Here is a 70,858-nt window from a genome sequence, read left to right as displayed (position 1 = left end):
GAATGAATTAGAAAAAGAAGAACAAAAAGCCCCAAAAAGCAGCAGAAGGAAGGAAATAATATAGATCAGAGGGGAATTAAATACAATAGAGATTAACAAGGCCATAGAAAAAATCAACCAAACCAAAAGCTGGTTTTTTGAAAAAGTAAATAAAATCAACAAACCTCTGGCCAAACTCACAAAGAAGAAAAAAGAGAGAGCACAAATTAGCAAAATAAGAAAGGAAAATGAAGAAATTACAACAAACAAAATAGAAATACAGAATATCATACGAGAATATTATGAAAAATTATATGGAACCAAACTAGATAACCTAGAGGAGATGGACAAGTTTCTGGAAACATACTGTCCACCAAAACTGAATCAAGAAGAATCTGAACACTTGAACAATCCGATCACTAGAAAGGAAATAGAAATAGCAATTAAAAACCTCCCTACAAATAAAAGTCCAGGACCGGACGGCTTCACCGGGGAATTCTACCAAACATACAAAGAAGAACTCATACCAGTCCTTCTCAAACTCTTCCAGACGATTGAAAAGGAGGGAAAACTCCCAAACTCATTCTATGAAGCCACCATCACACTGATACCAAAACCAGGCAAAACACTACAAAAAAAAGAGAATTATAGGCCAATATCACTGATGATGATGAACATAGACGCCAAAATCCTCACCAAAATTCTAGCAAATAGAATCCAACAACACATAAAAAAGATTATACATCATGACCAAGTGGGGTTCATCCCAGGGACACAAGGCTGGTTCAACATATGCAAATCAATCAGTGTAATACATCACATCAACAAGAGAAAGGACAAAAACCACATGATCATCTCAATCGATGCAGAAAAAGCATTTGATAAAATTCAACACCCATTTATGATAAAAACTCTCGCCAAAGTGGGTATAGAGGGAACATATCTCAACATAATAAAAGCTATATATGACAAACCTACAGCCAGCATAGTACTCAACGGTGAAAAACTCAAAAGCTTCCCACTAAAATCTGGGACAAGGATGCCCACTATCACCACTCCTATACAACATAGTCCTGGAAGTCGTAGCCACAGCAGTCAGGCAAGAGAAAGAAATAAAAGGGATCCAAATTGGAAAAGAAGAGGTAAAAGTGTCATTATATGCTGATGACATGTTACTATATATAGAAAACCCTAAAAGGTCCACACAAAAGCTACTAGAGCTGATTGAAGAATTCAGCAAGGTAGCAGCTTACAAAATTAACGTTCAAAAATCAGTTGCATTTCTTTGCACTAACAATAAATCAACAGAAGAAGAAAGTAAAGAAACAATCCCCTTTAAAATATCACCAAAAGTAATAAAATATCTGGGAATAAATCTATCCAAGGAGGTGAAAGCATTATACACAGAAAACTATAAAGCATTGATGAAGGAAATTAAAGAAGACTTTAAAAAATGGAAAGATATTTCATGCTCTTGGATTGGAAGTATCAATATTGTTAAAATGGTCAAACTGCCCAAGGTAATCTACAGATTTAATGCAATCCCTATCCAATAACCCAGGACATATTTCACAGAAGTAGAACAAATCATAATAAAATTTATATGGAACCATCAAAGACCTAGAATTGCCAAAGCATTACTGAAGAGAAAGAAAGAGGCTGGAGGAATAACTCTCCCAGACTTCAGACAGTACTATAGAGCTACAGTCAAGACAGCATGGTATTGGTACCAAAAAAGACATATAGCCCAGAAATGAACCCACAAACTTTTGGTCAACTCATCTTTGAGAAAGGAGGCAAGAATATACAATGGAATAAAGACAGTCTCTTCAGCAAATGGTGTTGGGAAAACTGGACAGCAGCATGTAAAACAATGAAGCTAGAATACTCCCTTACACCATACACAAAAATAAACTCAAAATGGATTAAAGACTTAAACATAAGACAAGATACAATAAACCTCCTAGAGGAAAACATAGGCAAAACATTATCTGACATGCATTTCAAAAATTTTCTCCTAGAAAAAATAAAAGCAAGAATAAACAAATGGGACCTAATGAAACTTACAAGCTTCTGCACAGCAAAGGAAACCAGAAGTAAAACAAGAAGAAAACCTACGGAATGGGAGAAAATTTTTGCAAGTGAAACCGACAAAGGCTTGATCTCCAGAATATATAAGCAGCTCATACGACTCAATAAGAAAAAAATAAACAACCCAATCCAAAAATGGGCAGAAGACCTAAACAAGCAATTCTCCAAGGAAGACATACAAATGATCAAAAAGCACATGAAAAAATGCTCAATATCACTAATTATCAGAGAAATGCAAATCAAAACTACAATGAGGTATCACCTCACACCAGTCAGAATGGCCGTCATTCAAAAATCCACAAATGACAAATGCTGGAGAGGCTGTGGAGAAAGGGGAACCCTCCTACACTGCTGGTGGGTATGCAGTTTGGTGCAGCCACTATGGAAAACAGTGTGGAGATTCATCAAAAGACTAGGAATAGACTTACCATATGACACAGGAATCCCACTCCTGGGCTTGTATCCAGAAGGAAATCTACTTCAGGATGACACCTGCACCCCAATGTTCATAGCAGCACTATTTACAATAGCCAAAACATGGAAACAGCCTAAATGTCCATCAAGAGGTGACTGGATAAAGAAGAGGTGGTATATTTATACAATGGAATACTACTCAGCCATAAAAACTGACAACATAATGCCATTTGCAGCAACATGGATGCTCCTGGAGAATGTCATTCTAAGTGAAGTAAGCCAGAAAGGGAAAGAAAAATACAATATGAGATCACTCATATGTGGAATCTAAAAAACAAAAACAAAAACAAACAAACAAAAACAAAGCGTAAATAAAGGACAGAAATAGACTCAGAGACAGAGAATACAGACTTGTGGTTAACGGGGTGTGGAGGGTGGGAAGGGATAGCCTGGGATTTCAAAATTGTAGAATAGATAAACAAGATTACACTGTATAGCACAGGGAAATATACACAAATTGTTATGATAACTCACAGAGAAAAAAATGTGACAATGAGTGTGTATATGTCGATGAATGACCGAAAAATTGTGCTGAACACTGGAATTTGACACATTGTAAAATGATTATAAATCAATAAAAAAAGCTAAAAAAAAAAAAAGGAAAAGATAAATGCCATGAGTGTTGACAGGGGTTACATTGGATCTGTAGATTCCTTTGGGTAGATGGCCATTTTGATAATGTTGTTGCTTCCAACCCAAGAGCATAAGATATATTTCCATTTCTTTGTATCATCCTCAATTTCCTTCATCAGTGTTTTACAGTTTTCAGAATACACGTAACCTCCTTGGTTAAGTTTATTTCTAGGTATTTTGTTGGTTTTGATGCAATGGAAATGTTTATGCCAGTTCTAAAATTCTGGGTTTTGAAGTTAAAAATGAATGAAGGCCAAAAAAGGAAAAATACACTTCTCTCTTATGGGTGAATTGTATTCCATTACCTACATATGGTGAATCTCCTTTATCCATTCATCTGTTGATATGTACTTGGGATGCTTTCATGTCTTGGCAATTGTAAATAGTGTTGCTGTTAATAGTGGGATGCGTGTATCTTTTCGAATTTTTATTGTGTTTGGTTTTATTCCTTTAATAACTACATAAGTTTAAAAAGCTAAAGCTCTAAACAGTCTTAGAGACAATGAACAGTACATACATGTAAGTTTAAAAAATATGTGCAGTAAAGACAGCTGAAAGACTCATGAGGGATTTCCTTTTCTGTGACACTTTCCTTTTTCCTTGCTGCCTTTAGAATTCTATCATTGTCTTTAAATTTTGCTTTTTGAATGATGGTATGTCTTGATGTGAGTCTGTCTCAGCTGATCCTGTTTGAGACTCTCTGATTCCTATGCCTTGATACTCGTTTCTTTCTTCAGATTAGGGAAGTTTTCAGCCTTAATTTTATCCAATGTTTTCTCAGCCTTTTTCTCTCTCCCTGCAGGGACTCCTGTAATGTGAGTGTTACTATGCTTGCTGCTGTCTCGGAAGTGCTTTAAACTCATGTAGCAGGCCTTTTCTTCTTGCTTTTTTGATTGGGTGTTTTTCATTCTGTCTTCCGGATTGCTAATGGATCATCTGCATTGCCTAATCTTCTGTACAACTTGCAGTTCTTCTCTGATTGGTCTTTTTTATATTTTCTAGTTCTTTTGACAGTTCTCCCGGTGCTCATCTCTTCTTTTTCCCAGTTCAGTTATCATTCTTGTTGCTATTGCCTTGACCTCTTTGTCAGGTAAAGTATTTGTTTCTTTTCATTATGGTTATTTTGTTATTCTTTCATTTAAAATGTGTTCTTGTGTCTTCTCATTTTAACTTTCTGTATTTCTGTGAAATTAGGTGAAACAGTTGCCTGCCCAAGAATGAAAGGTGTCCTTGTGTGAGAGCATTCCTGTGCAGTCTTCTGTGCCCAGTGGGTTTGTTGGGAACAGCTGGACCTGAAGTGATCCTGGGCTTCCCTCTTCCCCCGGGACGTGCTGGCAGCCGCTGCAATGGGGGCGGCAGGGCTGGAGTCAGAGTGGCTGGAGCCAGTTCCAGGTTGAAGCAGAGGCTTCTCCTCTGCTCAGTGACTGTTCCAGCCCTATCAGGGTTGGCACGGGGTCCTGTGGGGCTGGAGCAGGATCTCTGTGGGAGTGGGGTTCTCCTGGGTGTGGTGGCAGTCTCTGGTTTGGGATGTGGCTGAGGCCTGAGGGCTTGCAGCAGCACTTCTGTACTGGTTTTACTTTTTCCCCAGTGTGCACACCTTGGCTAGAGGGTGGATTGGGGCCAGAGAAATTGGGGCTGCACCACTGAGCTGGCCCCACCCCGTCAGGCGTGCACAGGAAAGTGAGTTCTGGTGATGGCAGGCCCTGCCCTGGTGCTGGTGCTGTTCCCTGCAGAATGTGTGCGGGGATACTAGCTGGCCGTGACTGCCGGCCGTCTTTTCAGAGACAGGGCCACACCCACTCCAGCGCCACTTTCTCCCACGGTGTGCACTCTCACTGGCATTGGAGGCCTCCACCTGAGTGGGGAGCAGCACCAGAAAACAGAGGGAGGGAGCAGGAGCCTGGGGGAGTCCGGGGGTCCCCCTGAGCCACCCCTGCCAGCCGGCTGGAGCCCCAGGCAGTGTTCAGCCTGCTGTGTCCCTGCGTGACGGGGAGTCAGCGGGCCTCTGCACAGGCTGTTCAAGAGCAGTGGCTCCGCATCTTACAGCGCCCCAGCAAGCTCGCTGGTTTTCACTCCAACTGAGGGGACTGCTCGTCCTGGTTCTGAACCCAGTGCCTGGGTGCCTGACACGTGCTTCAGACCAGGACATAAGGCGTGGGTTGTTGTCAGGGCTGGAGCACCTCTGTGACATCATGCAGTCTGAGCATGGATGCCCACAGCTCCTACTGTCTGTGGCTGGTGGGGAGCCCTGCGGGAGTGGCTGTACATCTGTCTGGCACAGACAGATGGGGCTCGTTATGATCATTCTTTGTAAAGATAGTATAAGGACAGGATATGCCATCTGGTTTTCCAAGGGATTGAATATTATAATGTGTGATGTGCCCCAGCTGCCTCGTGTGAGCAGCATGACTGCAGGTGCTCTGGGTCCAGGAATGCAAACTCCAGTTAAGCCCTTGGGAACCAAAGGAGCAGGTCCTAAAGGAGTCTGCTTACTCTAAATGCTCTTACTCATGCCAGTCATAGGGAAACACCAGATTAAGAAATGGATGCTGCCTGAGTTTAGTGTTGAATTATTATAAAATGTAAGGAACCTACAAGATTCTGGGTAAAAATTAATGCAGTGACAAGTGAAAATGATCCAAGGAGTACATACAGTAAGAAACAGAGTCCTGAATTTAATCATCTTGTCTGATTTTCTCAGTGGGTAGTAAATAATTAGGGTTTTGACTAATTTTGTTTTGATTAAACTATAGAATGTGGTCAGTTGTGAAGTGTGAAAGTCTAAGGATGTTTGTAGTAAGGGTACTTGTGATGACACAGTTTTGGGGGTTAATGATTGCTGGGATGGATGAAATCGGCTGGCTGTGTATGCTGGTGGAAGAAGAGACATTGTTGATGCAAGTGGAGGCAGTAACAGAAAGGAGGCTAGTGAAAAGTGGAGGCTGTGTCAGTTGATTCAGGAGCAATAAGCTGATAAGGCTGGTTACTAGGCCATAAGGTTTAGTGTTAATTCAGAGGATATAATTTTGGTAATCGTGTTAATTGTATTACTATAATGTTTGGAATAATGAGTTTTAGCCTTGAAGAAGGTTAAGATTTTGGACACAATCAGTACCGCAGTCGCTGGATCCCACAGCTGTTAGTGACGGTCCCGGTGCGGCCACACAGGCGGGGAGCACTGATGGCAGGAGTTATGCCAGCTCACGTAGAATGGGTGCTGAGCGTGGTGACAGCGGCTGTAATGAAAAATGATGATATTGTGCCATCTAAGCATAGTAATTGGGGATGTTAAGTGTGATTTATATATTAGTATCCATATAGGGTACTGTAAATGCAAAAAGGATAGTAAAATAGACTAATGCCATTTGATAATTATGAAGTTAATTAGTTTTATTAGTCAAAATGTTTTTGTTTAAAGTAATTATCATACATTCATTCTAATCCTTTTAAATTCATTCATAGGCTAACTTTATGGCTACTAGTAATGTGATTACAGTTTGTGCCATGAAGAGTTTAGTTTTTAGGTTACTCTTCTGAAATGCTCAGGGTAGGGGTAGGAGGAGGGCAACTTCTAGGTCAAATATAGGAAAGTAGTGATGACTGAGAGTAAATAAATGGAGAAGGTGGGGGTGCTGGCCCTATAGAGTCACATCCACACGTGTGTGGGCTTGATTTTTCTGGACACTGACTAGAGGAGGTCAGAGTGCAGTCAGGACAAGCTGTGAGTCTGGTAGTGTAGTGGTGAGTGATGTCGGTATAAGCTTTATTGTTTCTCCAGTTACAGGAAAAGCTGTAGACTGGAAGTCATTTGTTCTATTTAATACTAAAAGAATAAAATGCTCATCAATAGATAGCGATCTGTAGGAACAATCAAACTATCTACAAAATGCACTATCAGGCCACTGACTGAAATCCAAAATAACGAGATGTATAGGGAAATTTTAGTTGGGACAGGAAGCACAGAACTAGAAAAGTAGAGCCAATAATTTTGTGTAGTCAGTGGAAACTTTTAACCATGAAAACTACTGAGCCAAAAACTCCATCTGAAATTGAATTTTATATTCTTCTGACACTTGCAATAATATAAGTTCTTAGAGGAACTGTAATGAAACAAACTTGAAGAATTGTTTATGACTTCTTTCTGTTAGATGATGGTGAGCGCAAGTGAGGGGAACTTCAGAGGCTCATAGAACTGAAGTATTAAGAAGTTATTATGGGAAATGTGTGTGTGGTCAGTGTGTTGTTAGGTGATGTGAGCACATATCTTTATCTTTTTTCTGATCAGAAGGTAGATGGTCATTTTAGGATCTATGTACATTTGCATGTGTGTGTGTGTTTGTGTGTGTGTGTGTGTGTGTGTGTGGTGAGAGTTTGGTCGTGGGGAGAAGCACTGTGAACTTACCCACCCTGTACTGAGAGCTGTAGGACATCCTTCCCTGCTAAAAATGACCCTGCTCTTGTCACCACATCCCCACCCATGACAGCACTTCTTTGTAATGAATGTACGTAATGTCCTGTTTGTCATGGACCAATGCAATGCATCCATTTATAGTTCATAAAGTTATTTATAATTTAAATTAAAAGTACTTATATGTATGATGGATTTTATGTTGTTACTCTTATTTACCTTGGTGCCCGAATTAATGGTAATAGAAGACCCATTTCCTGAGACAAAGTTGACTTGCCGTTAAGAGTCAGGATCCATAATGAACACATCCTCAACGTTTGTCCTGACTGATGCATGACTTAATGTCATTGCAAGAGGAATTTCCCAAGGAAAATCTAACGGTCTTCCTCAGAACCTCAGGGAGTAGGTCACAGGATGGGCTCCAGGTGGAATCACTTTCCAAGGTAGATCTTAGTTCAGGGTAAAGTTACAGCACTCACCGCCCCGAGACACTTAGGTGATTCACACCCCCTCTGTCTTCTCATCCATAAAATGGGTTATTGAGAATGTTATGTAGTTGGAACACTGCACTTTGAATTTGGTCAGTTGGCACAGTTTATTGCTTAGTGTGAGACCTCAATACCTTTGACCTGATGCTAATTGGTGATTTACAGGGTGTCCCGATTCCTGAGGGTTGGAAGGAATTCTGATTGACAGTAGGAGGAGACCCAGGATCCCTGAAGCCTGCTCACCCTGGATGGGACTCAGTCCCTCCAGGCCAGGGGATCCTGGAGCCAGCACAGCGCCTGAAGCCCGGCTGTGGGAGCAGGAAGGCCCAGCAGTGTGGTTGGAAACGCAGCCCCACTGGGCCTGTGAGCAGTCGGGGTCAACTCCCCACAGGGCAGGAGGGTCTCTCTGACTCCTGAGACTGGCAGGCCCCATGTGCTCAGTATTTCTTGATTGAGTGAACACAACCACCCCCCATATCTAGACACCAAGTCTTCCCACCACCCCAAAAGGTTTTCTCAGGCCCCCTCACAGCCAGTACTGCCCCAAAGCACAACTTTGCTTCTGTCCCACCCAGGTAGTTCCTGCCTCCTTGAACCTGTGTGTAAGTGAATCACCCAAGGGCAGTGTAGTGGGTGTGACAATATATAATAATTTTTTATAATTTTATATATTTTTGGCAAAAACCATAGGGCTTATTTTTATGCATGTGACATTCATACTTAAAATTAATGTGTCACCTACAAGTGTACTACAGATAAGGACAGCCACATGGGTGTGGCGATGTGATTAAGATGGTGTGCTGTTAAGATCTCCGTCTTGTGGACGTTCTCTCTGCATTTTGTGTGCAGTGCTGATCGAAGGGGAGAGAGGACCTCCCACCTTGCCTGTATATTTGATTCCTCCTGGTTCTGTCATTGTCTACCTAATATGTTTTTCAGCCACTGCCCAAGGGAAATCCTGGGAATTTGGAAAAGGAGGAGGGAGCACCCAAGAAGTAGGGGGCAGGGGACATCAGTTGGGCAGGACCAGAAAGCATAAGGTCAGAAAAGTTTGCAGAGAGGACCCAGGGTTAGATGGCAGTTGGTGGTGGGGGATCAGTTAGGCGGGGCACATTGTAAAAGTGACGTCACCCAGAATGTCCACTGTGAGGTCACAGGGGCAAAGGCAGGTGATTGGTCGAGAGAGGACATAAAGCATGGGGCGTTGCTAAGGCAGCGTTCAGACAGGAATAGGCTTGGAGGGAGGCGTCTGGTCCCCTCCAGCTGCTCCTGAGAGTCCGCTTGCCTGCTGTTTGTTTTCCTGACCTGCTGACCTCCTGACCTGACTGAACCCTCCTTCCTCCCCTCAAGAGCTTGATTGGCCCTCATACTTTCTGTGACCCCCTTCTCCTCCCAAGTGCCCAACCCCTCTTCCTGTCACACTCCCTCCCCACCCCATCCCCCACCCCTCCCCTCCCCTCCCCTCCCCAACCCTCCCCTCCCCTCCCCTGTCCCCTCCCCACCTGAGAGGACCAGGACATGTAGGTGATGGGGATGTTCTGGTCCCACGTGCTGGGGTGTACTGGATATGAATATATAACTGTGAGTAAACATCGGGCATCAGGTGTCCTCCTTTTTCCTGGGCTCTTTCACACTGTGGTTAAATAGATACTTTCTCATAGGGTCCTTGATGGGAATGCATCGTTGGTGAAGCCCGAGGCTCTCAGGACAGGATTTTTGACCAGCCTAGAGTGGCTCTGGCCACCAGCGTCCTCAAGATCTGAGTCCTATCAGGACCTCTTGGACCAAACAGCAGGTTGACAGGATGAAACCTGAATTAGTTACTTTATTGCATCAAAGAAGGAAGTGTGAACATCCTAAAAGCCATTGAGTTGTATGCCTAAAATGGGGGAGTGGGTGAATTATATCTCAGTAAAGCAGTTTTTTAAAAAGTGAGAAACTCCTATTTACTAGAAGTCATAGTGAGACTGGCTCCCGGAAAGCTTGTCAAGATCCTGCTTCAAGTTGTGCGTGTTCCGGTTCTGTCCCTGTGTGGTGTGCTCTCCTGTGTGTGCACCCTTCCTGGTGGTGACGTCTGGCAGTCCTGGGAGCAGTGGGGTCTCAGCACTGGGTTGGTGCTGGTCTGTTAAACAGGGAAATGTCATCTCTGCTCTGTGCTTTCTGGTTTGTTAACTTACAGCAACTTTGTTTTTTCTTTGAAGTGTATTCTTTTCAGAAATTTTAATGTAACAAAAATATTCAATAGCCCTATAAATTTTAAAATATTTTTATTGAAGTATAGTCAGTTTACCATGTTGTCCATTTCTCATGTACAACAGAATGCTTCAGTCATATAGGAAAATACATATATTCATTTTCATATTGTTTTTTTAACATAAATTACTACAAGATATTAAATAGAGTTCCCTGTGCTGTACAGTGTAAACTAGTTGTTGTCTACTTTATAGAGATTAGTATTCATGAATCTCAAACTTCCAATTTTTCCCTTCCCAATCCCTTTCCCTCTGGTAACCATAAGTTTGTTTTCTATGCTGTAAGTCTGTTTCTGTTTTGTAAATAAGTTTGTCTTTTTTTTTTTGATTCCAAATATAAGTGATATCATATGGTATTTTTCTTTTCCTTTATGACTACTTCACTTAGAATGACATTCTCCAGGTCCATCCATTCCCTGTTGCTGCAAATGGCATCATTTTATCATTTTTATGGCTGAGTAGTAGTCTATTGTGTAAAATATACCACAGCTTTTTTTTTTTATATTTTTATTGAGTTATAGTCATTTTACAATAGTGTGTCAAATTCTAGTGTAGAGCACAGTTTTTCAGTTATATATGAACATACATATTTTCATTGTCAGAATTTTTTTCTCTGTGAACTAGCATAAGATCTTGTATATATTTCCCTGTGATATACAGTATAATCTTGATTATCTATTCTGCATATGCCTGTCAGTATCTACAAATTTCAAACTCCCAATCTGTCCCTTCCCACCCCTCAGCCCCTTGGCAACAGCAAGTTTGTATTCTATGTCTGTGAGTCTGTTTCTGTTTTGTATTTATGCTCTTTTTTATTTATTTTTTTTGGATTCCACATGTGAGCAAACTCATATGGTATTTTTCTTTCTCTTTTTGGCTTACTTCACTTAGAATGACATTCTCTAGGGACATCCATGTTGCTGCAAATGGCATATTGGTTTTTTATGGCCAAATAGTATTTCATTGTATAAATATACCACCTCTTCTTTATCCAGTCATCTGTTGATGGACATTTAGGCTGTTTCCATGTCTTGGCTATTGTAAATAGTGCTGCTATGAACATTGGGGTGCAGTTGTATTTTTGAAGTAGGGTTCCTTCTGGACATATGCCCAGGAGTGGGATTATTAGGTCATATGGTAAGTCTATTCTTAGTCTTTTGAGGAATCTACAAACTTTTGCACAGTGGCTGCACCAACCTGCATTCCGACCAGCGGTGTAGGAGAGTTCCCTTTCCTCCACAGCCTCTCCAACATTTGTCATTTGTGGACTTTTGAATGATGGCCATTCTGACTTGTGTGAGGTGATACCTCATTGTAGTTTTGATTTGCAATTCTCTGATAATCAGTGATAATGTGCACTTTTTCATGTGCCTGTTAGCCATTTGTATGTCTTCACTGGACAATTGCTTGTTTAGGTCTTCTGCCCATTTTTGGATTGAGTTTATTTTTTTTTCTTATTTAGTTGTATGATTTGTTTCTATATTCTGGCAATTAAGCCCTTGTCAGTTTCATGTTTTGCAAAAATTTTCTCCCATTCTGTAGGTTGTCTTTTTGTTTTGCTTATGGTTTCCATTGCTATGCAAAAGCTTCCAAGTTTAATTAGGTCCCATTTGTTTATTTTTGCTTTTATTTTTATTGGACTTCTAGCAAATTCTTAGTTATCCCTTTCCTTTTTATCTTGGAGGCTGCCCCCAAGGACTCTGTGTCCAGCTAGGTTGATGGGGGAGCCCTGAGAGCCGAGCTGATGTGAAAATCATTGGCTGCAACCTCCTGTGATGTTTACAATGAGGAAATGCTCAGGAGGGATGTGACCAGGAGGTGGACGAGTTGTCTTTTTTTTTAGTGACGTGTCCTTGTGAAGAATGTTGATTTCCCCAAAGCAGAAAGTGTCCTTCATGTCTTTAGAATTGTCTAAATATAAAGAAAATTCAGATACATGCTGTGAAATTTTTACTGTGTCAGGATAAATCACCTCCACACCCTAAAAAAAAAGACTGAGAACACCTCATGGATTTAAGTGGTTTGTTCTGATACGCTTCCACCAGATTCTTATGGACCTGGAAAAACTGAGTGTCAGGAACAATCTTTGCACTGAAGCAGAATCAATGCCACATGAACACTCCACCCAAAGAAGAGTCTGTTCTGTTTCTTTTGAGCCTACTAAGGAGGGCGTTTCTAGGTCATCTTTGTTGGGATTATTTCCCTCAAAGGGAATGAGGCTGAGTTCTCACAGGTTAGTCAGCCCTCTTTCCCTACCACATCTTTGAGCATTTGGATAAACTAACTTGTCCTTCTCCACCATTGCTCATGGCCGCTGACAGAACCTGAGTCCATCGGCCCTGATGGATAGACTTTAGGTAGGAGGCAGCTGCTGACGTCAGCACTCAGACAGTGCCGTGTGTAACAAGCATGCCCATGGTGGAGGGGGTTTTACCAGTTAGCGACTAGATGGTGTTTGTTTTTGTGCCTTTTATCTGCATGTCTCTCCTTTGTGCTGAGATCCACTGCTCTCTCAGATGACAGCTATGCAAAGACAGTGCATGTTTTCCACCAGCACACATTTTACTGACCCCAACTGTGAGAGCTGACAATGACAGTGTTACTGATTTCAGAGGCTGCTTTCTAGAGGGGTTTTATTTGCACAAGACTGAAACTTGGTGTCTAGATAAAGTACAAATTACATTGTGCATTTATTCCCTCCTATAATACTTATAAATCTAGTTTTTACAAAACTATGTGTTTGGCTTTTGTTTTGGTGACTGAACATTCCAGAAATACAAATTAATTTTCTTGGTGGCTGTTAATGGACGTAGGTGCAGTACTGTGAAATATGCATGTAAATTATTTTTACTGATTATTTTGAGTTCTCTTTTTATGTAACTTCATTCTTTGTGTAATCTTGTATAATATGATTAAAACTCTATTATACAAATCCCTATTTATTTCAGAAGTCTGACATTACATGCTCTGGTTCAGAACCAAAGTGAATATTGAAGAAAACCTCCATGGTTTTTAGATAGTTGGGCTAAAATATATCATTAATTTTTGCTGGAATAGTAATTTTGACATTATCCTAAGAGCTGGTCTGCTTTCTCACTCATGTCCAGTCTATAAATGTAGAAATACATCTCTGTACATCTCTCTGTATTTTAACACATACCTTCATTGCTCTTTCCCCATGCATGTTGGGTGTATTTATGGAGACATTTCATAGGGGTTTGTCCAGGTACTTCATGAACATACAATAGAAGATGGAGGCGTCCCATGCCCTGTAGGTTTGTGTTTGCTTATTTTCAATTTCAAGTTGGCTTCTACATTCATAAGTTAAGTTCTGTTACCTATTTTAAAAATATTTGCAATGTGCCTGTCAGCAAAGTCAAATCTCTAACATTTTGTGTATCAGGTAATTGACGTATGTGTGCAGCAGTGAAACTATTACCAAATCAAGGCAGTAAACATGCCCACACTCCCAAGAGCTCCTTTGAACTCAAGTGTCCCTTCTCGCCTCTCTGTGGAGCTATCTGAGGATGTGGTTGAGGGTTTCTAAAGATGATTCTCTGTGACATATACACTGGGAATGTCTTTGAGGTTCCTCATTATATCTAATATCTTTTCAGATCCTCGACACTCTGATTCTCCTTTTCCATCCTGCGTCTGATGTTTATGAACTTCTGTGGAAGCTTATTCTTCTTGCTGCCTCCTGGGGAGTTTCTATTTTTCTCTTGTTCGTCTGGAGGACCGTCCTTGCTGTAAGTATTACTAAAGTACCTGACAGTGTCCTTTTAATCACACCTAATAGGAATTTATATAGTCACTGGACATTTTATTTGCCTGCCTGGGCCAGAATCCAGGAGTCTTTTCTTTGTTTCCTTTTAGATTATTAACTTGAACACAAATTAATTTTGAAATGGAAATTTGTTGCAAAATCTTTATAGTAAGAACTCATTGAGCAAGACAACAGTATATTCTCAATGAGACAATGGCTATTTATAAACTCTTCTCTTCAATAACAAAACAGGAAGGTTAAGTATTTGGCGAGCCCATCTATCTCTCCACCTGCCCCTGCCTGTGTGTTGGGTGACAGGGGACAGGGAAGCTCAGTGTTCCTGAGCAAGTGTGAAGTTAAGGGAACATCTGTGGTTTTCTGTTTGCCCTCCATGGATGCATTCTTCTATTGCCACATTATTGCCACTGGATCTTCGACACTGTGATGATTCTCCAATATCTTGGCAAGGTTAGGGGCTGGCCTCAGTCTCTGATCATCACTTAAAGTTTTGAATGAAGAAATATGTGTTAAGGGTCAGGGAAATGTGTCTTTACATGGTATTACAGTGGAGTCCTGCCTGGGTTTTTCTGGACTATTACTCTTCATACGATGACTTGTATCTGAGTCAAGAAGGACGTTCGCTTCTTGAAAATGGTCGCTGTCCGTCCTGCTGCTGTGTGTGGTTTCACTACAGCCATTACTCACTTTCATTCTCGTCTGATGTCTCATCTGATGTCCGTTTGTTTTTAGTGGTCTTCACAAATCTTACGACCTCATATGTTACAATTGCTTATCAATTCAACAGTCAACTCTGTATAAGATTTCAGAAAACCTTTCATTGAATGAAAGGGGTGCATCTTAATCTTAGTATAAAGATTTTGCCTTTATTTTTCTTTTAGTTTTCTCCTCTCTGTCTCTCTCTCTCTTTTGAAGGTTACACAATTATCCAGGTTCTGGACTTAAGTGTGGATGTTTGGTTTGACAAAAAAAATTAGATAAATGATGCATTAAAACAACATATCATGAAAATAATATAGTTCAGTGTTGTTAAATGTGAATATGCGTTATGAAAATTGAATAGAGTGATGTTTATTTAATAAAATGTAAGCAGATCTTTTGTTCTAAAATAAGTTATTTACCATTGTGCTATCAGAAATGGTGAGTGAAAGATCATGCCTTAAGTAGGAAATTCTGATTTTTCCTGATTTTTAATCATATTAATTGTTATGCTGTACCAAAGTGATAATTGTGATTTCAATGGATTACTGTTTTGATAGTATATTAGAAATTATAGATTTACTAATTGTATGTTTTGACTTCAAATTTAATGTTTCTTCCTCTCCTAGGTAAAGCCTCCGGTGTGTCAAGGTAAGGTATTAGGGTTTAGTTTCCTTTGTAATATTTTCTCAATACCAGGATTTGATGTGGATTTTAATTCAACTAAGAGTAAACACAATGACTTCTGATGTCTAACTGACTTCTCATCTCTTGAAAATTTTACTCCTGCAATGGTGTCTAAATGACATCGTAGAGGAAGTTGACATCTATTGAGCTAAGAGGCCAGGAGGGTCACAGGAGTAGGGAGACTAGGATGAGTTTAATTTTGCATAGCAAACTTGAGGAAGCAGGTGATGAGAAGAGTCTAATGTTCGGAGTGTGTCCCTAATATGAGCTGGCTCTTGGTGAAAAGTAAGATGCTGAAACACTACTTGAGCCTGTCAGGACTCTCCAGGCTGAGGGAGGGATGCAGATGTAGCCAGGCGGTGTGTGTCACAGCAGAGGGGCATCCATGGGCTGTGACTCATAAGTGAAAGGAGCCATTCATGGCAGTGGGGACTTAATGGAAGTGATTCAGCCTGAGGATTATGCTTTCTATGCAGGCTTCACACTCTGCTGACCGAGTGGGGCTGTGCATGATGGGCAGGGTGGCTGCCCGGCACTCAGTAGGCCCTCAAGGGCTGCTGTTGGTGACAGTTGATGCAGAAGGGCTGGTGCTGAGAAGAGGGATCTCAGCATCAGAGCATCACCACTGGGCAGACAGAAGACACGTGTGCACAGTGTGGTCAGATGAGGGACTTAGATGCCTGAGAGAGGAGTCTGGTTCTGAGGGCTGCGTTCTAGAGCTTCACACATGGAGTCGCCTGTGACTGGTTGTTTTACATGTGCTGCTTTCCTGAAGCAGTGATGGTAACATTCTCATCCTGGTGATAGAAAAGCTTGTCATTTAGGGCCTGTGTGTTATCCAGGTCCTCCAGTGACTAGGTGGAGAAGCCCACATGGTACCAAAGTGTTTAATTCCAGTGACCTTGTCCTTCAGGGCCCCCAACATGATTTTCATGAAAGACGATCTTCCAGGCAGCAGGAAGACACTGGAGGCCAGTGCAGGCCCAGTCAGGCAACGTTTTGAACTTGCCTTCTGTGGTGTTGCAGATAGGGCCTGGCTGTGGGGTGAACCTGCGTGGGATAAGGGTTCTATTTTTTTAAGCAGGGGCATGTTTACTTACCTTAGTAATTGGAGGAGAGAATGTTAAGGGGACAGGATGCTTGGTTTTTCTTTTTCATCTCTGGTGATGTCAGAAGTATTTGAATGATTGAATTTTCTAAGAATGGTGCTTATAGCTGGGAGAGAATTTAGGGGAAGACTTTTTATTGTGTTTCTGCATCTTTGAAAAAAATTAAACTAGGAATCTCAATGATCTCACATTTAGAATGCCACTAAGATTTGCTTCCTTTAGGCACAGTAGAAAAGCTAAAAGGTTAATTATACTCATAGTGCCAGCCAGATATGTCTCTACTGCTAATAAATCATGATAATTCTATTCTATTGGGTTTTCTTGCCAATATGAGAAATTGCTTCATCTCCTTTTAGTTACTTTAAAGCAGACGACTGAGCAGAGCAAGAATTTGGAGAATGAAAACAGAGAACTTGCAGAAAATATATCTGCTTGGGTGCAGAAGTTATCCTTGTCCTTTTGCTTTTTTTTTTTTTTGATTTTACCTTCAGTTCCTCCCCACTCTGGCAGTTCAGTTATTTGGCTCTCTTTTCCTTCATCCTACTGTCCTGTTCCATGTGTTCCATAAGAGGTCTAGGTTCAAAGCAAGTGTCCTAGATAAAAAAAAAAAAACAAAAAAAAAACCAAAAAACAAATTTCTTCTGTAGAGCACAGGGAACTCTACTTGATATCTTGTAATCTATAATGAAAATGAATGTGAAGACAAACATAGGTGTATATATATATGTAACTGAATCATGCTGTACACCAGAAAATTGACACATTGTATCTGACTATATATCAGTAAAAAAATAAACAAAGCAAGTGTTGTAGATGTAAAGCACCACTTTCTGTATTAGTGGAAGGGGTCACACACAAGATAGGTTCAGCTAGCAGTGTAATTAGTATTTGTAATTCTGTTTCCTTCATTACAATTTTGCATAGACCAACAACGCAAAGAAATGCTTAGAGGAGGCCATCAGGCAAAAGAAGCTGCCCTCTGAGAAAGCACTGAAGTTTAAGGTACGAACCTCTTGTTAGATTACATTCTGAAAATAAAAATGAAAGTAATGAGTAATTGTTACTAATTCAATGTTTCATTGAATGAGAGCTTGAAAGCCATTGAGAAGGTGAATGAAAATTTGAATGACATCATTCAGATTGTTTGAGCTAAGCTGCAGGCAGTGAGGGACCAGAACGCCAAGAACCCACACCTGGTAAGAGCTGCCACTTTGACCATAGCCGGGCTACTGAGGCTTTTTGTGCCCTGGGCGAGCTGCGTGCACCTGCTCCTCCTGCTTTTGACCACAACAGAGTGTGAGAGCCCAGGAGCGGAAATTCCCTGTGAACAATGACCCAGAATTTCATGGACTAAAACCTCTGTGACTTTTTCTATTTCAGAGACTAGGAAATATGTCTTATTTTCACAACCTAGAGAGTTTTCTCACCACTCACACTGCCCTCCAAGATACACAGAAGATGCCAGGAAATACCTGAGAGGTTAAGGAAGTTACTAGACTAGGTGCACAGTTCCTTGCCCTGTTGATGTTAAACAGAGAATTTTCCATGTGAATTTGGGTAAACTTTGTTTATATTTCACCAGCATCACTCATTTGTGAGCTCTTTGACATGAGCAGTTTCCCACCCTTGCTTCCTCTTGTCGTCCAGTCGTGCCCTCCATTGTCCAGGGAGGAGGAAGCCTGTGGAGGTGAGGAAAAATCTGTGCCTGGAGGTCTTTTTTCCACATTTCTTTATGGGCTTGACATTTGTCCTGGGCCCAGCCTGTATCAGCTGCCATCACAGGAAACTTAGGCGTAGTTGTGGGTACTGGCTGAGAAGGGACAGGATTCCAAAAGGGTTGAAGAGAAGCAACTGCCCATCAGAACAAACCAAGACTTTCTGGAAGAGATTGGCCGGCTGGCAGTGGAAGAGGACCAGCTGAAGAAGGAAATGCAAGATGCAAAGGGTCAGAATGAGCTGCTAGGATGACCGTTGCTAGAACTTGAAGGAAGAGGCCCTGTCTGCTGTAAACTCTCAAATGGAGCACTGTCTTCAGCCCCAAACCGAAATTCAGGGAAAGTCTCAGATGCTTTCAAGCATATGTAAGGGAACATATAACACTTGCTTTCCTTTCTTTATAAAATTTGTATGTTCAGAATCATTTCACTGCCTTAATATCTTCTGGAGAGAATGCTCACCAAAGTCTTTGGACATGTACCAGGGCTAATATATTTATTTTCTATGGTTTGTTTTGCAGTTAACAAAATACTTTGTTTCTGGAAAAAAAAATTACACTTTTTAAACATATGACCCTGAGTTTTCATTGAAATCATAGTACATACTTTATTTCTGTCCTGTGTGAAGATACTGGAAAAAGGAACATCTCCAGAGAACTTGAAAGGTGGTGTTTCAATGAACACTTCAGGAATTTGAGGTAAATGCCTCCAGTTGCAGCAGGATTTCCACTGTACACATTAGATTTTACAAGGAACAACAATCTCATGTCTTAGAAGATTAAATATTGATATCTACTCAAATTATTTTTCTTGGGAATTTAGTCACCAATGAGAATGTTTTAAGTTGAAATTGCTCTTAATAAATCTCATGTCTGTGAAGCCACAGTGAAATTTGAAGAAATGCATGTGCAGGAGGACGTTCAGCTCAGCATCAAGAAGAGAGTAAGGATTGTTACTCACCCCCAGAGATGCTTACCTCAGAGAACCGAGCATCACTGTGTCAGTGTTTAATTGTGCTGTAACGCATGGAAAGCAGATGGCCCATCTTAGCTGATTCCAAGCGTATGATTCCTCTCATGTTAAGTATGTGCACATTGCTGTGGATCAGTACTTCTTGAATGTCTTCTCATATCTATCTTACAGCCAGGTGTTTCGAAGACCAGATCTGAGGATTCGATGCAGCGAGCTGTGACAACAGGGGACTGCAGCCTGGAAGGTATGTTGCTTGTTGGGAAGAAAACCTTACATACAGGATTCCTGGGAGATGTTGTGGCTTCAGTTCTAGACCCCTAGAATAAAATAAATATAATAAAGAGAGTTAAATAACTTATTTTTCGGGGTTTTTTTTTTTTTTTGGTTTTCCAGTGCAAAGAACAGTTAAGTTTACACTATACTGTGGTCTATTAAGTGAGCAATACCACTGTGTCTAAAAACCCCAATGTTCATAACTTAATGAAAATACTCTTTATTACTAAAAACTTCTAGCCATCATTGGAGCCTTTAGTGAGGTTTAATCTTTTTGTTGGTGGATGGTTTTTTTTTTAACGTTTTTTATTGAGTTACAGTCATTTTGGTGGATGGCCTTGAATTAACATTGGTGGCTGCTGACTGGTCATTGTGGCAGTTGCTGAAGATCGGTGTGGCTTTTGCAATTTCTTAACATAAGACCACAATGAAGTTTGTGACAGGATTCTCTCTTCCTTTCAGGAACAAGTCCTCTGTCACAGGCAATTTGACACATTTTACACACAGTAGAAATTCTTTCCAAATTGGAGTCAGTCCTCTCAAACCCTGTGGTAATTTATCAGCTAAGTTCATACGCTCTTCTAAGTCCTTTGTTATTTCAACCTTCTTCACAGCATCTTCACCAGTTGATTCCATCTCAAGAAACCAATTTCTTTGCTTGTCCATAAGAAGCAGCTCCTCATTCATGCACATTTTATCATGAGGTTGCAGCCAATCAGTCATATCTTCAGGCTCCACTTGTAACTCTAGTTCTCCTGCTATTTTCAGCACATCTGCAGCTCCTTCCTGCACTGAATTCTTGAGCCCTTCAAAGTCACACATCAGGATTGGAATCAATTACTTCCAAACCCCAGTTCATGTTGATATTTTGACTTCTTCCCATGAATCACGAATGTTCTTAATGGCATGTAAAATGGTGAATCCTTTCCAGAAAATTTTCCATTCATTTGCCCAGACCCATCATTGGTGTCACTGTCTATGGCAGCTAAAGCCTTCCAAAATGTATTTCTTAAATAATAAGACTTGATAGTCATAATTACTCCTGATTCATGGGCTGCAGAATAGATGTCGTGTTAAGCATGGAAACAGCATTCATCTCATGCATCTCCATCAGAGCTCCTGGATGACTTGTGCATTGTCCATGAGCAGTAATATTTTGAAAGAATTTTTTTTGTGTGTTTTGTTTTGTTTTCTGAGCAGTAGGTCTCAACAATGGGCTAAAATATTCATGTTGTAAATAGATGTGCTGTCATTCAGGCTTTGTTCTATTTATAGAGCACAGAGTAGATTTCACCTGATTCTCATGGGACATAGGATTTTCATAATGTTAAATGAATATTGGCTTCGTTAGCCGCTAACGGGAAAATCAGCCTGTCCATTGAAGCCTTGATGCCAGGCGCTGACTTCTCTCCAGCTGTGATGGTGCTGGGTGGCCTCCCCTTGAAGTTCTCTGCATTGAAAACCTGTTGTTTAGTGCAGCCACCTTCATTAGCTGCCTTAGCTTCATCTCCTGGAGCACTTGCAGCAACCTCTGGGTCAGCTCTTCCCGTCTTACCTTGCACAGGTATGCATTGGAGATGGAATCTTGCCTTAAACTTCATGGGCCAACCCCTGCTGGCTTCACACTTTTCTTCTGAAGCCTCTTCACCTCTCTTAGGGTTTATAGAATTGCTGAGAACTAGGGACTTCCGCTGGATTAGGCTTTGCCTTAAAGGAATGTCATGCCTGTTTTAATTAAAATGATAAAGAACCAAATATTTCAGAAACTACAAAAATGTGACACAGAGATAAGAAATGAGCAAATGCTGCCAGAAAAAAATGTCACCAATGGAATTGCTGTACTCAGGGTTGTTATAAATCTTCAATTGTTTAAAAATATGCATTACCAGGGAGGGCAATAAAATGAAACATGCCTGTAATAGCAATGAATTTGCACTGGGAAGGTAAAAAGGGGATTCCTGCCTTCAGAATTCTCTCCTTTCTCCACTCCCCAGCACAGCCAAGCTCTTGAGTGCACATGTGCACACACAAAGCCAGTCGTTTTATGTTTATAGAGGGTAAAAAGAAAATGCAAGACCACCATGCTGCATCGGGATCTCTGAAAGAACGTGAGGAAGACGGTTTCCAAAGGCAGGTGAAGAAAGTAAGTGTCCTTGATGAAATCAGTGGACAGAGATCTATGGACACTGAAGGGTAAGACATTCCCGTGTTAATTATGACAATGTGTGAATGAATGTGTGGAGTTATGTGGATATTGTAATACATTTCAGAATACTTACCACCATATTTTCTTTACCATATTCAATCAGTACAGATGTGCATTTATTTTTCGACCTTGATTTCTGTAATCTGCTGCTTCTGTTCATTCTAACTGGTTACCAGAGTCTTGTTTGTATTTAGTTTGAGATTTTAGCGGGTTCTTGGACCAGATTTAGTCACTTCATTATCTGGATCCCCCTAGGTTCATTTTTATTGTCCTTAGGTTTCAACCACATCAAAGTGTCATGACCTGTCATGTGTCTATCATTTTTAATAAACTCTAGATATTGGGTAGAAAATAGAGAAAATTTGAGGCCTCGTGTGAGGTTAACTTGCTGCAGAGAAGGTGGGCATTACAGCTGGCAGGTGGTCAGGGCGCCAGCAGCGCTACATCCTGTTAACCCGGTTAGCAGCTGAGATCAGTCAGTGCAGCCAGCTTTCGTGAGGCCCATGTGTCTCCTGTCCACCTTTGTTTCTGGCATATAGCTCTTGTGGATCCCAGCTAAGTCCTGTGGGTCTCTCTAGGGATCACCTTCTCTGACAGACAGTGAGCTCCAGCTGCCTGACTGCGGTGCCTGTGCGTAGGGGGCACCGGCTGCCGGGCTGCTCTGCATCTCAGTGGTTTCCTCTGCAGTTACCGGGTGACCCCCGGGGAAGGTGGGCCCAGTCCTGGGCTTTCTTCTTCTCCATCTTGGCCTCATGTCCCTTTCTGGCTTGTTAGCAATTTGGTACATTTGATCATGGATTTCATAATTTGTCCAGAGTTTCCTGTCATTCTCAGGGAGAGGTCATGGACATCACACCCATTAACCCGCTTTCAAAAACAAACATTTCCTTATATTTCCTAAAGGATCAGGTTTTGCTCCAGGTTTTGACTGAAATCTGGGCTCTCTGTGGGAGAAATCAAACAAGTCATGAACGCTTGCTTTACCCTAATGTGTTTGGTTGTGATGACTTGGTCAGACCCTGATTCCCACGTTGAAACACAGTGAGCTCGTGCTGTCCCAGGCACAGGAACCTGAGCCTGGTGGGGGGGCGCAGAGCACACCTCACGTGGGCTTTTCCTGTGTGTTTACTTTATGCATAAATGATTAGGGGTGGGGACGCTGAAGGGAAGCCCAGATACCAAACACTTGCCAGAGGCCTGAGTGTAGCTTTTTCATATTTATTAGTGGGGGTACTTTAATTCTTTCCTGTGTATTTATCAGCCTGAGCATTTATGGGGAAGGGCGAAAGGAACCTGGAATTCTTCCCTTCCAGTTTCTGGGAGGGAAACTGGCAGAATTTCAGAGTTTCTTTCCCCTCTCAGGAAGGTGGACATGAACGGATGTGAGCTGGTGGGAAAGCAGCAGCTGTTGGCAGCAAAGGAGGAGGCAAAATTGGCTGAAGAGGAGACAAGATGGTACAAGTGAGTTCAGCTCCTCTGCACCTGCGGCTCTGAAAACACCTGTTGGATTTTTTGAAAACTTTTCTAAAATGTTTAGACACAATATCATAAACTGACCCAAACAAAAGGCATTTGTATACATGGCTTCACACAGGAGGAAAAGTGTTAAGTTTTACACATGTTAAGTTAAACGTTTAACTTTAAAAAGTATTAAGTTACTAAGAATTTCCTGGTCCCAGTGCTGGCCAGACTGAGAGGAGAGACGGTTCACAGAGATGTTTCTGAAGGTGCTATAAACCGTTCTCACCCTGAAGATAGCAGTTTAGTGTAGCGTCAGTCGGACCAATAAAAATTCCCGTGCTGCTGGGGAGACCCAGGTGTAAGAAGTAGGGTCAGGATGTAAGGAAAGGAAGAATCAAGCTTTGTGATGAAAGATGCTCAGCACAGGACACGTGAGGGAAATGCTGAGAACGGGAGGGGGAGTTGTGTCAGTGCAGAACCGGGCAGGCGTTCAGTAACAGTGACGGAAGGAGTGGCTGCAGCGACAGCTTTGCACCTGCTGTGCTTCTGCAGCCGTGTGCAGTGTGTCTTGAGTGGTGAGATGATGTGTGTGAGTGTGCAGTGCAGATAACATGGACTGGGGCAGATTATTTAACAGCATACCCAGCATTGTGTCTTCTCTGATGGAACAATTTGTAACTCATAGGATAAGACTTGAAGAATGTCACGGGCAAATGCGGGAAGCAGAGATCATTTGGAGACACCAGGTAACCTGCCTTCCTCCTGACACACCGAGTCCTCAGCACCTGATGCAGACAGTTATTGTGGCCCTGAGAACCCCTAGCCATGGGGTGTTTCTTGATGTGTTGACATTTTCAGGTCACTCTTGCCGAGAAGAAGGCCCAAGACAGCTCAGTAAGAATTTGTTTCCTTCCTTCCCTTTGTGCACAGTCGGCCACAACTGAACGTGGATGTGTTTTTCTCCCACAGCTCAGGGCTCAGGAGCTGGAGAGGGAAATCTCTGAATTGAGAAGGGAAAACTCTGACCTGAGAAGGGAAAACTCTGACCTGAGAAGGGAAAACTCCTCTGAGCTGAGAAGGGAAGTTGCCCACCTGAAACAGAGGTACAGAATTTTGACACATTTTTACGGGTGTTTTGAGATTTTTAAGGACTGGTTGTTTTGTGCCTAGTAGAGGAATTGGTGGTGTAATTTGTATTGAAGCCATTCTTTATCTTTAAGATTGGATGCAATCTGCAGACGGAGGCAGGCAGAGGAATACATGAGGCAGGATCCCACTCCAGGAGGACCGTACAGGCTGCACCCTCCCCTGAGAGGTAAGGAGCGCACTGTGAAGTGTGGCAGCTCCATTTCTGCAGCAGGAGCCGCCCAGTGGGCTGCTTGTCCCCATGGGTAGTTGTCGGGTTTCCTGGACACCACACCACACACTCACTGTGGGGAACAGGTTCACAGCTGAGTGACAAGATGCTGTTTTCTTTACATGCCACCAGCCAGCAGGGCTCTGTCCCCTGTGAGCAGTGGAGCTTATGCCCCTCCAGGGACTGTGGGCCGCCCCCCAGTCTCTTGGTTGCCTGGCGTGGCTGGCATGGCTGGTTTCTGTGCACTAGAAGACATGAGTGTCAGCCTTCTCTTCCCGCCTGGACACGGTTTTGAAGGCTGAATTTTCTTCTCATTTCAGGAAAATAACATGGATGACGTTTTAGAATGAAGGCAGTATGTCATAACGAGAAAAACATTTTTCTTCATTTGCCTTGGTGGATAAATATTCTATTCAAGATCTGCTTTAAGGCAGCAGGCATTTCTTCACTAATTTTGCAGGTCCCTTCGTTCTTATAATAAAGCTTGCACAGTGACCTAGAGTAGCCAGTTATTAAGTGACATGACAACGTAGCCTCACTCCCCCAGAGTTAACATGTAACTCTAAAGTCTCCCACCAGATACTCCATGTAACTCACCATTCTTTTGCCGATTATTACAACATGAGTCATTGAGGCTACTTCTTTCATAAATGATTACGTGACATCTGGTCACTTATACAAGACATGCGCTGTCAGAGAGAAGGCTTTTAACAGTTCACCAACAGGCTGAGGAGGAAGAGGTGGAGCTCACAGTCAGGGGTTGTTGATACTCTTCCTACAAAAGACCCTTCTTACTTTAATGTATAATCTGTATACAGACTGATTTGCCCTGAAGTGTGCTGTGAGTCCACTGTGTAAGTGTTGGTTGCCAGTGATCTGAGCCCTGAGACCCCATCCAGGGTGATTAGCTATGAAAACAACTAAATCTAGGCCCTGTGGTGTCCTCGTCATGGGACAGGGGTCCAGTCTCCCCTCGTCCTCGGGGTCAACTGAGGTGGAAGGGAGACCAGCGGCCTCTGTGAAGAGCCCGGGGCGTGGGCGGGAGTGAGAGTTCCTGTAGGAAGGCACAAAGAGCTCGGCTCGTGCTTTCCCCGCATGGCATCTGTCAGATAGAATCCGCCTTCAGCGCTGCTCTCACTTCACAGCTTCAGGGCCGGGTGGCACCCCTGTTAGGAATGGCACCGCCTTTCCGGCTCCGAAGGCAGAGGAAAAAAAGGAAGTAATTTTATTCACTTGTGTTCCAGTGGTCATTTTGTATTGAATAATCTCTGGAACTAGCATTTTCCTTTTGAAAAAACCATTCCTGCCTTTGCCTGTGGATTGGGAATTAGGGGATAAGTATGCCCAGTAATCACAGTGAAGTTTGGGGAAAGTATTTTATCGCCAAAGCCTCCTGAGCAGCCCAGGATGCAGGCAGGCCCAGCGCTGAAGGAGTGCAGTCAGAGTAGCTGCCAACTGGGCACCCAGTGCAGGGGAAGGTGCACGGTGACGACGATTGCTGCGTTGGGTTACGGCTCTTGTCGATGTTGGCGAATTGTCTGTCATTCAACAAAGCCATCCCTTATGTATGGCAGGTCACCCCGTGGGAAGGAGAGCCCCAATATTTCGGAGGAGCAGCCCACGAGGACTGCCCCGTGAGTGGCCAGTCGTCGTCCAGCTGGGAACCTGAAACTGGTCCCCCTTGGTGCCCTGTGCAACATCGCCCCATTCCGCCAGCTGCTCCGCTCGGTAAGAGGAAAGCGTAGTCCTCTGTTTCTTCCTTGAGTCACTGCAGAAGAAGGGAAGATCATTCTCCAGGGCTTCCCCTTGCACAGGCGGCCGTGACAGGGCTCACGGCCGTGTTCCTCTGGTCCGTTAGCAGACGCACTTGATGGACCGCGTCTTCCCCGTCCTGCCCTGGGGAGGGAGGTGTCTGTTGTAGAGGGAAAGAGAGTCCTCTGACGGAGGGCAGACGTGTCGGTTCTGCACACGGGCCTTCAAAAGACACCACGTTCCCGGCACCCTGGAGGACAAGCCCGCCCCTGTCACTGTCTGCAGCGAGTTGAGCCCTGGAATTCCACAGCAAATGATCGGTTATGGAAGACACACCCGAACCCGGGGCCTGTGGTCTCTTCAGTCAAGTTTCCTGAGACCTGTATCCCACTCGGTCTGATGTGAGACTTAGTGTGATACGGGGAAGAAGGCCTCAAAGATCTTTTGCGCTTCAGCAAACTAACATGTTTTGTAAGGCAGTGAACCGTGAAAGAGTGTTTTGTATTTTAATTAATCTATGCCGAGAAGCTAGTTGACTCGGGGAATTACATAGGTTAGTGGTAAATAGAATGCTTGCTTACCATGCCGAATTCCGTGTGCTCATTCCCGGTACCTCCATTTAAAAACAGAAGAAAAGAAAAAACAAAAACAAGAGCAAACTTCAAATGTTAGAAATACATAGTGCGCAAAACCAAATTCCATATCCATTTTTTTACGTGTATTCCTCTAACTACTTGGATTGAAATATATCCCAACCTTGACTTAAGCATTTTTTTCAGAAAATGCTCTAACTCTTTGAAAGTCTTTTCTGCCACTTTTGTTTTGACACATCCACGAACGGAGATAGACGCACATGGTGTTTTTAATATACATTCGTGAATATTCTCATTAATGTACCTGTAACTACATTTTACAGATGGTGTGTCAGTGCGCCACTTTACAGAAGAGAGAGGAAGAGAATCTTCCTGGGATGAGGTACAGTCTCTTGTGGTTAATGTCCTTGTGTGACTTTATAAGTACCAGGGGATTCTGAGACATAAACCGGGGGTTGGTGTGAGTGTGCATCTTCACGTTTGCATCTGCTGATAATTTTTGACTTATGCTTTTAACTTACAGTTTAGGATGTGATTCTGTGCTTAATGCCGTAGGACTGGATAATGCAGTTGTGTTCATTTCCAGACTCACCTAGTGAAGCCAGTGTCTGTATGGGCATTCTTGTTTTCAGGGTCTTTCCATTACAGTTCATTAGAGGATATTGAAAAGAAATACATCCCTGGGAATGTTAGGTGCATCTTGGTGTTGGTTCTTGTTTTAGCCGTCCTCACTTGAAATTAATTAAGTGATGTTTCATTTTCAAGGCAGCATGTTTGTCTACGCATTCCACCGCCAGTAACAGTGGTCTAGTTTCCTTAATGCCTTACGCTGTTTCCCACCTGCTTTTTACTCAGGCTGCCCTTCCACAAAGCCCCTCCACATCCAACCTCTGCGCTGGATCTCTCTTTTATGAAACAGTGCGGTCTTCCAGCATTCCCTGAGCTATCCACGTGCAGCGGAATCTCATGTCCTTTTTGGCATTACTGTACCCGTTCACATCAGTTGTAGAGCTGTTGAAACTTTTCTGTGCTGATTTATTTTCATGGATCCTGTGCCTCTGGCAGAACAGAGAGGAGAATCTGCCTTTTATTTGTACCGCCAGCTTCTCCCAGTATAGGGCTTATGTTCTGATAGCTTCGGTAAATCACTGTTGTCTACCTGAATGACTAAGCATAGGCAAATTATCTGAAGTTCGGTTCCTGATTTATCTTGTTTTGTGTTCCTAGGAAGGGGCGACTAAGCCCGAAATTACAAAACCGGAGTACGCTACTGGGACTGTAGAAGTGGCTCCGCAGGAGCTGACGGATCATAAAACACTGACCTCTGTTGGTGGAGCACACGGAGCTTATTATACACTGGGTAAGTTAGTGAACGTGGCTGGCATTTCTTGTTCTCTCTGCCTAGAAACTAGTGTGCTCTCGGGGGAAGGGTATATGTAGCTCAGCAGTAGAGAGAATGCGGGCTTAGCATGCAGGAGTTCCTGGGGTCAGTATCCAGTACCTCCAAGAAACGAGTGTGATACGGGGAAGGAAGGAAGGAAGGAAGGCGCAAAGATTTTTTATCGCTTCACCAGTGTCTTCGCAGGAAAGCCTAATCCTCCATCCTTTTCTGTGGTTTTTAGCCGATGCGGGACCTGGCGCGGCTCTGGTGTGGCCCGGCATTGCCCGCCCACATGCGGCGGCCCCGGAGTCCCAGGGAAGTGGGGTGGTCATGCTCTGTTGGGCCTCGTCCTGGGAAAGGTGATCTTCCCGTTCTCCCGGCAGCCGTTCCTGGCCTCGTCTGCAGACTGTGTGTCCTGTGACGGGTGTGGCGTGGCGTGTCGCTGCCTTTTTCAGACTCAAAACTCTTGCCCAGTAGCCAGTGGGCTGCTTCTCCCGGGAGCCCGTCGCCGTGGATGGTGCCTGCAGGAGCCATGATTGAGTGCTTAGGAGCCGGGGCCCGCAGACTTTGACTGTGGGTTTCTCGAAGCAGCGTGAGGAGAGTGGGCCCTCGCTCCACACTGACTTCTCCTGGCTCGGCTGACTCCTTCCTGACCTCCTGCACCTAGGTTTACTCCTGGGTCACTGAGACGGATTACTGTGTCTTCGTTCTTTTGACTGGTTTCCCGGCTCAGGCCAGGTGATTCTCCTGTTTAGAATGTCCATTAAGATCCTGGTAACTGGAAAAGGGGCAAAGCCCTCCCTCCAGCTTTGTACGGTGTGCTTTGTGCAACTTGGAGTCTTCCTGGGTATGGTAAACGTCACAGCCCGACACTGTCTTTTCTCGGGAGGAAAGTGTGTCTTTGCCGCTGCCTCCAGTTGTACTCTGGGCAGAAATGCCTGGCTCTCGGAGATGGTGCGTTTGTAGTAGGGAATAGAGGCTGGAAGGGAAAGAGTCCGCCGTTGAAATGCTTCCTTCCCTGCGGGGGAATTCCGATGCACACAAGAGTGCGTAAGTTGTGTTTTTCCCCCACCCTGCGCCGGGTCGGGCCTGCCCTGGAAGCTGTCAGAGCTGCTCGTCGGTCTCATGGCACACCGTGGGGTTTTGCGCACGAGCTGGTACAGTCCCTTTGGTGTCAGGTGTGGGGTTGAGACTCCCCACGTCACTCTACCGTAGCACGCATGTAGGGTGCATTCCGTAGCGAACGTAAAATCCAGACGTCCCTGAGGATAGGGATGATTGTAGCGGAGCCTGAGTCCCTTCTGAGGACTTCCTTGTCCCCTCGGTGGCCCTTGGCCAGCTCCGCCACAGAACTCCGGGTTGCCCAGCTCCCCAGGGCTCATTGCGCCCAGGGGCAGCCCCTGCGTGGAGGAGGAGGGCCCTTTGTGAGGAGGGGGCAGAGGGGGCCTGGCAGGGTCCTGCAGGCAGAGCCCTGCAGGCAGAGCCCTGCAGGCAGAGCGGTGACCCTGGTGCGGCTCTGCTTGCTCCTGTGGAGAATGAGCTCTTCACGTCCGTCCTGTGTCCGTGTTCCTGGTCCGCGCCGGGCAAGCTTGCGTGGAGCTGGGGAAGGTGGCGGGGAGGGCCGTCCCGCCCAGAGCGTCTGGCTGTTGGGAAGGCACTTGTTTGCCCGTGTGCTGGAAGCTCTTTGTGCAGCCTCTCGGGCAGGAGGACCCTTTGCTTCCTCCACTTGGAGAAAGTGGCGGCGGCGACGTGCGGCGTCAGGTTCGTATCCCCGTGTCCCCCTGTGCGGCCAAGCTGCAGGCAGGCCCCAGAGGGATGGGCAGAGCGTGTGGCACCGTGCTGCTCCCTGGGAACCCGGTGGAGGGGAGGGTGCCCGGTGCCGACGGCTGCTGCTTTGGGTTTCGGCTCTTGTCGGTGTTGGTGCTTTTTTCTGTCATCCAACCCAGCCCTCCCTTCTGTCCTGCAGGTCACCCCGTGGCCCGGAGTCCCCCAACCTTTCCGAGGACCTGCCTGCGTGGCCTGCCCCGGGTGCGGCCATTCGTCGCCCAGCAGGGCACCTGAACCTGGTCCCCATTGGTGCCCTGTGCAACATCGCCACCCGCCGCCAGTTGATCCGATCGGTAAGAGGAAAGCGTAGTCCTCTGTTTCTTCCTTGAGTCACTGCAGAAGAAGGGCAGATCGATCTCCGGGGCTACCCCGTGCACGGGCGGCCGTAACTGGGCTCTCGGCCGTGTCCCTCTGGTCCCTTAGCAGACGCACTTGATGGACCGCGTCTTCCCCGTCCTGCCCTGGGGAGGGAGGTGTCTGTTGTAGAGGGAAAGAGGGTCCTCTGACGGAGGGCAGACGTGTCGGTTCTGCACACGGGCCTTCTACAGACACCACGTTCCGGGCTCCCTGGAGGACAAGCCCTCCCCTGTTACTGTCTGCAGCGAGTGGAGCCCTGGATTCCACAGCCGATGATCGGTTATGGAAGACACACCCGAACCCGGGGCCTGTGGTTTCTTCAGTCAAGGGTCCTGAGACCTGCCTCCCACTCGGTCTGATGTGAGACTTAGTGTGATAAGGGGAAGAAGGCCTCAAAGATCTTTTGCGCTTCAGCAACCTAACATGTTTTGTAAGGCAGTGAACCGTGAAAGAGTGTTTTGTATTTTAATTTATCTATGCCGAGAAGCTAGTTGACTCGGGGAATTACATAGGTTAGTGGTAAATAGAATGCTTGCTTACCATGCCGAATTCCGTGTGCTCATTCCCGGTACCTCCATTTAAAAACAGAAGAAAAGAAAAAACAAAAACAAGAGCAAACTTCAAATGTTAGAAATAAATATTGCGCAAACCCAAATTCCATATCCATTTTTTTACGTGTATTCCTCTAACTACTTGGATTGAAATATATCCCAACCTTGACTTAAGCATTTTTTTCAGAAAATGCTCTAACTCTTTGAAAGTCTTTTCTGCCACTTTTGTTTTGACACATCCACGAACGGAGATAGACGCACATGGTGTTTTTAATATACATTCGTGAATATTCTCATTAATGTACCTGTAACTACATTTTACAGATGGTGTGTCAGTGCGCCACTTTACAGAAGAGAGAGGAAGAGAATCTTCCTGGGATGAGGTACAGTCTCTTGTGGTTAATGTCCTTGTGTGACTTTATAAGTACCAGGGGATTCTGAGACATAAACCGGGGGTTGGTGTGAGTGTGCATCTTCACGTTTGCATCTGCTGATAATTTTTGACTTATGCTTTTAACTTACAGTTTAGGATGTGATTCTGTGCTTAATGCCGTAGGACTGGATAATGCAGTTGTGTTCATTTCCAGACTCACCTAGTGAAGCCAGTGTCTGTATGGGCATTCTTGTTTTCAGGGTCTTTCCATTACAGTTCATTAGAGGATATTGAAAAGAAATACATCCCTGGGAATGTTAGGTGCATCTTGGTGTTGGTTCTTGTTTTAGCCGTCCTCACTTGAAATTAATTAAGTGATGTTTCATTTTCAAGGCAGCATGTTTGTCTACGCATTCCACCGCCAGTAACAGTGGTCTAGTTTCCTTAATGCCTTACGCTGTTTCCCACCTGCTTTTTACTCAGGCTGCCCTTCCACAAAGCCCCTCCACATCCAACTTCTGCGCTGGATCTCTCTTTTACGAAACAGTGCGGTCTTCCAGCATTCCCTGAGCTATCCACGTGCAGCGGAATCTCATGTCCTTTGTGGCATTACTGTACCCGTTCACATCAGTTGTAGAGCTGTTGAAACTTTTCTGTGCTGATTTATTTTCATGGATCCTGTGCCTCTGGCAGAACAGAGAGGAGAATCTGCCTTTTATTTGTACCGCCACCTTCTCCCAGAATAGGGCTTATGTTCTGATAGCTTCGGTAAATCACTGTTGTCTACCTGAATGACTAAGCATAGGCAAATTATCTGAAGTTCGGTTCTGATTTATCTTGTTTTGTGTTCCTAGGAAGGGGCGACTAAACCCGAAATTACAAAACCGGAGTACGCTACTGGGACTGTAGAAGTGGCTCCGCAGGAGCTGACGGATCATAAAACACTGACCTCTGTTGGTGGAGCACACGGAGCTTATTATACACTGGGTAAGTTAGTGAACGTGGCTGGCATTTCTTGTTCTCTCTGCCTAGAAACTAGTGTGCTCTCGGGGGAAGGGTATATATAGCTCAGCAGTAGAGAGAATGCGGGCTTAGCATGCAGGAGTTCCTGGGGTCAGTATCCAGTTCCTCCAAGAAACGAGTGTGATACGGGGAAGGAAGGAAGGAAGGAAGGCGCAAAGTTTTTTTATCCCTTCACCAGTGTCTTCGCAGGAAAGCCTAATCCTCCATCCTTTTTTGTGGTTTTTAGCCGACGCGGGACCTGGCGCGGCTCTGGTGTGGCCCGGCATTGCCCGCCCACATGTGGCGGCCCCGGAGTCCCAGGGAAGTGGGGTGGTCATGCTCTGTTGGGCCTCGTCCTGGGAAAGGTGATCTTCCCATTCTCCCGGCAGCCGTTTCTGGCCTCGTCTGCAGACTGTGTGTCCTGTGACGGGTGTGGCGTGGCATGTCGCTGCCTTTTTCAGACTCAAAACTCTTGCCCAGTACCCAGTGGGCTGCTTCTCCCGGGAGCCCGTCGCCGTGGATGGTGCCTGCAGGAGCCATGATTGAGTGCTTAGGAGCCGGTGCCCGCAGACTTTGTCTGTGGGTTTCTCGAAGCAGCGTGAGGAGAGTGGGCCCTCGCTCCACACTGACTTCTCCTGGCTCGGCTGACTCCTTCCTGACCTCCTGCACCTAGGTTTACTCCTGGGTCACTGAGACGGATTACTGTGTCTTCGTTCTTTTGACTGGTTTCCCGGCTCAGGCCAGGTGATTCTCCTGTTTAGAATGTCCATTAAGATCCTGGTAACTGGAAAAGGGGCAAAGCCCTCCCTCCAGCTTTGTACGGTGTGCTTTGTGCAACTTGGAGTCTTCCTGGGTATGGTAAACGTCACAGCCCGACACTGTCTTTTCTCGGGAGGAAAGTGTGTCTTTGCCGCTGCCTCCAGTTGTACTCTGGGCAGAAATGCCTGGCTCTCGGAGATGGTGCGTTTGTAGTAGGGAATAGAGGCTGGAAGGGAAAGAGTCCGCCGTTGAAATGCTTCCTTCCCTGCGGGGGAATTCCGATGCACACAAGAGTGCGTAAGTTGTGTTTTTCCCCCACCCTGCGCCGGGTCGGGCCTGCCCTGGAAGCTGTCAGAGCTGCTCGTCGGTCTCATGGCACACCGTGGGGTTTTGCGCACGAGCTGGTACAGTCCCTTTGGTGTCAGGTGTGGGGTTGAGACTCCCCACGTCACTCTACCGTAGCACGCATGTAGGGTGCATTCCGTAGCGAACGTAAAATCCAGACGTCCCTGAGGATAGGGATGATTGTAGCGGAGCCTGAGTCCCTTCTGAGGACTTCCTTGTCCCCTCGGTGGCCCTTGGCGAGCTCCGCCACAGAACTCCGGGTTGCCCAGCTCCCCAGGGCTCTTTGCTCCCAGGGGCAGCCCCTGCGTGGAGGAGGAGGGCCCTTTGTGAGGAGGGGGCAGAGGGGGCCTGGCAGGGTCCTGCAGGCAGAGCCCTGCAGGCAGAGCCCTGCAGGCAGAGCCCTGCAGGCAGAGCGGTGACCCTGGTGCGGCTCTGCTTGCTCCTGTGGAGAATGAGCTCTTCACGTCCGTCCTGTGTCCGTGTTCCTGGTCCGCGCCGGACAAGCTTGCGTGGAGCTGGGGAAGGTGGCGGGGAGGGCCGTCCCGCCCAGAGCGTCTGGCTGTTGGGAAGGCACTTGTTTGCCCGTGTGCTGGAAGCTCTTTGTGCAGCCTCTCGGGCAGGAGGACCCTTTGCTTCCTCCACTTGGAGAAAGTGGCGGCGGCGACGTGCGGCGTCAGGTTCGTATCCCCGTGTCCCCCTGTGCGGCCAAGCTGCAGGCAGGCCCCAGAGGGATGGGCAGAGCGTGTGGCACCGTGCTGCTCCCTGGGAACCCGGTGGAGGGGAGGGTGCCCGGTGCCGACGGCTGCTGCTTTGGGTTTCGGCTCTTGTCGGTGTTGGTGCTTTTTTCTGTCATCCAACCCAGCCCTCCCTTCTGTCCTGCAGGTCACCCCGTGGCCCGGAGTCCCCCAACCTTTCCGAGGACCTGCCTGCGTGGCCTGCCCCGGGTGCGGCCATTCGTCGCCCAGCAGGGCACCTGAACCTGGTCCCCATTGGTGCCCTGTGCAACATCGCCACCCGCCGCCAGTTGATCCGATCGGTAAGAGGAAAGCGTAGTCCTCTGTTTCTTCCTTGAGTCACTGCAGAAGAAGGGCAGATCGATCTCCGGGGCTACCCCGTGCACGGGCGGCCGTAAGTGGGCTCTCGGCCGTGTCCCTCTGGCCCCTTAGCAGACGCACTTGATGGACCGCGTCTTCCCCGTCCTGCCCTGGGGAGGGAGGTGTCTGTTGTAGAGGGAAAGAGGGTCCTCTGACGGAGGGCAGACGTGTCGGTTCTGCACACGGGCCTTCAACAGACACCACGTTCCGGGCTCCCTGGAGGACAAGCCCGCCCCTGTCACTGTCTGCAGCGAGTGGAGCCCTGACCATCCACAGCCGATAATCGGTTATGGAAGACACACCCGAACCCGGGGCCTGTGGTCTCTTCAGTCAAGGGTCCTGAGACCTGTCCCCCACTCGGTCTGATGTGAGACTTAGTGTGATACGGGGAAGAAGGCCTCAAAGATCTTTTGCGCTTCAGCTAACTAACATGTTTTGTAAGGCAGTGAACCGTGAAATAGTGTTTTGTATTTTATTTTATCTATGCCGCAAAGCTAGTTGACTCGGGGAATTACATAGGTTAGTGGTAAATAGAATGCTTGCTTAGCATGCCGAATTCCGTGTTCTCATTCCCGGTACCTCCATTTAAAAACAGAAGAAAAGAAAAAACAAAAACAAGAGCAAATTTCAAATGTTAGAAATACATAGTGCTCAAACACAACTTCCATATCCATTCTTTTTACGTGTTTTCCTCTTACTACTTGGTTTGAAATATATCCCAAACATGACTTAAGCATTTTTTTCAGAAAATTCTCTAACTCTTTGGAAGTCTTTTCTGCCACTTTTGTTTTGACACATCCACGAACGGAGATAGACGCACATGGTGTTCTAAATATACATTCGTGAATATTCTCATTAATGTACCTGTAACTACATTTTACAGATTGTGTGTCAGTGCGCCACTTTACAGAAGAGAGAGGAAGGGAATCTTCCTCGGATGAGGTACAGTCTCTTGTTGTTAATGTACTTGTGTGACTATATAAGTACCAGGGTATTCTGAGACATAAACCGGGGGTTGGTGTGAGTGTGCATCTTCACGTTTGCATCTGCTGATAATTTTTGACTTATGCTTTTAACTTACAGTTTAGGATGTGATTCTGTGCTTAATGCCGTAGGACTGGATAATGCAATTGTGTTCATTTCCAGACTCACATAGTGAAGCCAGTGTCTGTATGGGCATTCTTGTTTTCAGGGTCTTTCCCTTACAGTTCACTAGAGGACATTGAAAAGAAATTCATCCCTGGGAAAGTTAGGTGCATCTTGGTGTTGGTTCTTGTTTTAGCCGTCCTCACTTGAAATTAATTAAGTGATGTTTCATTTTCAAGGCAGCATGTTTTGTCTTCCCATTCCACCGCCAGTAACAGTGGTCTAGTTTCCTTAATGCCTTACGCTGTTTCCCACCTGCTCCTTTTACTCAGGCTGCCCTTCCCAAAGCCCCTCCACATCCCTCTTCTGCGCTGGATCTCTCTTTTACGAAACAGTGCGGTCTTCCCAGCATTCCCTGAGCTATCCACGTGCAGCGGACTCTCCTGTCCTTTGTGGCGTTACTGTACCCGTTCACCTCAGTTGTAGAGCTGTTGAAACTTTTCTGTGCTGATTTGTTTTCATGGATCCTGTGCCTCTGGCAGAACAGAGAGGAGAATCTGCCTTTTTTTTGTACCGCCAGCTTCTCCCAGGATAGGGTTTATGTTCTGATAGCTTCGGTAAATAACTGTTGTGTACCTGACTGACTAAGCGTAGGCACATGATCTGAAGTTCTGTTCCTGATTTATCTTGTTTTGTGTTCCTAGGAAGGGGCGACTAAGCCCGAAATTACAAAACCGGAGTACGCTACTGGGACTGTACAAGTGGCTCTGCAGGAGCTGACGGATCATAAAACACTGACCTCTGTTTGTGGAGCACACGGAGCTTATTATACGCTGGGTAAGTTAGTGAACATGGCTGGCATTTCTTGTTCTCTGTGCCTAGAAAATAGTGTGCTCTGGGGGAAAGGGTATATGTAGCTCAGCAGTAGAGACAATGCGGGCTTAGCATGCAGGAGTTCCTGGGGTCAGTATCCAGTTCCTCCAAGAAATGAGTGTGATACGGGGAAGGTAGGAAGGAAAGAAGGCGCAAAGTTTTTGTTTCGCTTCAGCAGTGTCTTCGCAGGAAAGCCTAATCCTCCATCCTTTTCTGTGGTTTTTAGCCGATGCGGGACCTGGCGCGGCCCCGGTGTGGCCCGGCAGCGCCCGCCCACCTGCGGCGGCCCCGGAGGCCCAGGGAATTGGGGTGGTCATGCTCTGTTGGGCCTCGTCCTGGGAAAGGTGATCTTCCCGTTCTCCCGGCAGCCATTCCTGGCCTCGTCTGCAGACTGTGTGTCCTGTGACGGGTGTGGCGTGGTGTGTCGCTGCCTTTTTCAGACTCAAAACTCTTGCCCAGGAACCAGTGGGCTGCTTCTCCCGGGAGCCCGTCGCCTTGGCTGGTGCCTGCAGAAGCCATGAGGGAGTGCTTAGGAGCCGGGGCCCGCAGACTTTGACTGTGGGTTTCTCGAAGCAGCGTGAGTAGAGTGAGCCCTCGCTCCACACTGACTTCTCCTGTCTCGGCTGACTCCTTCATGACCTCCTGCACCTAGGGTTGCTCCTGGGTCACTGAGACGGATTTCTGTGTCGTCGTTCTTTTGACTGGTTTCCCGGCTCAGGCCAGGTGATTCTCCTGTTTAGAATGTCCATTCAGTTCCTGGTAACTGGAAAAGGGGCAAAGCCCATCCTCCAGCTTTGTACGGTGTGCTTTGTGCAACTTGGAGTCTTCCTGTATTTGGTAAATGTCACAGCCCGACACTGTCTATTCTCGGGAGGAAAGTGTGTCTTGGACGCTGCCTCCAGTTGTACTCTGGGCAGAAAAGCTTGGCTCTCGGAGATGGTGCGTTTTTAGTAGGGAATAGAGGCTGGAAGGGAAAGAGCCCGCCGTGAAAATGCCTCCTTGCCTGCGGGGGAATTCCGATGCGCACCAGAGTGCGTACGTTGGGTTTGTCCCCCACCCTGCGCCGGGTCGGGCCTGCCCTGGAAGCTGTCAGAGCTGCTCGTCGGTCTCATGGCACACCGTGGTGTTTGCGCACGAGCTGGTACATTCCCTTTGGTGTCAGGTGTGGGGTTGATACTCCACACGTCACTCTCCCGTAGCACGCATGTAGGGTGCGTTCCGTAGCGAACGTAAAATCCAGACGTCCCTGAGGATAGGGATGATTGTAGCGGAGCCTGAGTCCCTTCTGAGGACAGCCTTGTCCCCTCGGGATCCCTTGGCCAGCTCCGCGGCAGGACTCGGGAATACCCAGCACCCCAGCGCTCTTTGCGCCCAGGGGCAGCCCCTGAATGGAGGAGGAGGGCCCTTTGTGTGGAGGGGTCAGAGAGGGCCTTGCAGGGTCCTGCAGGCAGAGCCCTGCAGGCAGAGCCCTGCAGGCAGAGCCCTGCAGGCAGAGCGGTGACCCTGGTGCGGCTCTGCTTGCACGTGTGGAGAATGAGCTCTTCACGTCCGTCCCGTGTCCGTGTTCCTTGTCCGCGCCGGGCAAGCTTGCGTGGAGCTGGGGAATGTGGCGGGGAGGGCCGTCCCGCCCAGAGCGGCTGGCTGTTGGGAAGACGCTAGTTTGCCCGTGTGCTGGAAGCTCTGTGTGCAGCCTCTCGGGCAGGAGGACTCTTGGCTTCCTCCCATTGGAGACAGCGGCGTTGGCGACGTGCTGCGTCAGCGTTGTATCCCCGTGTCCCCCTGTGCGGCCCAGGCTGCAGGCAGGCCCCAGAGTGCTGGGCGGAGCGTGTGGCACCTTTCTGCTCTCTGGGCACCCGGTGGAGGGGAGGGGGCCCGGTGACGACTGCTGCTTCGTTGGGTTACGACTCTTGTTGGTGTTGGCGCTTTTGTCTGTCATCCATCCCAGCCTTCCCTTCTGTCCTGCAGGTCACCCCGTAGGCCGGAGGGCCCCAACCTTTAAGAGGACCAGCCTGCGTGTCCTGCCCCGGGTGCGGCCCGTCGTCGCCCAGCTGGGAAACTGCACCAGGTCCACCTTGGTGCCCTGTGCAAACTCGCACCCCACCGCCAGCTGCTCCGCTCGGTAAGAGGAAAGCGTAGTCCTCTGTTTCTTCCTTGAGTCACTGCAGAAGAAGGGCAGATCTCTCTCCGGGGCTTCCCCGTGCACGGGCGGCCGTGACTGGGCTCACGGCCGTGTACCTCTGGTCCCTTAGCAGACGCATTTGATGGACCTCGTATTCCCCGTCCTGCCCTGGGGAGGGAGGTGTCTGTTGTAGAGGGAAAGAGGGTCCTCTGACGGAGGGCAGACGTGTCGGTTCTGCACACGGGCCTTCAACAGACACCACGTTCCGGGCTCCCTGGAGGACAAGCCCGCCCCTGTCACTGTCTGCAGCGAGTGGAGCCCTGACCATCCACAGCCGATAATCGGTTATGGAAGACACACCCGAACCCGGGGCCTGTGGTCTCTTCAGTCAAGGGTCCTGAGACCTGTCCCCCACTCGGTCTGATGTGAGACTTAGTGTGATACGGGGAAGAAGGCCTCAAAGATCTTTTGCGCTTCAGCTAACTAACATGTTTTGTAAGGCAGTGAACCGTGAAATAGTGTTTTGTATTTTATTTTATCTATGCCGCAAAGCTAGTTGACTCGGGGAATTACATAGGTTAGTGGTAAATAGAATGCTTGCTTAGCATGCCGAATTCCGTGTTCTCATTCCCGGTACCTCCATTTAAAAACAGAAGAAAAGAAAATACAAAAACAAGAGCAAATTTCAAATGTTAGAAATACATAGTGCTCAAACACAACTTCCATATCCATTCTTTTTACGTGTTTTCCTCTTACTACTTGGTTTGAAATATATCCCAAACATGACTTAAGCATTTTTTTCAGAAAATTCTCTAACTCTTTGGAAGTCTTTTCTGCCACTTTTGTTTTGACACATCCACGAACGGAGATAGACGCACATGGTGTTCTAAATATACATTCGTGAATATTCTCATTAATGTACCTGTAACTACATTTTACAGATTGTGTGTCAGTGCGCCACTTTACAGAAGAGAGAGGAAGGGAATCTTCCTCGGATGAGGTACAGTCTCTTGTTGTTAATGTACTTGTGTGACTATATAAGTACCAGGGTATTCTGAGACATAAACCGGGGGTTGGTGTGAGTGTGCATCTTCACGTTTGCATCTGCTGATAATTTTTGACTTATGCTTTTAACTTACAGTTTAGGATGTGATTCTGTGCTTAATGCCGTAGGACTGGATAATGCAGTTGTGTTCATTTCCAGACTCACCTAGTGAAGCCAGTGTCTGTATGGGCATTCTTGTTTTCAGGGTCTTTCCATTACAGTTCATTAGAGGATATTGAAAAGAAATACATCCCTGGGAATGTTAGGTGCATCTTGGTGTTGGTTCTTGTTTTAGCCGTCCTCACTTGAAATTAATTAAGTGATGTTTCATTTTCAAGGCAGCATGTTTGTCTACGCATTCCACCGCCAGTAACAGTGGTCTAGTTTCCTTAATGCCTTACGCTGTTTCCCACCTGCTTTTTACTCAGGCTGCCCTTCCACAAAGCCCCTCCACATCCAACCTCTGCGCTGGATCTCTCTTTTATGAAACAGTGCGGTCTTCCAGCATTCCCTGAGCTATCCACGTGCAGCGGAATCTCATGTCCTTTTTGGCATTACTGTACCCGTTCACATCAGTTGTAGAGCTGTTGAAACTTTTCTGTGCTGATTTATTTTCATGGATCCTGTGCCTCTGGCAGAACAGAGAGGAGAATCTGCCTTTTATTTGTACCGCCAGCTTCTCCCAGTATAGGGCTTATGTTCTGATAGCTTCGGTAAATCACTGTTGTCTACCTGAATGACTAAGCATAGGCAAATTATCTGAAGTTCGGTTCCTGATTTATCTTGTTTTGTGTTCCTAGGAAGGGGCGACTAAGCCCGAAATTACAAAACCGGAGTACGCTACTGGGACTGTAGAAGTGGCTCCGCAGGAGCTGACGGATCATAAAACACTGACCTCTGTTGGTGGAGCACACGGAGCTTATTATACACTGGGTAAGTTAGTGAACGTGGCTGGCATTTCTTGTTCTCTCTGCCTAGAAACTAGTGTGCTCTCGGGGGAAGGGTATATGTAGCTCAGCAGTAGAGAGAATGCGGGCTTAGCATGCAGGAGTTCCTGGGGTCAGTATCCAGTACCTCCAAGAAACGAGTGTGATACGGGGAAGGAAGGAAGGAAGGAAGGCGCAAAGATTTTTTATCGCTTCACCAGTGTCTTCGCAGGAAAGCCTAATCCTCCATCCTTTTCTGTGGTTTTTAGCCGACGCGGGACCTGGCGCGGCTCTGGTGTGGCCCGGCATTGCCCGCCCACATGCGGCGGCCCCGGAGTCCCAGGGAAGTGGGGTGGTCATGCTCTGTTGGGCCTCGTCCTGGGAAAGGTGATCTTCCCGTTCTCCCGGCAGCCGTTCCTGGCCTCGTCTGCAGACTGTGTGTCCTGTGACGGGTGTGGCGTGGCGTGTCGCTGCCTTTTTCAGACTCAAAACTCTTGCCCAGTAGCCAGTGGGCTGCTTCTCCCGGGAGCCCGTCGCCGTGGATGGTGCCTGCAGGAGCCATGATTGAGTGCTTAGGAGCCGGGGCCCGCAGACTTTGACTGTGGGTTTCTCGAAGCAGCGTGAGGAGAGTGGGCCCTCGCTCCACACTGACTTCTCCTGGCTCGGCTGACTCCTTCCTGACCTCCTGCACCTAGGTTTACTCCTGGGTCACTGAGACGGATTACTGTGTCTTCGTTCTTTTGACTGGTTTCCCGGCTCAGGCCAGGTGATTCTCCTGTTTAGAATGTCCATTAAGATCCTGGTAACTGGAAAAGGGGCAAAGCCCTCCCTCCAGCTTTGTACGGTGTGCTTTGTGCAACTTGGAGTCTTCCTGGGTATGGTAAACGTCACAGCCCGACACTGTCTTTTCTCGGGAGGAAAGTGTGTCTTTGCCGCTGCCTCCAGTTGTACTCTGGGCAGAAATGCCTGGCTCTCGGAGATGGTGCGTTTGTAGTAGGGAATAGAGGCTGGAAGGGAAAGAGTCCGCCGTTGAAATGCTTCCTTCCCTGCGGGGGAATTCCGATGCACACAAGAGTGCGTAAGTTGTGTTTTTCCCCCACCCTGCGCCGGGTCGGGCCTGCCCTGGAAGCTGTCAGAGCTGCTCGTCGGTCTCATGGCACACCGTGGGGTTTTGCGCACGAGCTGGTACAGTCCCTTTGGTGTCAGGTGTGGGGTTGAGACTCCCCACGTCACTCTACCGTAGCACGCATGTAGGGTGCATTCCGTAGCGAACGTAAAATCCAGACGTCCCTGAGGATAGGGATGATTGTAGCGGAGCCTGAGTCCCTTCTGAGGACTTCCTTGTCCCCTCGGTGGCCCTTGGCCAGCTCCGCCACAGAACTCCGGGTTGCCCAGCTCCCCAGGGCTCTTTGCTCCCAGGGGCAGCCCCTGCGTGGAGGAGGAGGGCCCTTTGTGAGGAGGGGGCAGAGGGGGCCTGGCAGGGTCCTGCAGGCAGAGCCCTGCAGGCAGAGCCCTGCAGGCAGAGCGGTGACCCTGGTGCGGCTCTGCTTGCTCCTGTGGAGAATGAGCTCTTCACGTCCGTCCTGTGTCCGTGTTCCTGGTCCGCGCCGGGCAAGCTTGCGTGGAGCTGGGGAAGGTGGCGGGGAGGGCCGTCCCGCCCAGAGCGTCTGGCTGTTGGGAAGGCACTTGTTTGCCCGTGTGCTGGAAGCTCTTTGTGCAGCCTCTCGGGCAGGAGGACCCTTTGCTTCCTCCACTTGGAGAAAGTGGCGGCGGCGACGTGCGGCGTCAGGTTCGTATCCCCGTGTCCCCCTGTGCGGCCAAGCTGCAGGCAGGCCCCAGAGGGATGGGCAGAGCGTGTGGCACCGTGCTGCTCCCTGGGAACCCGGTGGAGGGGAGGGTGCCCGGTGCCGACGGCTGCTGCTTTGGGTTTCGGCTCTTGTCGGTGTTGGTGCTTTTTTCTGTCATCCAACCCAGCCCTCCCTTCTGTCCTGCAGGTCACCCCGTGGCCCGGAGTCCCCCAACCTTTCCGAGGACCTGCCTGCGTGGCCTGCCCCGGGTGCGGCCATTCGTCGCCCAGCAGGGCACCTGAACCTGGTCCCCATTGGTGCCCTGTGCAACATCGCCACCCGCCGCCAGTTGATCCGATCGGTAAGAGGAAAGCGTAGTCCTCTGTTTCTTCCTTGAGTCACTGCAGAAGAAGGGCAGATCGATCTCCGGGGCTACCCCGTGCACGGGCGGCCGTGACTGGGCTCTCGGCCGTGTCCCTCTGGTCCCTTAGCAGACGCACTTGATGGACCGCGTATTCCCCGTCCTGCCCTGGGGAGGGAGGTGTCTGTTGTAGAGGGAAAGAGGGTCCTCTGACGGAGGGCAGACGTGTCGGTTCTGCACACGGGCCTTCAACAGACACCACGTTCCGGGCTCCCTGGAGGACAAGCCCGCCCCTGTCACTGTCTGCAGCGAGTGGAGCCCTGACCATCCACAGCCGATAATCGGTTATGGAAGACACACCCGAACCCGGGGCCTGTGGTCTCTTCAGTCAAGGGTCCTGAGACCTGTCCCCCACTCGGTCTGATGTGAGACTTAGTGTGATACGGGGAAGAAGGCCTCAAAGATCTTTTGCGCTTCAGCTAACTAACATGTTTTGTAAGGCAGTGAACCGTGAAATAGTGTTTTGTATTTTATTTTATCTACAGTCGAGCGCTGCGTGACTCGGGGAATTACATAGGTTAGTGGTAAATAGAATGCTTGCTTAGCATGCCGAATTCCGTGTTCTCATTCCCGGTACCTCCATTTAAAAACAGAAGAAAAGAAAATACAAAAACAAGAGCAAATTTCAAATGTTAGAAATACATAGTGCTCAAACACAACTTCCATATCCATTCTTTTTACGTGTTTTCCTCTTACTACTTGGTTTGAAATATATCCCAAACATGACTTAAGCATTTTTTTCAGAAAATTCTCTAACTCTTTGGAAGTCTTTTCTGCCACTTTTGTTTTGACACATCCACGAACGGAGATAGACGCACATGGTGTTCTAAATATACATTCGTGAATATTCTCATTAATGTACCTGTAACTACATTTTACAGATTGTGTGTCAGTGCGCCACTTTACAGAAGAGAGAGGAAGGGAATCTTCCTCGGATGAGGTACAGTCTCTTGTTGTTAATGTACTTGTGTGACTATATAAGTACCAGGGTATTCTGAGACATAAACCGGGGGTTGGTGTGAGTGTGCATCTTCACGTTTGCATCTGCTGATAATTTTTGACTTATGCTTTTAACTTACAGTTTAGGATGTGATTCTGTGCTTAATGCCGTAGGACTGGATAATGCAGTTGTGTTCATTTCCAGACTCACCTAGTGAAGCCAGTGTCTGTATGGGCATTCTTGTTTTCAGGGTCTTTCCATTACAGTTCATTAGAGGATATTGAAAAGAAATACATCCCTGGGAATGTTAGGTGCATCTTGGTGTTGGTTCTTGTTTTAGCCGTCCTCACTTGAAATTAATTAAGTGATGTTTCATTTTCAAGGCAGCATGTTTGTCTACGCATTCCACCGCCAGTAACAGTGGTCTAGTTTCCTTAATGCCTTACGCTGTTTCCCACCTGCTTTTTACTCAGGCTGCCCTTCCACAAAGCCCCTCCACATCCAACCTCTGCGCTGGATCTCTCTTTTATGAAACAGTGCGGTCTTCCAGCATTCCCTGAGCTATCCACGTGCAGCGGAATCTCATGTCCTTTTTGGCATTACTGTACCCGTTCACATCAGTTGTAGAGCTGTTGAAACTTTTCTGTGCTGATTTATTTTCATGGATCCTGTGCCTCTGGCAGAACAGAGAGGAGAATCTGCCTTTTATTTGTACCGCCAGCTTCTCCCAGTATAGGGCTTATGTTCTGATAGCTTCGGTAAATCACTGTTGTCTACGTGAATGACTAAGCATAGGCAAATTATCTGAAGTTCGGTTCCTGATTTATCTTGTTTTGTGTTCCTAGGAAGGGGCGACTAAGCCCGAAATTACAAAACCGGAGTACGCTACTGGGACTGTAGAAGTGGCTCCGCAGGAGCTGACGGATCATAAAACACTGACCTCTGTTGGTGGAGCACACGGAGCTTATTATACACTGGGTAAGTTAGTGAACGTGGCTGGCATTTCTTGTTCTCTCTGCCTAGAAACTAGTGTGCTCTCGGGGGAAGGGTATATGTAGCTCAGCAGTAGAGAGAATGCGGGCTTAGCATGCAGGAGTTCCTGGGGTCAGTATCCAGTACCTCCAAGAAACGAGTGTGATACGGGGAAGGAAGGAAGGAAGGAAGGCGCAAAGATTTTTTATCGCTTCACCAGTGTCTTCGCAGGAAAGCCTAATCCTCCATCCTTTTCTCTGGTTTTTAGCCGACGCGGGACCTGGCGCGGCTCTGGTGTGGCCCGGCATTGCCCGCCCACATGCGGCGGCCCCGGAGTCCCAGGGAAGTGGGGTGGTCATGCTCTGTTGGGCCTCGTCCTGGGAAAGGTGATCTTCCCGTTCTCCCGGCAGCCGTTCCTGGCCTCGTCTGCAGACTGTGTGTCCTGTGACGGGTGTGGCGTGGCGTGTCGCTGCCTTTTTCAGACTCAAAACTCTTGCCCAGTAGCCAGTGGGCTGCTTCTCCCGGGAGCCCGTCGCCGTGGATGGTGCCTGCAGGAGCCATGATTGAGTGCTTAGGAGCCGGGGCCCGCAGACTTTGACTGTGGGTTTCTCGAAGCAGCGTGAGGAGAGTGGGCCCTCGCTCCACACTGACTTCTCCTGGCTCGGCTGACTCCTTCCTGACCTCCTGCACCTAGGTTTACTCCTGGGTCACTGAGACGGATTACTGTGTCTTCGTTCTTTTGACTGGTTTCCCGGCTCAGGCCAGGTGATTCTCCTGTTTAGAATGTCCATTAAGATCCTGGTAACTGGAAAAGGGGCAAAGCCCTCCCTCCAGCTTTGTACGGTGTGCTTTGTGCAACTTGGAGTCTTCCTGGGTATGGTAAACGTCACAGCCCGACACTGTCTTTTCTCGGGAGGAAAGTGTGTCTTTGCCGCTGCCTCCAGTTGTACTCTGGGCAGAAATGCCTGGCTCTCGGAGATGGTGCGTTTGTAGTAGGGAATAGAGGCTGGAAGGGAAAGAGTCCGCCGTTGAAATGCTTCCTTCCCTGCGGGGGAATTCCGATGCACACAAGAGTGCGTAAGTTGTGTTTTTCCCCCACCCTGCGCCGGGTCGGGCCTGCCCTGGAAGCTGTCAGAGCTGCTCGTCGGTCTCATGGCACACCGTGGGGTTTTGCGCACGAGCTGGTACAGTCCCTTTGGTGTCAGGTGTGGGGTTGAGACTCCCCACGTCACTCTACCGTAGCACGCATGTAGGGTGCATTCCGTAGCGAACGTAAAATCCAGACGTCCCTGAGGATAGGGATGATTGTAGCGGAGCCTGAGTCCCTTCTGAGGACTTCCTTGTCCCCTCGGTGGCCCTTGGCCAGCTCCGCCACAGAACTCCGGGTTGCCCAGCTCCCCAGGGCTCTTTGCTCCCAGGGGCAGCCCCTGCGTGGAGGAGGAGGGCCCTTTGTGAGGAGGGGGCAGAGGGGGCCTGGCAGTGTCCTGCAGGCAGAGCCCTGCAGGCAGAGCCCTGCAGGCAGAGCGGTGACCCTGGTGCGGCTCTGCTTGCTCCTGTGGAGAATGAGCTCTTCACGTCCGTCCTGTGTCCGTGTTCCTGGTCCGCGCCGGGCAAGCTTGCGTGGAGCTGGGGAAGGTGGCGGGGAGGGCCGTCCCGCCCAGAGCGTCTGGCTGTTGGGAAGGCACTTGTTTGCCCGTGTGCTGGAAGCTCTTTGTGCAGCCTCTCGGGCAGGAGGACCCTTTGCTTCCTCCACTTGGAGAAAGTGGCGGCGGCGACGTGCGGCGTCAGGTTCGTATCCCCGTGTCCCCCTGTGCGGCCAAGCTGCAGGCAGGCCCCAGAGGGATGGGCAGAGCGTGTGGCACCGTGCTGCTCCCTGGGAACCCGGTGGAGGGGAGGGTGCCCGGTGCCGACGGCTGCTGCTTTGGGTTTCGGCTCTTGTCGGTGTTGGTGCTTTTTTCTGTCATCCAACCCAGCCCTCCCTTCTGTCCTGCAGGTCACCCCGTGGCCCGGAGTCCCCCAACCTTTCCGAGGACCTGCCTGCGTGGCCTGCCCCGGGTGCGGCCATTCGTCGCCCAGCAGGGCACCTGAACCTGGTCCCCATTGGTGCCCTGTGCAACATCGCCACCCGCCGCCAGTTGATCCGATCGGTAAGAGGAAAGCGTAGTCCTCTGTTTCTTCCTTGAGTCACTGCAGAAGAAGGGCAGATCGATCTCCGGGGCTACCCCGTGCACGGGCGGCCGTAACTGGGCTCTCGGCCGTGTCCCTCTGGTCCCTTAGCAGACGCACTTGATGGACCGCGTCTTCCCCGTCCTGCCCTGGGGAGGGAGGTGTCTGTTGTAGAGGGAAAGAGGGTCCTCTGACGGAGGGCAGACGTGTCGGTTCTGCACACGGGCCTTCTACAGACACCACGTTCCGGGCTCCCTGGAGGACAAGCCCTCCCCTGTTACTGTCTGCAGCGAGTGGAGCCCTGGATTCCACAGCCGATGATCGGTTATGGAAGACACACCCGAACCCGGGGCCTGTGGTTTCTTCAGTCAAGGGTCCTGAGACCTGCCTCCCACTCGGTCTGATGTGAGACTTAGTGTGATAAGGGGAAGAAGGCCTCAAAGATCTTTTGCGCTTCAGCAACCTAACATGTTTTGTAAGGCAGTGAACCGTGAAAGAGTGTTTTGTATTTTAATTTATCTATGCCGAGAAGCTAGTTGACTCGGGGAATTACATAGGTTAGTGGTAAATAGAATGCTTGCTTACCATGCCGAATTCCGTGTGCTCATTCCCGGTACCTCCATTTAAAAACAGAAGAAAAGAAAAAACAAAAACAAGAGCAAACTTCAAATGTTAGAAATAAATATTGCGCAAACCCAAATTCCATATCCATTTTTTTACGTGTATTCCTCTAACTACTTGGATTGAAATATATCCCAACCTTGACTTAAGCATTTTTTTCAGAAAATGCTCTAACTCTTTGAAAGTCTTTTCTGCCACTTTTGTTTTGACACATCCACGAACGGAGATAGACGCACATGGTGTTTTTAATATACATTCGTGAATATTCTCATTAATGTACCTGTAACTACATTTTACAGATGGTGTGTCAGTGCGCCACTTTACAGAAGAGAGAGGAAGAGAATCTTCCTGGGATGAGGTACAGTCTCTTGTGGTTAATGTCCTTGTGTGACTTTATAAGTACCAGGGGATTCTGAGACATAAACCGGGGGTTGGTGTGAGTGTGCATCTTCACGTTTGCATCTGCTGATAATTTTTGACTTATGCTTTTAACTTACAGTTTAGGATGTGATTCTGTGCTTAATGCCGTAGGACTGGATAATGCAGTTGTGTTCATTTCCAGACTCACCTAGTGAAGCCAGTGTCTGTATGGGCATTCTTGTTTTCAGGGTCTTTCCATTACAGTTCATTAGAGGATATTGAAAAGAAATACATCCCTGGGAATGTTAGGTGCATCTTGGTGTTGGTTCTTGTTTTAGCCGTCCTCACTTGAAATTAATTAAGTGATGTTTCATTTTCAAGGCAGCATGTTTGTCTACGCATTCCACCGCCAGTAACAGTGGTCTAGTTTCCTTAATGCCTTACGCTGTTTCCCACCTGCTTTTTACTCAGGCTGCCCTTCCACAAAGCCCCTCCACATCCAACTTCTGCGCTGGATCTCTCTTTTACGAAACAGTGCGGTCTTCCAGCATTCCCTGAGCTATCCACGTGCAGCGGAATCTCATGTCCTTTGTGGCATTACTGTACCCGTTCACATCAGTTGTAGAGCTGTTGAAACTTTTCTGTGCTGATTTATTTTCATGGATCCTGTGCCTCTGGCAGAACAGAGAGGAGAATCTGCCTTTTATTTGTACCGCCACCTTCTCCCAGAATAGGGCTTATGTTCTGATAGCTTCGGTAAATCACTGTTGTCTACCTGAATGACTAAGCATAGGCAAATTATCTGAAGTTCGGTTCTGATTTATCTTGTTTTGTGTTCCTAGGAAGGGGCGACTAAGCCCGAAATTACAAAACCGGAGTACGCTACTGGGACTGTAGAAGTGGCTCCGCAGGAGCTGACGGATCATAAAACACTGACCTCTGTTGGTGGAGCACACGGAGCTTATTATACACTGGGTAAGTTAGTGAACGTGGCTGGCATTTCTTGTTCTCTCTGCCTAGAAACTAGTGTGCTCTCGGGGGAAGGGTATATATAGCTCAGCAGTAGAGAGAATGCGGGCTTAGCATGCAGGAGTTCCTGGGGTCAGTATCCAGTTCCTCCAAGAAACGAGTGTGATACGGGGAAGGAAGGAAGGAAGGAAGGCGCAAAGTTTTTTTATCCCTTCACCAGTGTCTTCGCAGGAAAGCCTAATCCTCCATCCTTTTTTGTGGTTTTTAGCCGACGCGGGACCTGGCGCGGCTCTGGTGTGGCCCGGCATTGCCCGCCCACATGTGGCGGCCCCGGAGTCCCAGGGAAGTGGGGTGGTCATGCTCTGTTGGGCCTCGTCCTGGGAAAGGTGATCTTCCCATTCTCCCGGCAGCCGTTTCTGGCCTCGTCTGCAGACTGTGTGTCCTGTGACGGGTGTGGCGTGGCATGTCGCTGCCTTTTTCAGACTCAAAACTCTTGCCCAGTACCCAGTGGGCTGCTTCTCCCGGGAGCCCGTCGCCGTGGATGGTGCCTGCAGGAGCCATGATTGAGTGCTTAGGAGCCGGTGCCCGCAGACTTTGTCTGTGGGTTTCTCGAAGCAGCGTGAGGAGAGTGGGCCCTCGCTCCACACTGACTTCTCCTGGCTCGGCTGACTCCTTCCTGACCTCCTGCACCTAGGTTTACTCCTGGGTCACTGAGACGGATTACTGTGTCTTCGTTCTTTTGACTGGTTTCCCGGCTCAGGCCAGGTGATTCTCCTGTTTAGAATGTCCATTAAGATCCTGGTAACTGGAAAAGGGGCAAAGCCCTCCCTCCAGCTTTGTACGGTGTGCTTTGTGCAACTTGGAGTCTTCCTGGGTATGGTAAACGTCACAGCCCGACACTGTCTTTTCTCGGGAGGAAAGTGTGTCTTTGCCGCTGCCTCCAGTTGTACTCTGGGCAGAAATGCCTGGCTCTCGGAGATGGTGCGTTTGTAGTAGGGAATAGAGGCTGGAAGGGAAAGAGTCCGCCGTTGAAATGCTTCCTTCCCTGCGGGGGAATTCCGATGCACACAAGAGTGCGTAAGTTGTGTTTTTCCCCCACCCTGCGCCGGGTCGGGCCTGCCCTGGAAGCTGTCAGAGCTGCTCGTCGGTCTCATGGCACACCGTGGGGTTTTGCGCACGAGCTGGTACAGTCCCTTTGGTGTCAGGTGTGGGGTTGAGACTCCCCACGTCACTCTACCGTAGCACGCATGTAGGGTGCATTCCGTAGCGAACGTAAAATCCAGACGTCCCTGAGGATAGGGATGATTGTAGCGGAGCCTGAGTCCCTTCTGAGGACTTCCTTGTCCCCTCGGTGGCCCTTGGCCAGCTCCGCCACAGAACTCCGGGTTGCCCAGCTCCCCAGGGCTCTTTGCTCCCAGGGGCAGCCCCTGCGTGGAGGAGGAGGGCCCTTTGTGAGGAGGGGGCAGAGGGGGCCTGGCAGGGTCCTGCAGGCAGAGCCCTGCAGGCAGAGCCCTGCAGGCAGAGCCCTGCAGGCAGAGCGGTGACCCTGGTGCGGCTCTGCTTGCTCCTGTGGAGAATGAGCTCTTCACGTCCGTCCTGTGTCCGTGTTCCTGGTCCGCGCCGGACAAGCTTGCGTGGAGCTGGGGAAGGTGGCGGGGAGGGCCGTCCCGCCCAGAGCGTCTGGCTGTTGGGAAGGCACTTGTTTGCCCGTGTGCTGGAAGCTCTTTGTGCAGCCTCTCGGGCAGGAGGACCCTTTGCTTCCTCCACTTGGAGAAAGTGGCGGCGGCGACGTGCGGCGTCAGGTTCGTATCCCCGTGTCCCCCTGTGCGGCCAAGCTGCAGGCAGGCCCCAGAGGGATGGGCAGAGCGTGTGGCACCGTGCTGCTCCCTGGGAACCCGGTGGAGGGGAGGGTGCCCGGTGCCGACGGCTGCTGCTTTGGGTTTCGGCTCTTGTCGGTGTTGGTGCTTTTTTCTGTCATCCAACCCAGCCCTCCCTTCTGTCCTGCAGGTCACCCCGTGGCCCGGAGTCCCCCAACCTTTCCGAGGACCTGCCTGCGTGGCCTGCCCCGGGTGCGGCCATTCGTCGCCCAGCAGGGCACCTGAACCTGGTCCCCATTGGTGCCCTGTGCAACATCGCCACCCGCCGCCAGTTGATCCGATCGGTAAGAGGAAAGCGTAGTCCTCTGTTTCTTCCTTGAGTCACTGCAGAAGAAGGGCAGATCGATCTCCGGGGCTACCCCGTGCACGGGCGGCCGTAACTGGGCTCTCGGCCGTGTCCCTCTGGCCCCTTAGCAGACGCACTTGATGGACCGCGTCTTCCCCGTCCTGCCCTGGGGAGGGAGGTGTCTGTTGTAGAGGGAAAGAGGGTCCTCTGACGGAGGGCAGACGTGTCGGTTCTGCACACGGGCCTTCTACAGACACCACGTTCCGGGCTCCCTGGAGGACAAGCCCTCCCCTGTTACTGTCTGCAGCGAGTGGAGCCCTGGATTCCACAGCCGATGATCGGTTATGGAAGACACACCCGAACCCGGGGCCTGTGGTTTCTTCAGTCAAGGGTCCTGAGACCTGCCTCCCACTCGGTCTGATGTGAGACTTAGTGTGATAAGGGGAAGAAGGCCTCAAAGATCTTTTGCGCTTCAGCAACCTAACATGTTTTGTAAGGCAGTGAACCGTGAAAGAGTGTTTTGTATTTTAATTTATCTATGCCGAGAAGCTAGTTGACTCGGGGAATTACATAGGTTAGTGGTAAATAGAATGCTTGCTTACCATGCCGAATTCCGTGTGCTCATTCCCGGTACCTCCATTTAAAAACAGAAGAAAAGAAAAAACAAAAACAAGAGCAAACTTCAAATGTTAGAAATAAATATTGCGCAAACCCAAATTCCATATCCATTTTTTTACGTGTATTCCTCTAACTACTTGGATTGAAATATATCCCAACCTTGACTTAAGCATTTTTTTCAGAAAATGCTCTAACTCTTTGAAAGTCTTTTCTGCCACTTTTGTTTTGACACATCCACGAACGGAGATAGACGCACATGGTGTTTTTAATATACATTCGTGAATATTCTCATTAATGTACCTGTAACTACATTTTACAGATGGTGTGTCAGTGCGCCACTTTACAGAAGAGAGAGGAAGAGAATCTTCCTGGGATGAGGTACAGTCTCTTGTGGTTAATGTCCTTGTGTGACTTTATAAGTACCAGGGGATTCTGAGACATAAACCGGGGGTTGGTGTGAGTGTGCATCTTCACGTTTGCATCTGCTGATAATTTTTGACTTATGCTTTTAACTTACAGTTTAGGATGTGATTCTGTGCTTAATGCCGTAGGACTGGATAATGCAGTTGTGTTCATTTCCAGACTCACCTAGTGAAGCCAGTGTCTGTATGGGCATTCTTGTTTTCAGGGTCTTTCCATTACAGTTCATTAGAGGATATTGAAAAGAAATACATCCCTGGGAATGTTAGGTGCATCTTGGTGTTGGTTCTTGTTTTAGCCGTCCTCACTTGAAATTAATTAAGTGATGTTTCATTTTCAAGGCAGCATGTTTGTCTACGCATTCCACCGCCAGTAACAGTGGTCTAGTTTCCTTAATGCCTTACGCTGTTTCCCACCTGCTTTTTACTCAGGCTGCCCTTCCACAAAGCCCCTCCACATCCAACTTCTGCGCTGGATCTCTCTTTTACGAAACAGTGCGGTCTTCCAGCATTCCCTGAGCTATCCACGTGCAGCGGAATCTCATGTCCTTTGTGGCATTACTGTACCCGTTCACATCAGTTGTAGAGCTGTTGAAACTTTTCTGTGCTGATTTATTTTCATGGATCCTGTGCCTCTGGCAGAACAGAGAGGAGAATCTGCCTTTTATTTGTACCGCCACCTTCTCCCAGAATAGGGCTTATGTTCTGATAGCTTCGGTAAATCACTGTTGTCTACCTGAATGACTAAGCATAGGCAAATTATCTGAAGTTCGGTTCTGATTTATCTTGTTTTGTGTTCCTAGGAAGGGGCGACTAAGCCCGAAATTACAAAACCGGAGTACGCTACTGGGACTGTAGAAGTGGCTCCGCAGGAGCTGACGGATCATAAAACACTGACCTCTGTTGGTGGAGCACACGGAGCTTATTATACACTGGGTAAGTTAGTGAACGTGGCTGGCATTTCTTGTTCTCTCTGCCTAGAAACTAGTGTGCTCTCGGGGGAAGGGTATATATAGCTCAGCAGTAGAGAGAATGCGGGCTTAGCATGCAGGAGTTCCTGGGGTCAGTATCCAGTACCTCCAAGAAACGAGTGTGATACGGGGAAGGAAGGAAGGAAGGAAGGCGCAAAGTTTTTTTATCCCTTCACCAGTGTCTTCGCAGGAAAGCCTAATCCTCCATCCTTTTTTGTGGTTTTTAGCCGACGCGGGACCTGGCGCGGCTCTGGTGTGGCCCGGCATTGCCCGCCCACATGTGGCGGCCCCGGAGTCCCAGGGAAGTGGGGTGGTCATGCTCTGTTGGGCCTCGTCCTGGGAAAGGTGATCTTCCCATTCTCCCGGCAGCCGTTTCTGGCCTCGTCTGCAGACTGTGTGTCCTGTGACGGGTGTGGCGTGGCATGTCGCTGCCTTTTTCAGACTCAAAACTCTTGCCCAGTACCCAGTGGGCTGCTTCTCCCGGGAGCCCGTCGCCGTGGATGGTGCCTGCAGGAGCCATGATTGAGTGCTTAGGAGCCGGTGCCCGCAGACTTTGTCTGTGGGTTTCTCGAAGCAGCGTGAGGAGAGTGGGCCCTCGCTCCACACTGACTTCTCCTGGCTCGGCTGACTCCTTCCTGACCTCCTGCACCTAGGTTTACTCCTGGGTCACTGAGACGGATTACTGTGTCTTCGTTCTTTTGACTGGTTTCCCGGCTCAGGCCAGGTGATTCTCCTGTTTAGAATGTCCATTAAGATCCTGGTAACTGGAAAAGGGGCAAAGCCCTCCCTCCAGCTTTGTACGGTGTGCTTTGTGCAACTTGGAGTCTTCCTGGGTATGGTAAACGTCACAGCCCGACACTGTCTTTTCTCGGGAGGAAAGTGTGTCTTTGCCGCTGCCTCCAGTTGTACTCTGGGCAGAAATGCCTGGCTCTCGGAGATGGTGCGTTTGTAGTAGGGAATAGAGGCTGGAAGGGAAAGAGTCCGCCGTTGAAATGCTTCCTTCCCTGCGGGGGAATTCCGATGCACACAAGAGTGCGTAAGTTGTGTTTTTCCCCCACCCTGCGCCGGGTCGGGCCTGCCCTGGAAGCTGTCAGAGCTGCTCGTCGGTCTCATGGCACACCGTGGGGTTTTGCGCACGAGCTGGTACAGTCCCTTTGGTGTCAGGTGTGGGGTTGAGACTCCCCACGTCACTCTACCGTAGCACGCATGTAGGGTGCATTCCGTAGCGAACGTAAAATCCAGACGTCCCTGAGGATAGGGATGATTGTAGCGGAGCCTGAGTCCCTTCTGAGGACTTCCTTGTCCCCTCGGTGGCCCTTGGCCAGCTCCGCCACAGAACTCCGGGTTGCCCAGCTCCCCAGGGCTCTTTGCTCCCAGGGGCAGCCCCTGCGTGGAGGAGGAGGGCCCTTTGTGAGGAGGGGGCAGAGGGGGCCTGGCAGGGTCCTGCAGGCAGAGCCCTGCAGGCAGAGCCCTGCAGGCAGAGCCCTGCAGGCAGAGCGGTGACCCTGGTGCGGCTCTGCTTGCTCCTGTGGAGAATGAGCTCTTCACGTCCGTCCTGTGTCCGTGTTCCTGGTCCGCGCCGGGCAAGCTTGCGTGGAGCTGGGGAAGGTGGCGGGGAGGGCCGTCCCGCCCAGAGCGTCTGGCTGTTGGGAAGGCACTTGTTTGCCCGTGTGCTGGAAGCTCTTTGTGCAGCCTCTCGGGCAGGAGGACCCTTTGCTTCCTCCACTTGGAGAAAGTGGCAGCGGCGACGTGCGGCGTCAGGTTCGTATCCCCGTGTCCCCCTGTGCGGCCAAGCTGCAGGCAGGCCCCAGAGGGATGGGCAGAGCGTGTGGCACCGTGCTGCTCCCTGGGAACCCGGTGGAGGGGAGGGTGCCCGGTGCCGACGGCTGCTGCTTTGGGTTTCGGCTCTTGTCGGTGTTGGTGCTTTTTTCTGTCATCCAACCCAGCCCTCCCTTCTGTCCTGCAGGTCACCCAGTGGCCCGGAGTCCCCCAACCTTTCCGAGGACCTGCCTGCGTGGCCTGCCCCGGGTGCGGCCATTCGTCGCCCAGCTGGGCAGCTGAACCTGGTCCCCATTGGTGCCCTGTGCAACATCGCCACCCGCCGCCAGTTGATCCGATCGGTAAGAGGAAAGCGTAGTCCTCTGTTTCTTCCTTGAGTCACTGCAGAAGAAGGGCAGATCGCTCTCCGGGGCTACCCCGTGCACGGGCGGCCGTGACTGGGCTCTCGGCCGTGTCCCTCTGGTCCCATAGCAGACGCACTTGATGGACCGCGTCTTCCCCGTCCTGCCCTGGGGAGGGAGGTGTCTGTTGTAGAGGGAAAGAGGGTCCTCTGACGGAGGGCAGACGTGTCGGTTCTGCACACGGGCCTTCTACAGACACCACGTTCCGGGCTCCCTGGAGGACAAGCCCTCCCCTGTTACTGTCTGCAGCGAGTGGATCCCTGGATTCCACAGCCGTTGATCGGTTATGGAAGACACACCCGAACCCGGGGCCTGTGGTTTCTTCAGTCAAGGGTCCTGAGACCTGTCTCCCACTCGGTCTGATGTGAGACTTAGTGTGATAAGGGGAAGAAGGCCTCAAAGATCTTTTGCGCTTCAGCAACCTAACATGTTTTGTAAGGCAGTGAACCGTGAAAGAGTGTTTTGTATTTTAATTTATCTATGCCGAGAAGCTAGTTGACTCGGGGAATTACATAGGTTAGTGGTAAATAGAATGCTTGCTTACCATGCCGAATTCCGTGTGCTCATTCCCGGTACCTCCATTTAAAAACAGAAGAAAAGAAAAAACAAAAACAAGAGCAAACTTCAAATGTTAGAAATACATAGTGCGCAAACCCAAATTCCATATCCATTTTTTTACGTGTATTCCTCTAACTACTTGGATTGAAATATATCCCAACCTTGACTTAAGAATTTTTTTCAGAAAATGCTCTAACTCTTTGAAACTCTTTTCTGCCACTTTTGTTTTGACACATCCACGAACGGAGATAGACGCACATGGTGTTTTTAATATACATTCGTGAATATTCTCATTAATGTACCTGTAACTACATTTTACAGATGGTGTGTCAGTGCGCCACTTTACAGAAGAGAGAGGAAGAGAATCTTCCTGGGATGAGGTACAGTCTCTTGTGTTTAATGTCCTTGTGTGACTATATAAGTACCAGGGGATTCTGAGACATAAACCGGGGGTTGGTGTGAGTGTGCATCTTCACGTTTGCATCTGCTGATAATTTTTGACTTATGCTTTTAACTTACAGTTTAGGATGTGATTCTGTGCTTAATGCCGTAGGACTGGATAATGCAGTTGTGTTCATTTCCAGACTCACCTAGTGAAGCCAGTGTCTGTATGGGCATTCTTGTTTTCAGGGTCTTTCCATTACAGTTCATTAGAGGATATTGAAAAGAAATACATCCCTGGGAATGTTAGGTGCATCTTGGTGTTGGTTCTTGTTTTAGGCGTCCTCACTTGAAATTAATTAAGTGATGTTTCATTTTCAAGGCAGCATGTATGTCTACGCATTCCACCGCCAGTAACAGTGGTCTAGTTTCCTTAATGCCTTACGCTGTTTCCCACCTGCTCCTTTTACTCAGGCTGCCCTTCCCCAAAGCCCCTCCACATCCCACCTCTGCGCTGGATCTCTCTTTTACGAAACAGTGCGGTCTTCCCAGCATTCCCTGATCTATCCACGTGCAGTGGACTCTCCTATCTTTTGTGGCGTTACTGTACCCGTTTACCTCAGTTGTAGAGCTGTTGAAACTTTTCTGTGCTGATTTGTTTTCATGGATCCTGTGCCTCTGGCAGAACAGAGAGGAGAATCTGCCTTTTATTTGTACCGCCACCTTCTCCCAGAATAGGGCTTATGTTCTGATAGCTTCGGTAAATAACTGTTGTATAACTGACTGACTAAGCGTAGGCAAATGATCTGAAGTTCAGTTCCTGATTTATCTTGTTTTGTGTTCCTAGGAAGGGGCGACTAAGCCCGAAATTACAAAACCGGAGTACGCTACTGGGACTGTAGAATTGGCTCCGCAGGAGCTGATGGATCATAAAACACTGACCTCTGTTGGTGGAGCACACGGTGCTTATTATACACTGTGTAAGTTAGTGAACGTGGCTGGCATTTCTTGTTCTCTGTTCCTAGAAATTAGTGTGCTCTGGGGGGAAGGGTATATGTAGCTCAGCTCTAGAGAGATTGTGGGCTTAGCATGCAGGAGTTCCTGGGGTCAGTATCCAGTTCCTCAAGTAACGATTGTGATACGGGGAAGGAAGGAAGGAACGAAGGCGCAAAGGTTTTGTTTCGCTCCAGCACTGTTTTCGCAGGAAAGCTAATCCTCCATCCTTTTCTGTGGTTTTTAGCCGACACTGAACCTGGCGCAGCTCCGGTGTGGCCCGGCAGCGCCCGCCCAACTGCGGCGGCCCCGGTGGCCCAGGGAAGTGGTGTGGTCATGCTCTGTTGGGCCTCGTCCTGGGAAAGGTGATCTTCCCGTTCTCCCGGCAGCCGTTCCTGGCCTCGTCTGCAGAATGTGTGTCCTGTGACGGGTGTGGCGTGGCGTGTCACTGCCTTTTTCAGACTCAAAACTCTTGCCCAGGAGCCAGTGTTCTGCTTCTCCCGGGAGCCCGTCGCCTTGGCTGGTGCCTGCAGGAGCCATGAGGGAGTGCTTAGGAGCCGGGGCCCGCAGGCTTTGACTGTGGGTTTCTCGAAGCAGCGTGAGGAGTGTGAGCCCTCGCTCCACACTGACTTCTCCTGGCTCGGCTGACTGCTTCCTGACCTCCTGCACCTAGGGTTGCTCCTGGGTCACTGAGACGGATTTCTGTGTCATCGTTCTTTTGACTGGTTTCCCGGCTCAGGCCAGGTGATTCTCCAGTTTAGAATGTCCATTCAGATCCTGGTAACTGGAAAAGGGGCAAAGCCCTCCCTCCAACTATGTACGGTGTGCTTTGTGCAACTTGGAGTCTTCCTGGGTATGGTAAACGTCACAGCCCGACACTGTCTTTTCTCGGGAGGTAAGTGTGTCTTGGCCGCTGCCTCCAGTTGTACTCTGGGCAGAAAAGCCTGGCTCTCGGAGATGGTGCGTTTGTAGTAGGGAATAGAGGCTGGAAGGGAAAGATTCCGCCGTGAAAATCCCGCCTTCACTTCGGGGGAATTCCGATGCGCACCAGAGTGCGTACGTTGGGTTTGTCCCCCACCCTGCGCCGGGTCGGGCCTGCCCTGGAAGCTGTCAGAGCTGCTCGTCGGTCTCATGGCTCACCGTGGGGTTTTGCGCACGAGCTGGTACAGTCCCTTTGGTGTCAGGTGTGGGGTTTAGACTCCCCAAGTCACTCTCCCGTAGCACGCATGTGGGGTGCGTTCCGTTGCGAACGTAAAATCCAGACGTCCCTGAGGATAGGGATGATTGTAGCAGAGCCTGAGTCCCTATTGAGGACAGCCTTGTCCCCTTGGGAGCCCTTATCCAGCTCCGCCAAAGGACTCGGGGATGCCCAGCTCCCAAGTGCTCTTTGCGCCCAGGGGCAGCTCCTGCGTGGAGGAGGAGGGCCCTTTGTGTGGAGGGGGCAGAGAGGGCCTGGCAGGGTCCTGCAGGCAGAGCCCTGCATGCAGAGCCCTGCAGGCAGAGCCCTGCAGGCATATCCCTGCATTCAGAGCGGTGACCCTGGTGAGGCTCTGCTTGCTCGTGTGGAGAATGAGCTCTTCACGTCAGTCTCGTGTCTGTGTTCCTGGTTCACGCCGGGCAAGCTTGCGTGGAGCTGGGGAAGTTGGCGGGGAGGGCCGTCCCGCCCAGAGTGGCTGGCTGTTGGGAAGGCGCTGGTTTGCCCGTTTGCTGGAAGCTCTGTGTGCAGCCTCTCGTGCAGGAGGACCCTTGGTTTCCTCCAACTGGAGACAGCGGCGGCGGTGACGTGCGGCGTCAGGGTCGTATCACCGTGTCCCCCTGTACGGCCCAGGCTGCAGGCAGGCCACAGAAAGCTGGGTGGAGCGTGTGGCATCGTGCTGCTCTCTGGGCACCCGGTGGAGGGGAGGGTGCCCGGTGCAGACGGCTGATGCTTTGGGTTTCGGCTCTTGTCGTTGTTGGCGCTTTTGTCTGTCATCCAACCCAGCACTCCCTTCTGTCCTGCAGGTCACCCTGTGGGCCGGAGGGCACCAAACTTTCCGAGGACAAGCCTGCGTGTCCTGCCCCGAGTTCGGCCCGTCGTCGCCCGGCTGGGCACCTACACCTGGTCCCCCTTGGTGCCCTGTGCAACCTCGCCCCCCACCGCCAGCTTCTCCGCTCCGTAAGAGGAAAGCATAGTCCTCTGTTTCTTCCTGGAGTCACTGCAGAAGAAGCGCAGATCGCTCTCCGGGGTTTCCCCGTGCACGGGCGGCCTTGACTGGGCTCACGGCCCTGTCCCTCTTGTCCCTTAACAGACGCACTTGATGGATCGCGTCTTCCCCATCCTGCCCTGGATAGGAAGGTGTCTGTTGTAGAGGAAAGAGGGTCCTCTGACGGAGGGCAGACGTGTCGGTTCTGCACACGGGCCTTCAACAAACACCACGTTCCGGGCTCCCTGTAGACAAGCACGCCCCTGTCACTGTCTGCAGCGAGTGAAGCCCTGACCTTCCACAGCCGATGATGGGTTATGGAAGACACACCCGAACCCGGGGCCTGTGGTCTCTTCAGTCAAGGTTCCTGAGACCTGTCTCCCACTCGGTCTGATGTGAGACTTAGTGTGATACGGGGAAGAAGGCCTCAAAGGTCTTTTGCGCTTCAGCAAACTAACATGTTTTGTAAGGCAGTGAACCGTGAAAGAGTGTTTTGTATTTTATTTTATCTATGCCGAGAAGCTAGTTGACTCGGGGAGTTACATAGGTTAGTGGTAAATAGAATGCTTGCTTAGCATGCCGAATTCCGTTTGCTCATTCACGGTACCTCCATTTAAAAACAGAAGAAAAATAAAAAACAAAAACAAGAGCAAATTTCAAATGTTAGAATTACATAGTGCGCAAACGCAAATTCCATATCCATTCTTTTGACGTGTTTTCCTCTTACTACTTGGTTTGAAATATATCCCAACCGTGACTTAAGCATTTTTTTCAGAAAATGCTCTAACTCTTTGAAAGTCTTTTCTGCCACTTTTGTTTTGACACATCCACGAACGGAGATAGACGCACATGGTTGTTTTAATATAGATTCGTGAATATTCTCATTAATGTACCTGTAACTACATTTTACAGATGGTGTGTCAGTGCGCCTTTTACAGAAGAGAGAAGAAGAGAATCTTCCTGGGATGAGGTACAGTCTCTTTTTGTTAATGTCCTTGTGTGACTATATAAGTACCAGGGGATTCTGAGACATAAACCGGGGGTTGGTGTGAGTGTGCATGTTCACGTTTGCATCTGTTGATGAGAATTTTTGACTTATGCTTTTAACTTACAGTTTAGGATGTGATTCTGTGCTTAATGCCATAGGACTGGATAATGCACTTGTGTTCATTTTCCAGACTCAACTAGTGAAGCCAGTGTCTGTATGGGCATTCTTGTTTTCAGGGTCTTTCCCTTAGAGTTCATTAGAGGATATTGAAAAGAAATTCATCCCTGGGAAAGTTAGGCGCATCTTGGTGTTGGTTCTTGTTTTAGCCGTCCTCACTTGAAATTAATTAAGTGATGTTTCATTTTCAAGGCAGCATGTATGTCTACGCATTCCACCGCCAGTAACAGTGGTCTAGTTCCCTTAATGCCTTACGCTGTTTCCCACCTGCTCCTTTTACTCAGGCTGCCCTTCCCAAAGCCCCTCCACATCCCTCTTCTGCGCTGGATCTCTCTTTTACGAAACAGTGCGGTCTTCCCAGCATTCCCTGATCTATCCACGTGCAGCGGGCTCTCCTGTCCTTTGTGGCATTACTGTACCCGTTCACCTCAGTTGTAGAGCTATTGAAACTTTTCTGTGCTGATTTGTTTTCATGGATCCTGTGCCTCTGGCAGAACAGAGAGGAGAATCTGCCTTTTATTTGTACCGCCAGCTTCTCCCAGGATATGGTTTATGTTCTGATAGCTTCGGTAAATAACTGTTGTCTACCTGACTGACTAAGCGTTGGCACATGATCTGAAGTTCTGTTCCTGATTTATCTTGTTTTGTGTTCCTAGGAAGGGGCGACTAAGCCCGAAATTACAAAACCGGAGTACGCTACTGGGACTGTAGAAGTGGCTCCGCAGGAGCTGACGGATCATAAAACACTGACCTCTGTTGGTGGAGCACATGGAGCTTATTATACACTGGGTAAGTTAGTGAACATGGCTGGCATATCTTGGTTTCTGTGCCTAGAAAACAGTGTGCTCTGGGGGGAAGGGTATATGTAGCTCAGCAGTAGAGTGAATGCGGGCTTAGCATGCAGGAGTTTCTGGGGTCAGTATCCAGTTCCTCCAAGAAACGAGAGTGATATGGGGAAGGAAGGAAAGAAGGAAGGCGCAAAGCTTTTGTTTGGCTTCAGCAGTGTCTTCGCAGGAAAGCCTAATCCTCCATTCTTTTCTGTGGTTTTTAGCCGACGCGGGACCTGGCGCGGCTCCGGTGTGGCCCGGCAGCGCCCGCCCACCTGCGTCGGCACCGGAGGCCCAGGTAAGTGGTGTGGTCATGCTCTGTTGGGCCTCATCCTGGGAAAGGTGATCTTCCCGTTCACCCGGCAGCCGTTCCTGGCCTCGTCTGCAGACTGTGTGTCCTGGGACGGGTGTGGCCTGGTGTGTCGCTGCCTTTTTCAGACTCAAAACTGTTGCCCAGGAACCAGTGGGCTGCTTCTCCCGGGAGCCCGTCGCCTTGGCTGGTGCCTGCAGAAGCCATGAGGGAGTGCTTAGGAGCCGGGGCCCGCAGACTTTGACTGTGGGTTTCTCGAAGCAGCGTGAGTAGAGTGAGCCCTCGCTCCACACTGACTTCTCCTGTCTCGGCTGACTCCTTCATGACCTCCTGCACCTAGGGTTGCTCCTGGTTCACTGAGACGGATTTCTGTGTCGTCGTTCTTTTGACTGGTTTCCCGGCTCAGGCCAGGTGATTCTCCTGTTTAGAATGTCCATTCAGTTCCTGGTAACTGGAAAAGGGGCAAAGCCCATCCTCCAGCTTTGTACGGTGTGCTTTGTGCAACTTGGAGTCTTCCTGTATTTGGTAAATGTCACAGCCCGACACTGTCTATTCTCGGGAGGAAAGTGTGTCTTGGACGCTGCCTCCAGTTGTACTCTGGGCAGAAAAGCTTGGCTCTCGGAGATGGTGCGTTTTTAGTAGGGAATAGAGGCTGGAAGGGAAAGAGCCCGCCGTGAAAATGCCTCCTTGCCTGCGGGGGAATTCCGATGCGCACCAGAGTGCGTACGTTGGGTTTGTCCCCCACCCTGCGCCGGGTCGGGCCTGCCCTGGAAGCTGTCAGAGCTGCTCGTCGGTCTCATGGCACACCGTGGTGTTTGCGCACGAGCTGGTACATTCCCTTTGGTGTCAGGTGTGGGGTTGATACTCCACACGTCACTCTCCCGTAGCACGCATGTAGGGTGCGTTCCGTAGCGAACGTAAAATCCAGACGTCCCTGAGGATAGGGATGATTGTAGCGGAGCCTGAGTCCCTTCTGAGGACAGCCTTGTCCCCTCGGGATCCCTTGGCCAGCTCCGCGGCAGGACTCGGGAATACCCAGCACCCCAGCGCTCTTTGCGCCCAGGGGCAGCCCCTGAATGGAGGAGGAATGCCCTTTGTGTGGAGGGGTCAGAGAGGGCCTTGCAGGGTCCTGCAGGCAGAGCCCTGCAGGCAGAGCCCTGCAGGCAGAGCCCTGCAGGCAGACCGGTGACCCTGGTGCGGCTCTGCTTGCACGTGTGGAGAATGAGCTCTTCACGTCCGTCCCGTGTCCGTGTTCCTTGTCCGCGCCGGGCAAGCTTGCGTGGAGCTGGGGAATGTGGCGGGGAGGGCCGTCCCGCCCAGAGCGGCTGGCTGTTGGGAAGACGCTAGTTTGCCCGTGTGCTGGAAGCTCTGTGTGCAGCCTCTCGGGCAGGAGGACTCTTGGCTTCTTCCCATTGGAGACAGCGGCGTTGGCGACGTGCTGCGTCTGCGTTGTATCCCCGTGTCCCCCTGTGCGGCCCAGGCTGCAGGCAGGCCCCAGAGTGCTGGGCGGAGCGTGTGGCACCTTTCTGCTCTCTGGGCACCCGGTGGAGGGGAGGGGGCCCGGTGACGACTGCTGCTTCGTTGGGTTACGACTCTTGTTGGTGTTGGCGCTTTTGTCTGTCATCCATCCCAGCCTTCCCTTCTGTCCTGCAGGTCACCCCGTAGGCCGGAGGGCCCCAACCTTTAAGAGGACCAGCCTGCGTGTCCTGCCCCGGGTGCGGCCCGTCGTCGCCCAGCTGGGAAACTGCACCAGGTCCACCTTGGTGCCCTGTGCAAACTCGCACCCCACCGCCAGCTGCTCCGCTCGGTAAGAGGAAAGCGTAGTCCTCTGTTTCTTCCTTGAGTCACTGCAGAAGAAGGGCAGATCTCTCTCCGGGGCTTCCCCGTGCACGGGCGGCCGTGACTGGGCTCACGGCCGTGTACCTCTGGTCCCTTAGCAGACGCATTTGATGGACCTCGTATTCCCCGTCCTGCCCTGGGGAGGGAGGTGTCTGTTGTAGAGGGAAAGAGGGTCCTCTGACGGAGGGCAGACGTGTCGGTTCTGCACACGGGCCTTCAACAGACACCACGTTCCGGGCTCCCTGGAGGACAAGCCCGCCCCTGTCACTGTCTGCAGCGAGTGGAGCCCTGACCATCCACAGCCGATAATCGGTTATGGAAGACACACCCGAACCCGGGGCCTGTGGTCTCTTCAGTCAAGGGTCCTGAGACCTGTCCCCCACTCGGTCTGATGTGAGACTTAGTGTGATACGGGGAAGAAGGCCTCAAAGATCTTTTGCGCTTCAGCTAACTAACATGTTTTGTAAGGCAGTGAACCGTGAAATAGTGTTTTGTATTTTATTTTATCTATGCCGCAAAGCTAGTTGACTCGGGGAATTACATAGGTTAGTGGTAAATAGAATGCTTGCTTAGCATGCCGAATTCCGTGTTCTCATTCCCGGTACCTCCATTTAAAAACAGAAGAAAAGAAAAAACAAAAACAAGAGCAAATTTCAAATGTTAGAAATACATAGTGCTCAAACACAACTTCCATATCCATTCTTTTTACGTGTTTTCCTCTTACTACTTGGTTTGAAATATATCCCAAACATGACTTAAGCATTTTTTTCAGAAAATTCTCTAACTCTTTGGAAGTCTTTTCTGCCACTTTTGTTTTGACACATCCACGAACGGAGATAGACGCACATGGTGTTCTAAATATACATTCGTGAATATTCTCATTAATGTACCTGTAACTACATTTTACAGATTGTGTGTCAGTGCGCCACTTTACAGAAGAGAGAGGAAGGGAATCTTCCTCGGATGAGGTACAGTCTCTTGTTGTTAATGTACTTGTGTGACTATATAAGTACCAGGGTATTCTGAGACATAAACCGGGGGTTGGTGTGAGTGTGCATCTTCACGTTTGCATCTGCTGATAATTTTTGACTTATGCTTTTAACTTACAGTTTAGGATGTGATTCTGTGCTTAATGCCGTAGGACTGGATAATGCAATTGTGTTCATTTCCAGACTCACATAGTGAAGCCAGTGTCTGTATGGGCATTCTTGTTTTCAGGGTCTTTCCCTTACAGTTCACTAGAGGACATTGAAAAGAAATTCATCCCTGGGAAAGTTAGGTGCATCTTGGTGTTGGTTCTTGTTTTAGCCGTCCTCACTTGAAATTAATTAAGTGATGTTTCATTTTCAAGGCAGCATGTTTTGTCTTCCCATTCCACCGCCAGTAACAGTGGTCTAGTTTCCTTAATGCCTTACGCTGTTTCCCACCTGCTCCTTTTACTCAGGCTGCCCTTCCCAAAGCCCCTCCACATCCCTCTTCTGCGCTGGATCTCTCTTTTACGAAACAGTGCGGTCTTCCCAGCATTCCCTGAGCTATCCACGTGCAGCGGACTCTCCTGTCCTTTGTGGCGTTACTGTACCCGTTCACCTCAGTTGTAGAGCTGTTGAAACTTTTCTGTGCTGATTTGTTTTCATGGATCCTGTGCCTCTGGCAGAACAGAGAGGAGAATCTGCCTTTTTTTTGTACCGCCAGCTTCTCCCAGGATAGGGTTTATGTTCTGATAGCTTCGGTAAATAACTGTTGTGTACCTGACTGACTAAGCGTAGGCACATGATCTGAAGTTCTGTTCCTGATTTATCTTGTTTTGTGTTCCTAGGAAGGGGCGACTAAGCCCGAAATTACAAAACCGGAGTACGCTACTGGGACTGTACAAGTGGCTCTGCAGGAGCTGACGGATCATAAAACACTGACCTCTGTTTGTGGAGCACACGGAGCTTATTATACGCTGGGTAAGTTAGTGAACATGGCTGGCATTTCTTGTTCTCTGTGCCTAGAAAATAGTGTGCTCTGGGGGAAAGGGTATATGTAGCTCAGCAGTAGAGACAATGCGGGCTTAGCATGCAGGAGTTCCTGGGGTCAGTATCCAGTTCCTCCAAGAAATGTGTGTGATACGGGGAAGGTAGGAAGGAAAGAAGGCGCAAAGTTTTTGTTTCGCTTCAGCAGTGTCTTCGCAGGAAAGCCTAATCCTCCATCCTTTTCTGTGGTTTTTAGCCGATGCGGGACCTGGCGCGGCCCCGGTGTGGCCCGGCAGCGCCCGCCCACCTGCGGCGGCCCCGGAGGCCCAGGGAATTGGGGTGGTCATGCTCTGTTGGGCCTCGTCCTGGGAAAGGTGATCTTCCCGTTCTCCCGGCAGCCATTCCTGGCCTCGTCTGCAGACTGTGTGTCCTGTGACGGGTGTGGCGTGGTGTGTCGCTGCCTTTTTCAGACTCAAAACTCTTGCCCAGGAACCAGTGGGCTGCTTCTCCCGGGAGCCCGTCGCCTTGGCTGGTGCCTGCAGAAGCCATGAGGGAGTGCTTAGGAGCCGGGGCCCGCAGACTTTGACTGTGGGTTTCTCGAAGCAGCGTGAGTAGAGTGAGCCCTCGCTCCACACTGACTTCTCCTGTCTCGGCTGACTCCTTCATGACCTCCTGCACCTAGGGTTGCTCCTGGGTCACTGAGACGGATTTCTGTGTCGTCGTTCTTTTGACTGGTTTCCCGGCTCAGGCCAGGTGATTCTCCTGTTTAGAATGTCCATTCAGTTCCTGGTAACTGGAAAAGGGGCAAAGCCCATCCTCCAGCTTTGTACGGTGTGCTTTGTGCAACTTGGAGTCTTCCTGTATTTGGTAAATGTCACAGCCCGACACTGTCTATTCTCGGGAGGAAAGTGTGTCTTGGACGCTGCCTCCAGTTGTACTCTGGGCAGAAAAGCTTGGCTCTCGGAGATGGTGCGTTTTTAGTAGGGAATAGAGGCTGGAAGGGAAAGAGCCCGCCGTGAAAATGCCTCCTTGCCTGCGGGGGAATTCCGATGCGCACCAGAGTGCGTACGTTGGGTTTGTCCCCCACCCTGCGCCGGGTCGGGCCTGCCCTGGAAGCTGTCAGAGCTGCTCGTCGGTCTCATGGCACACCGTGGTGTTTGCACACGAGCTGGTACATTCCCTTTGGTGTCAGGTGTGGGGTTGATACTCCACACGTCACTCTCCCGTAGCACGCATGTAGGGTGCGTTCCGTAGCGAACGTAAAATCCAGACGTCCCTGAGGATAGGGATGATTGTAGCGGAGCCTGAGTCCCTTCTGAGGACAGCCTTGTCCCCTCGGGATCCCTTGGCCAGCTCCGCGGCAGGACTCGGGAATACCCAGCACCCCAGCGCTCTTTGCGCCCAGGGGCAGCCCCTGAATGGAGGAGGAGGGCCCTTTGTGTGGAGGGGTCAGAGAGGGCCTTGCAGGGTCCTGCAGGCAGAGCCCTGCAGGCAGAGCCCTGCAGGCAGAGCCCTGCAGGCAGAGCGGTGACCCTGGTGCGGCTCTGCTTGCACGTGTGGAGAATGAGCTCTTCACGTCCGTCCCGTGTCCGTGTTCCTTGTCCGCGCCGGGCAAGCTTGCGTGGAGCTGGGGAATGTGGCGGGGAGGGCCGTCCCGCCCAGAGCGGCTGGCTGTTGGGAAGACGCTAGTTTGCCCGTGTGCTGGAAGCTCTGTGTGCAGCCTCTCGGGCAGGAGGACTCTTGGCTTCCTCCCATTGGAGACAGCGGCGTTGGCGACGTGCTGCGTCAGCGTTGTATCCCCGTGTCCCCCTGTGCGGCCCAGGCTGCAGGCAGGCCCCAGAGTGCTGGGCGGAGCGTGTGGCACCTTTCTGCTCTCTGGGCACCCGGTGGAGGGGAGGGGGCCCGGTGACGACTGCTGCTTCGTTGGGTTACGACTCTTGTTGGTGTTGGCGCTTTTGTCTGTCATCCATCCCAGCCTTCCCTTCTGTCCTGCAGGTCACCCCGTAGGCCGGAGGGCCCCAACCTTTAAGAGGACCAGCCTGCGTGTCCTGCCCCGGGTGCGGCCCGTCGTCGCCCAGCTGGGAAACTGCACCAGGTCCACCTTGGTGCCCTGTGCAAACTCGCACCCCACCGCCAGCTGCTCCGCTCGGTAAGAGGAAAGCGTAGTCCTCTGTTTCTTCCTTGAGTCACTGCAGAAGAAGGGCAGATCTCTCTCCGGGGCTTCCCCGTGCACGGGCGGCCGTGACTGGGCTCACGGCCGTGTACCTCTGGTCCCTTAGCAGACGCATTTGATGGACCTCGTATTCCCCGTCCTGCCCTGGGGAGGGAGGTGTCTGTTGTAGAGGGAAAGAGGGTCCTCTGACGGAGGGCAGACGTGTCGGTTCTGCACACGGGCCTTCAACAGACACCACGTTCCGGGCTCCCTGGAGGACAAGCCCGCCCCTGTCACTGTCTGCAGCGAGTGGAGCCCTGACCATCCACAGCCGATAATCGGTTATGGAAGACACACCCGAACCCGGGGCCTGTGGTCTCTTCAGTCAAGGGTCCTGAGACCTGTCCCCCACTCGGTCTGATGTGAGACTTAGTGTGATACGGGGAAGAAGGCCTCAAAGATCTTTTGCGCTTCAGCTAACTAACATGTTTTGTAAGGCAGTGAACCGTGAAATAGTGTTTTGTATTTTATTTTATCTATGCCGCAAAGCTAGTTGACTCGGGGAATTACATAGGTTAGTGGTAAATAGAATGCTTGCTTAGCATGCCGAATTCCGTGTTCTCATTCCCGGTACCTCCATTTAAAAACAGAAGAAAAGAAAATACAAAAACAAGAGCAAATTTCAAATGTTAGAAATACATAGTGCTCAAACACAACTTCCATATCCATTCTTTTTACGTGTTTTCCTCTTACTACTTGGTTTGAAATATATCCCAAACATGACTTAAGCATTTTTTTCAGAAAATTCTCTAACTCTTTGGAAGTCTTTTCTGCCACTTTTGTTTTGACACATCCACGAACGGAGATAGACGCACATGGTGTTCTAAATATACATTCGTGAATATTCTCATTAATGTACCTGTAACTACATTTTACAGATTGTGTGTCAGTGCGCCACTTTACAGAAGAGAGAGGAAGGGAATCTTCCTCGGATGAGGTACAGTCTCTTGTTGTTAATGTACTTGTGTGACTATATAAGTACCAGGGTATTCTGAGACATAAACCGGGGGTTGGTGTGAGTGTGCATCTTCACGTTTGCATCTGCTGATAATTTTTGACTTATGCTTTTAACTTACAGTTTAGGATGTGATTCTGTGCTTAATGCCGTAGGACTGGATAATGCAATTGTGTTCATTTCCAGACTCACATAGTGAAGCCAGTGTCTGTATGGGCATTCTTGTTTTCAGGGTCTTTCCCTTACAGTTCACTAGAGGACATTGAAAAGAAATTCATCCCTGGGAAAGTTAGGTGCATCTTGGTGTTGGTTCTTGTTTTAGCCGTCCTCACTTGAAATTAATTAAGTGATGTTTCATTTTCAAGGCAGCATGTTTTGTCTTCCCATTCCACCGCCAGTAACAGTGGTCTAGTTTCCTTAATGCCTTACGCTGTTTCCCACCTGCTCCTTTTACTCAGGCTGCCCTTCCCAAAGCCCCTCCACATCCCTCTTCTGCGCTGGATCTCTCTTTTACGAAACAGTGCGGTCTTCCCAGCATTCCCTGAGCTATCCACGTGCAGCGGACTCTCCTGTCCTTTGTGGCATTACTGTACCCGTTCACCTCAGTTGTAGAGCTGTTGAAACTTTTCTGTGCTGATTTGTTTTCATGGATCCTGTGCCTCTGGCAGAACAGAGAGGAGAATCTGCCTTTTTTTTGTACCACCAGCTTCTCCCAGGATAGGGTTTATGTTCTGATAGCTTCGGTAAATAACTGTTGTGTACCTGACTGACTAAGCGTAGGCACATGATCTGAAGTTCTGTTCCTGATTTATCTTGTTTTGTGTTCCTAGGAAGGGGCGACTAAGCCCGAAATTACAAAACCGGAGTACGCTACTGGGACTGTACAAGTGGCTCTGCAGGAGCTGACGGATCATAAAACACTGACCTCTGTTTGTGGAGCACACGGAGCTTATTATACACTGGGTAAGTTAGTGAACATGGCTGGCATTTCTTGTTCTCTGTGCCTAGAAAATAGTGTGCTCTGGGGGGAAGGGTATATGTAGCTCAGCAGTAGAGTGAATGCGGGCTTAGCATGCAGGAGTTTCTGGGGTCAGTATCCAGTTCCTCCAAGAAACGAGAGTGATATGGGGAAGGAAGGAAAGAAGGAAGGCGCAAAGCTTTTGTTTGGCTTCAGCAGTGTCTTCGCAGGAAAGCCTAATCCTCCATTCTTTTCTGTGGTTTTTAGCCGACGCGGGACCTGGCGCGGCTCCGGTGTGGCCCGGCAGCGCCCGCCCACCTGCGTCGGCACCGGAGGCCCAGGTAAGTGGTGTGGTCATGCTCTGTTGGGCCTCATCCTGGGAAAGGTGATCTTCCCGTTCACCCGGCAGCCGTTCCTGGCCTCGTCTGCAGACTGTGTGTCCTGGGACGGGTGTGGCCTGGTGTGTCGCTGCCTTTTTCAGACTCAAAACTGTTGCCCAGGAACCAGTGGGCTGCTTCTCCCGGGAGCCCGTCGCCTTGGCTGGTGCCTGCAGAAGCCATGAGGGAGTGCTTAGGAGCCGGGGCCCGCAGACTTTGACTGTGGGTTTCTCGAAGCAGCGTGAGTAGAGTGAGCCCTCGCTCCACACTGACTTCTCCTGTCTCGGCTGACTCCTTCATGACCTCCTGCACCTAGGGTTGCTCCTGGTTCACTGAGACGGATTTCTGTGTCGTCGTTCTTTTGACTGGTTTCCCGGCTCAGGCCAGGTGATTCTCCTGTTTAGAATGTCCATTCAGTTCCTGGTAACTGGAAAAGGGGCAAAGCCCATCCTCCAGCTTTGTACGGTGTGCTTTGTGCAACTTGGAGTCTTCCTGTATTTGGTAAATGTCACAGCCCGACACTGTCTATTCTCGGGAGGAAAGTGTGTCTTGGACGCTGCCTCCAGTTGTACTCTGGGCAGAAAAGCTTGGCTCTCGGAGATGGTGCGTTTTTAGTAGGGAATAGAGGCTGGAAGGGAAAGAGCCCGCCGTGAAAATGCCTCCTTGCCTGCGGGGGAATTCCGATGCGCACCAGAGTGCGTACGTTGGGTTTGTCCCCCACCCTGCGCCGGGTCGGGCCTGCCCTGGAAGCTGTCAGAGCTGCTCGTCGGTCTCATGGCACACCGTGGTGTTTGCGCACGAGCTGGTACATTCCCTTTGGTGTCAGGTGTGGGGTTGATACTCCACACGTCACTCTCCCGTAGCACGCATGTAGGGTGCGTTCCGTA

The 70,858-nt window shown here is 49.2% G+C and overlaps 2 long non-coding RNA genes across 3 annotated transcripts; both read left to right on the top strand.

Annotated features, from left to right (window-relative positions):
* The first annotated feature begins 19,460 nt into the window (after positions 1-19,460).
* Positions 19,461-24,072, top strand: LOC116148885 (uncharacterized). The gene is made up of 4 exons (XR_010380171.1): positions 19,461-19,535; positions 21,619-21,757; positions 23,133-23,231; positions 23,917-24,072. It is a non-coding gene; the product is annotated as an uncharacterized LOC116148885 (long non-coding RNA).
* A 23-nt stretch (positions 24,073-24,095) lies between these two features.
* LOC135320829 (uncharacterized) lies at positions 24,096-25,801 on the top strand. 2 transcript variants are annotated; one of them, XR_010380173.1, is made up of 4 exons: positions 24,096-24,125; positions 24,201-24,334; positions 24,452-24,546; positions 25,734-25,801. It is a non-coding gene; the product is annotated as an uncharacterized LOC135320829 (long non-coding RNA). The 2 variants fall into 2 exon arrangements; XR_010380172.1 differs by having other exon boundaries at positions 24,112-24,334.
* Positions 25,802-70,858: the final 45,057 nt, after the last annotated feature.

Source organism: Camelus dromedarius, unplaced genomic scaffold (genome assembly GCF_036321535.1).
Source record: "Camelus dromedarius isolate mCamDro1 unplaced genomic scaffold, mCamDro1.pat HAP1_SCAFFOLD_35, whole genome shotgun sequence".
Lineage (NCBI taxonomy): Eukaryota > Metazoa > Chordata > Mammalia > Artiodactyla > Camelidae > Camelus > Camelus dromedarius.
Note: the sequence above shows the minus strand (reverse complement) of the source record. Positions and strands in the feature narration are given on the sequence as shown.